The 61091-nt window shown below is 55.2% G+C and overlaps 1 protein-coding gene across 1 annotated transcript; it reads left to right on the top strand.

Annotated features, from left to right (window-relative positions):
* Window positions 1-870: 870 nt before the first annotated feature.
* Window positions 871-22958, top strand: LOC309598916 (sperm-associated antigen 4 protein-like; the record flags this gene model as incomplete). Its single annotated transcript, XM_082329944.1, has 8 exons — window positions 871-937; window positions 1378-1451; window positions 19345-19416; window positions 19997-20072; window positions 20661-20773; window positions 21373-21540; window positions 21901-21990; window positions 22782-22958. 8 exons carry the CDS (start codon window positions 871-873, stop codon window positions 22956-22958), a joined length of 837 nt encoding a protein of 278 aa, XP_082186070.1.
* Window positions 22959-61091: the final 38133 nt, after the last annotated feature.

The following is a 61091-nucleotide window of genomic DNA, read 5'->3' as shown; positions in this document are numbered from 1 at the left end:
ATTAGTAATAATTTCCATTGTAGCTGGAATGTTAACTAAGGCCTTTTCTAATTCACTAACTCCTAACCATGGAAGAAACCACCTCGCAAAACTATGAAACCTGGTTGGCCTCATTATGAAAGGGTTTAGTTTTCTCTTGGTTGCATGGGTTACAGGTTTCATAGAGGTTCGTAATAAGCCAAGCATGCGTAAACTGGTTAAGTTTTGTGCAACAGTAACGTTAGGAACTACAGTCCCTACAGCACATTGGCCCTTCCACCCGAAAGGCAATACCTTCTATCCCCACTTCGCACAGATCCAATACCATCCCTGACCTACAGGAGCTGGCCAGCCTTTGGGGGTATTGCTGGCGTTTTTCCGAGTCTGCTTGCTATTCCACATATTTGCACTTCCCTACTTGATGTAACTAGAGCTAAATCTCCATGGAGATTTAGGTGCTTTCTTCACTCTGGTGTGATGTGTCCAGCTGCTCTGCTCTTTGATTTTGATTGCGGTGAAGGAGTACCTGGAAAGGTCCTTCCCACCGTGGCTCCAAGGTTCTTTCTGCAAGAGACCTTCTATAGACATAATCTCCAGGTTGGATGTTATGTACAGGGCCATCTAAAGCTCTACTTCGAGCCCCGACCACACGTTTCTCAGTTTTGTTGAGATGTTTGCTTAATGCTACCATGTAAGAGGTTATAATGGGGGGAGTGGAGGGGTGCTGATTGCAGGGATCGGAATGTCTAGCAGAGGTGTTTAAGGCATAGGAGCAGGCGAAGGAGAAAACGGCACAGAGGGTAGCAGCGGCGCGGGGGGGAGGGTGTGTGGTGGTGGACGGTTGTGCAGCTTGAGCACCCGCGAGCAAGGGCATGTCGGAGGACGAACCCGATGGCGGTGTTTGTGGCGTGCCCTGCGGTGTTGGCTCCGGAGCGGTGGCAGAAGCTGCAGCCTTTCGGTGTGGCTCTAATTGTTCTAAAGAGTCTTTCAGTAAACGCCATGTCGTCAAAACATTTGTGGCATTACTGTCCCCCCTGGTGGCCGCTTCCCATAACGCTTTTCCTGCCTCCTCCCAAGTCTCCACCTGGAACGCGGTCACTGCGTTCGCTTGTTGCCCGTGTTTTCGCAACCAAGTTAACAACAACCGAACCTTTCCTTCATCATAATTTATGCCCCTTTTTGCAAGGATTCGCAAAAATCTACACAAAATAGATTTTTTCTTCCGAGGACATTTGCGCCCCCATTCTCCCGTCCCCAGCGGTTCACTCCTTTTCCTGAGGCGATTAATTGTCCACAAGCAGCTCTCTGGTCCCCTGCAGTAGAGTTCAGCTCTCTGGTCCTCTGCAATAAACTTCAGCTGTGCTTGCCAATGCCCGCTCTCTCGTCGGTGGTTCTTAGGATCGACTCACGTCGATAATACTGTCAATACTGTCAACACGGTATATGGATTCTCGTGGATCCTGAACCACCAGGTATGATCCGTCAGGTTTGCCGACAGGCAATATAGGGGTGTTAAAATCAGATTCACATTCTTTCAATAATCCTAATTGTAAACATTTTTCTGTCACTGGCTGGATTCCTTCCCTACCCTCCTTCTTCAGGGGACGCTGTTAAATTCTTACCGGTTGTCGACCCTCTTTCAGTTTAACTTCAACAGGTGAAGCATTCTTCGCCCTTCCGCGTACATCGGTGGCCCATACTCCGGGATATACCTGGTCTTTTATTTCTCGTATAATTTCTTCTTCTCTAATTTGGGGTTCGGTAAGAACCAAACTTAAAATGTCAATGTGATTTTTTTTTTTTGGTCTGGTATTTCCAATTCCATTTCCCCATTTCTCAAGTCTCAATTCTCAATTCAATTCTATTTCGGGATTTAGGTGTTCTAATAGGTCCCTTCCCAGTAATAGTCTAGGAGCCTCAGGCAGGTAGAGAAATTTGTGAATCCCCACACTCTTCCCAATTCCAAATGTTAATGGTTTCAAGAAAAAGCTTTTTCCACCTGCCCAGTTGCTCCCACAACATTAACACTTTTGTTGACTTATAGGTAACAAGGTTTGATTCAATGCAGAGAATGTGGCTAACGCAGCCACTATCTCCTTTCCCGGTTTCCTTCTGTCCTCTCCCTCCCCATTCCGATATACTCGCCACACTTCCTCCAGCAACTTTTCTAAATTCCTTATATCTGCTTCCCTAACTTTCTTTCTGATAGCATTAGTGGATCGTCTAGTTTAGTGAGCGGCTGGCAGCGGAGGCTCCTCCGAGGAAGGTGCTCGGGGCGCGCCTAGGAGCGTCCGCTCCGCAGTCGATCCCGCAGTCGAGCCGAGACTCTCCTGCCTGGCTTGCCAAAACTGACGTGCGGAAACAGACTCTGCAACCCCTAAGGGTGTAAAGTAGGTATGTTTATTCAGCGCTGGGCAGCACGGGGCTGGGGTCATCCCATACATAGACATAAGGTTTCCCAATACGCCTAGACATGTGCATGACCTGTCCCCGCTTCGTGTTAAAATTAGCCCCAAGAGGTCGTTTCCATAAACTCCTCCCAAATGCGCTTGCGCAGTGCCTCCTGGTGGTGGTCGCGGGGGGGTCGTGGGGATGAAGGCTGATGACTCTTCTTCGTCACCGCTGGTAACCCCTTCTTCTTGCGCAGACTCCGTTGCTCCTTGACTCTTGTCCAAACTGCAGGGTTGGTTTCAGCTGGTTTTTAAGACAAGTTGCTGTTCTCATCAGGAACTGTCCTTCGCTGAGAGATTACAAGACTCCTTACTTCAGTCCTTTTGTACAATAGTTAAACTTTGATAGTTACACTCTAAAGCCCCTTTTCACCCCCAAAGGGCCTTCTTGCGCACCCCACTTTGGAGACAGAGCTTCTGCACCAATCTGAATTGCCACATCTTTTTTATTGTTTTGTTCCTTCCCCTTCTGCTGCTCTTTTCTGTATGCCCTTCTCTTTTTCCTCTGGTTTTGCCATCTTCCCGTGAACCTGCACTCGATAAATGCAGGTGTACGCTGCGTTTCCCCAGTTGCTCTTCACCAGAAGTTTGACACGTGCAAAGGCCCTGGGAAGCGGCGCGTTCTGGGAAGAAAAGCAGGAAAAGGAAGCAGGGGTGTTAGGAGCGAGAATGCAATGAAGGTGTCTCCCCCGGCCAGCCCTGCTCCTGCTCAGGAACGAGCTCCTGAAAGTGGGTGGGAGCGGCTGTGGCAATCTGAGGCTCGCTGCTGGTATGGGGGCTGCTGGGGACACGGGAAGGGGGAAGGCAGCTGGCATCCTCTGCATGCCGGCCCTGCTGGGGCTCAGTCTCCCTCCCCTCTGCCCCTTCCCTCTGCTGCTTGCTCTGTGCTGGCAGAGAGGCCGGGGAGATGCTCCTGGGGGGGGGGGGGGGGGGGGGGGCGGCTGCTGCGCAACCCCACCAAGCTCCCGCTGGCTGCTCGGCCTGCTTTCCTCCTGGCAGGCGTGAGAGCATGGGGAGAGAAGGGGCACGCTGTGCTGGGAGGAGAGGACACTGTCCCTCGGTCCAGGGAGAAAGCATTCACGCTCTTCCTGCCATGGACTTGCAGGCAAAGCTGGTTTGCTCCCCGGCACCTTGCCCCTGCGCGTGGACCGTACCTTCAGAGGGAAGGTCTGAATGGTCTCCTTTGCCACGTTGTACGTGAACGTCCCAAGGAGAGTTTCCTCTTCTCCGTCCGCATCCACTCCCTCAGGGGCAAAGCACAAGGAGAGCAGCTCAGACTCGTCCCCACAAAGAGGGCACGTACGTGCTGGATCAGCCCTGCTATCTCCCCACCCTCTCCTGGGGCTCCAGCAGTAGGCTAGCACTCGCTATGCGGGAGCTCAGTCTCGGCCTTGACTTCTGCTCAGGAACCCTGAGGTGCTTGTCCCGAACAAGTCTCAAGAGGGATGAAACCCCTAGAGCCCTTGAAGTGTCCCGCTAGGGCACTGCAGTGCTCAGGAGAGAGCAGGACGCAAACCTCAGAGGATGCACAAAAGCAAGCAAGACCCTGCCATGGCTTTCCCCCAGGGCCAGATCCCCACCAGAAGCACCCAGCAGAGACTCACAAAGACAGCGACGTCTCTGGGGGCGCTGATGACGGTCCCAGATGGAGAGACTTCTTTGGAGATGTGCTCCACAGTGACGGCAGTCAGATGGACTCGTGCTGGCAACCTGATGACCACCTGGCCCTGATCCCCTTGTAAAGGCCAGCAGTTTCCTGGGGAAACATCCGGCTGCAAGCAGAACACGAGAGCAAGGAAGAGAGAGAGAGTGTTGGGGCCAACACAACGGCCCACGTAGCTTGAAGCGTAGGCGCCGTTGTGTCCGTGGGGTCTATTTTGGCTTGAAAATAAGGCGCGTGGGAGGAAATGGACAGAAGCAGGAGGCCTTTATCCCTGCCTGACTGAAAGGGGGCTCTCAGGATTACGGGGCAGAGGAGAAGAGCAATTATGAAACCGTCCCAGTCAGGGCCTAGCAGAAACACCTCTCTGCCCAGTGGCTCTGCAGGGCACCCCCCCACCAGGGAGAAAGTCTTTCACCCAGCTGGGGCAGAGCACTGTGGGCGAGATGCAGCAGTTTGGCTCCGTTCAGCTCCATTCCCCTCCTGAGGGGAACCACTGATTGCTAGCAAGCCCAGCCCTGTGTTCGAGCTTTGCTTTCAGGAACCTGATCAACACTGTGGGCTTGAGCAGTGCCACTGGAGCGAGGGGAGAGCCCCTGAGGTCCGTCCCCAACTTCAGAGGGAGGCAGGAAACCTTCCCTGAGGACTTCTGCTACGATACCTGCAAAATAGTGTCCGGAGGGTTGGCAGTGCGAAAGAGCCATAAAACCCTGCAGCCCCAATTCTCTTTGCAGATGTAGGTCTCGGAAGTTCTCTGCACGTCGATGGTGGCACCTGGAAGGGAGGGAGCGCAGGTGACTACTGGAAGAGGCCACATTCTAGGCGGACTCGGTGCTCAGACAGTCTTTCTGATGCTGCCGGCCAGCTCCACATCTCTCAGTGCTCTCCTCCTCCCCACGCTGCTGAGGGTGCCCAGCTGCACAGGGGAATGACGGCAGCCACGTGCCTGCTGGTGACTGCTTCTCTCACAGCGCCACAAGGAGAAGGTGTGAGCGTTCTGGGAGACAGCGGGCGCCCACGTGAATGACAGCAGACCAAAACTGAGGGCTTGCGGCATGGGCAGCAAAGGATGGCCCAGCCATTCCCTCTTCCAATGCAGTGCAGAAGAAGAGAGCCCTTCCAACAGCACAGGAACACGTGCGGGGGCAGCGGCGGAGGCCCCCGTGCGGAGACCCCCGTGCGGAGGCCGAGGGCAGGACTGGGAGGGAGTCTGAGAGAGCCACTGTGCCACAGCCTTGCTCTTGGACCCCATGAAGCGTTGAAGCTCCCCCACTTTGGAGAGCAGCGCCTGCAGCACAGGCTGCTTTGGGGAGTGCTGCAGACAAGCGCAGGGCAAGGAGACTGGGCTGCTTGTGTCCATACCAGAGCTTTTCAGGGCCCAGTCAGACATCTCGACGTAGACTTCCGAAGCCATCTGCGATGCTGCCTGGTTCACTTCCTGGGAACGCCATAAATGAACACAGAAAAGGACCACATCAGCGGGCAGTTCAGCGTGGCTGCTAGCACCGGCAGAGGCAAAGGGTCAGTGTCAGAAAGGCAAGGCAAGCCTTGTCCACAGAGCTGCAAGACTCTGCTGCTGACGGGAGCCACAAGGACTGAGGAAGAGAATCTGTGTCCGCGGCCACGGCCATGGCCGTGAGGTGGGTTGACGAGGGTCCCCACACCCTCGTCCCCACCCTCCACGCTCTGCAGGTCAGCGGGGAGATGGGCTCGGGCCCTGCAAGCGACGGCTGGCCCCGTGAGCGTGCCTGGGTCTCATCACTGCCTCAGGAGCCCAGCCAGAGGAGCCAGAGTGCCGGCGTGCCAAGGGAAGGCTGTCGGGAGTCCTCTGCTGCCTGAAGCAGCCTGCTTAAACTGGGCCTGGAGAAGGGCCTGTGCAGCACAGAAGCTCACCCAGCAAGCCCCTGGGGCAAAGGCTGGGTTGCTGCAGTCAGCAGTCCGACCCCACCAACAAGCCCAAGGAGTGCTTTCTTGGGGGTTCTGCCCAGCCAAGCCTCCTTCCCCAAAACGCAGCATCACCTTTGCCCTGCTGACCTCCGCCCTCAGTTGAGCCACCTCCTGCATCAGAAGCTGCATCATTTGCCTTTGCTCCTCCAAGAAAACGCGAAAGCTCCTGCATAAAAGCACGAAAGCAGATCTTGTCAGAGAGCGGCCCGTCCCCTCTGGGGAGCGTCTCAGCTCGGCAAGAAGGACAGATACGTGTGCTTTCCCGGCTTTGAGAGTGCTTCCCTTCCACACCAGTTTGAGCAGAAGGCAAAGGCAGGTAGGAGGTATGGGAGCCCTGGCTGTTAGCAAAATGAGTGCAGGTAGCACGAGGTGGGCTGATGCTTCTGCACAGAACCAATTCCAGCTCAGGAAACGTCTCTTACCGCAGGGTCTTCAGGTCTTCTGCGGACACAAGTGCCAGCTCCTGAAAGGGAAAAACGCTCGGTTCGAGCATCCGCTACCAGAGCCACTGGGGCTTCCCAGGAGAGGCTTTCCTAGGAAGACTCGGCAGCAGGAGAGCCCGTGATTTATCCAGCCGCTCTCAGCAATGCTCTGTTGCAGGAGGTGCCTGTGCCACAGAAGTCACCGACCTCTAGCAGTGCCTTTGTTCGCATTGTCCACCCTGGCAGCGAGGTCCCGCAGTAAACACCAGCTGCAATTCACATCATCAAGAGAGAGTTATTTTACTGGGGTCGCTAGCGATGCCTGCAGTCGCGTTGTCTCCTCCCTGTTGCCTTAGGGGTGGGGCAGCAGGTGAGCTGAGGAGGTGGGGAACGTGGCGTGCGGAGAGAGGACGCGCCTCTGCCCGGAAGCCATCGGCCCAGGCTTGAGGGGACTGCGCAGCCGTGAGCCTCAGGTGTGCTCAGTGCCCCAGAGCTATTCCCCGCTTCCCCTCGCTGCTTCAGGGAGCCCCGAGACCAGGCTGCATGGGCTAGGAGAGGTACCTCCCCATGGGTGCCCCCGCACGGCCCCTCCCCTCTGGGAATCCCCAGTTCAGGCTTGGAAGTAGCTACGCCCTTTTCTCCCGGACTTGCAGACTAAGCAAGCCATGTGGCCCAGTGGCCAGAGCAGCAGCATGGCTGGGAGACTCCCAGTCTTACTGGCAGTCCAAAAGGCAGTCCCGGTCCAGGACGTACTCGGGAAGCGCTTGGGCCATGGGAGTTTCTGCCCATACTGGCCCAAAAGGAAAGCTGGGCAGCTGAAAGCTGGCATCCAGCACAGCCTGGCTGTCGCTCTCAGGTGTCTGCTCATGCAAACTCACCAAGAGCCACGGGGAGCAAGAAGAAGACGACTTGGAAGATCCTCTTCTTCTGCAGGGCCATCTTTTGCCTGAAAAAGAGGGAGTCCTGTGGCTGCCCATGATCCAAGTCTTGGGCAAAGCCCTCCACCGGTGGAGTTCCCTTTTCAGGCCGGAAAGCCACCCTTTTGGAAGCCTCCTGCTGCCAGAGAGCTGCCAGAGCAGCGCCCAGGAGGAAGACGATTTCTGTCCACACCGTTCAACACTGCCGGCAGATCTTCCCCAGAGGAAGGGCTCCAGAAGCACCATCCCAAAGGGAATGAAAATTATGCAGGGAAGTAAAGAGGCCGAGCAAACGAAGACTGCTTTTCAGCTGTCTTTCTGGTGGGGACCTTGCTCTCTCTTTGGCTCAGAAAGCAGGCCTGTTCTCACTTGCGAGCACACAGATCTCTCTTAGGGGTGTTTTTCTGCAGAGCTGGGAAGCGCAGGAGCCTTGTCTGCCTTTCCTCCCAGAGCCCTCCCAGACCTGCGCGGTCACTGGCCAGAGCTGGGGAATAGCCTTCCCCCGCGGGGGCTTGGCTCTGCACCCAAGCGTCTGGCTACGCGGCAGTTTGCCCTGCCGCAGCCAAAGTGTGGGGCTCTGGCAAATGCGTGGGACTGAGACTGCCGAGGGGCTTTGCTCTTGGCTCTCCCCAAGAATGGCCACAGCATGAGCAGCACCCCAGCTTGGGCGCCCGACTGGGAGCCCTGGGCTGCTGGCTGGGGAACACCCTCTGCTCTCCCCTTTGCTTGCACCAGCCCTCAGACATCCCCTTTCTCTCCCCGTCACCAGCAGAAACGTCATGTAATACGTACACGGCGGAGATGCACGTCCTCAGCAGACGTCTCCGCGGGGAGACAAGGGCGCCTGCCAGACGGCAAGTAAGGCTGAAGACTGTCCCTGCGCAAGGAAAGCAGAGAAAAGTTAGGCCTGTCTCTTGAGGTCTCTTCTCTAGGATGCCCAGCCCCGCGTGTCTCAGCTGCCTGCGGGGAGGCGGGCACCGTGTCCTACACACGCCCTCCCTGGGGCAAAGAGCAGGGCAGCCTGCACTTCTCCTGCCACTTGTGACGTTTGGCCAGAGCTCCAGCGCAGCGCAGCTCTCCAAGTTCACCCCCGAGGAGGTCACAGCAAGCAGCAGTGCTGAGCTTACTTGCAATTTCTGTGGCCTTGTCACACCACTTGGCAGGCCCTTGAGTGGCTGAGCGGGGAGCTGACATCGAAGAGAGTATCCCCAGCTCCACCTGCATGCGGAGGTTCCTGTCGGAGGAAAAAGACAAATGCCCGTTGCCCACCGTCCCCACGCCGCGGGAGCCGAGGCGGGCAGGAGCAGCCTGAGCGGCGGCCCTTGCCGGAGGACGGGCCGTCCCAGCAGCAGCGAGAGAGGGCAGCCCCCCCCCCCCCTCTTCTTTCCCCATCCTTTGCTTTACACGCCTGCAGTGGGAGCAAGCTGGCAGCAGCAGACCCCCGCCTCGGGAAGCCCACCCGGCAGCACAGCGCGATTCTCAGCCCGTCCCTCCCTGCTCCCTGGCCCCGGCCCCACCCTGCCCCGCAGCAGACACCTCCCAGTGGCCCTTTGGGGAGGGGGCACAGGCTGCTGTCCCCCCCCACGGCTCCCCCCACCTCTTCCCTGGGCACTCCCAGGTCTCCCGACCCCTCTCTGCCCCACACAGCTGCTCCCATCAGCCAGGCAGGATCGCCCCTCCGCGTTCCGAGGGGGCCAGTCTCAGGCCCCAGGGGCTTGGCCTCCCCGTGCAGCAAAACCGCCCCGTGCAGCAAAACCGCCCCGTGCAGCAGGGCTGGGCTCCGACCCTGCAGCACGAGGCTGCCGCCTCCCCAAAAGCCCCTGCTGCACACTGCCTTTTGGCTGGGAGAGTGAGCCAGGCTTTCCGCCCAGACCCGTCCTCACAGAAGGGGGCCTTCGCAAGCCACGGGGCTCTTCCTTCAGAAAACTTCTGTCGGCTTCCCCAGGCTGCTCCGCACCCCACTGACTGTGCTAGGCCACGTCCGTGCTACCAGCCCAACCTGATGCCCTGGGCAGATGCCAGGCTTCGTACCTACTCGTCTGGCAGCGGCTGGGCCCTGCTTCCTCCCCTGCCGGCTGTTGGCCAGCCTCGTTCCCCAGGGAGCCATGGGAGGGCCCTTGGCGTCTTCTCTCGGGGGCCTTTCTCCTCGCCATCTCTGGGCAAAGGCAGGCTCCCCGCTCCGCTCTTCCCCCTCAGCCCCAGCAGTGTGGCCTGCCCAGGCAAAAACAGCTCCGGCAGCAGCCCCACAGCACGAGCGCGCCTGCCCAGGGCAAGAGCCACACGGCAGCTGTGGGCTCCTTCCCCGCGCGCCACAGGGCTGTGTGGGCGGCAAGCTCTGACCTCACACTGGTGGCTCTGACATCACACTGGGGCTCCCCAGTGTGCAGCAGGGCGGGGAGAGCCGGTGGGCTCCCCTGGGGCAGCACGGCTGCTGCTCTCCTGGGCGGTAGTTTGCCCATGCCTCTGGGCCCCCCGAACCCTGCCACACTCCCGTGCCGGGCGGCTGCCTGGCCTGTGCTGCCAGGCAGGGTTCCAGCTCTCATAAAGACAGAAGCCAACTGAACGGCCTCTTCTGGTTTTTCAGGGTCTACATTCGTGTATTTCCTGGCAGTGACTTTTAACCGCTCCACCAAGGCAGACGGGGATTCGTTTGGTTCTTGCTTAACCTCATAGCATTTGCACCAATGGATCGCTTTTGGCATAGCGTGCCTTATGCCAAATAGTACCCAAAAGCCCCTGGGGTCCCGGCTGCTTAGGATGCCCCCCCCGCGTCTGCGGCAGGAAAAGCTGGATCTGTCGTTCCCTGCAGGTCCCCATTAGCCCGTGCCCCTTCTACCTCTTTCCCAGCAGTGTTTCATACCACCTTCTTCTCAGTACCGTCTCACAATGTCTCTAATATTACCTGTACGTCATTCCAATCAGGGGCGTGGGTCCTGGTTATAGTTTCCAAAACTTTACCCCCCCTTTCTGGCTCTTCCCTATCAATACCCGCCGTTTCCTTCCAGGACCTCAAATCCCTTCTTGGCAATGGCACTTTAACGGTTACTGGCCCGTTATTTCCGACCGCTTGTCGGAGAGGAGCTTGTAAAACCTCTCCTGCTTCCCCTTGTCGTCCCCTCGTTCTTCCTGCCATCGCACTAAATCCTTCTGCTCCACCAAGTCGCCCATAGCCAGGGCCATAGCCAATTCCTCCCGCGCTACCAGCATCACCGGCTCGCCTACAACCGCTTTCTCTTACCCTGCTCACATGACTAATAGCTTCACCGGCGTCAGGATTCTCTCCCAACCTCTGCCGGGGAGCAGCCATGAACTCTAGGTCATCTTCTGCCTCCCGTCCGCCTTTCCAGCATCTCTTCCCCATACGACAAGCAGAACACCATCGTTTTAAATTCCTGCCCCTCCCCTCCTTTTCTAGAGCCAAGATCAGAGGATCCTGTGGGATTATTCCGCATTCCTTCTGCCATTCTGGGTGGTTTCTTAGTGTGAAAAAGAAACGCACGCATGGTACTTCATCCCATCTACCCTCCCGCCTGCAAAGTACCATCAGTTGTACTATAGTAGTATATCTTAGAGTTCCGTTCTTTGGCCATTTTTCCTGATCTTCGAGACTATACATTGGCCACCAATTGTTACCATATTCTAGAAGCTGTTTTTGAGTGAGAGGCTCCCCTCCCAATTTCCTCCGATGTTTCACCATCCATCCTAGGGGAGATCTTTTCCGAATCCCCCCTTCCGCAGAGGGCTTAGTACCCGCCACAAAAGATACAGCAACACCAAACAGAGAAACAATAACTTTGCACAAAATAGTCAGAGGCATTCCCCAGACGGGGACTCGAACCCCTAGATTACCTTCAGTGGGACTCCAACCCACCCCTTCGGCCAAAGCTTTCCAGGCACAGGTGTCCTAGGGACTTGGGCCCGATAGGGTCCAATCCTTCCCTTAGGTACCTTTACAGCCCAACCCCGCGAGGCCTTCGCCGCGCCTGACGGGCAGGCAACCACCCTTTTAATCAGAAAAGGGATGCCTTTACCTTCCCAGGGGTCCTGCTCAGAGCTCTTTGGTCTCGGCTTCGGAGGTTCTTCCCAAGAATCCCTCGGTGCCGGCTGGGGGTCCTGCGATCCCGCGGATCCGTCAACATTCAGAAGCAGAGTCCCATCTGGGTCGCCCAAACTGTCACCAAAATGGGGAATCAACCTCTTCACACCAATGTAGCATCGAGAAGCAGGCATTCTCTTTATTACAGCGCAATTGCTGAGCTGGCTCTGGCTCAGCGGCCCAGGCAGATTGTATTGGACTTTGGGAGGCTCTAGAAAGAGACAGCCCCAGTGTTTGTGGGGCTGTGAATGCGGTTGCCTGGCTACTTGAAGAGCAGCGAGAGCTTTTGGTCCTGGCACCTTTGGGGTGGGAGGAATCCCCGGATGTTTGCAGTTTTCTGTCTGGACTTTGGCTGTACTCAGCAGGCCAGGGAGACAGACTCCATTGAACATTGGGAGGCTCCAGAAACAGAGAGTGTCTGTTCCCTTGCTCTGTGTCCCACTCTCTGCCCCTGCCTCTCCCCTTTCTTCTCCCTCTCACCCTTTGCCTTCTGTCCTTCTGTCCTGTTCCCTGTCCCATTTCTCTGTCTCTCCGCCCCTTTGTCCCGTGCCCTTGCCCTTTCTGTGTCTGTCCATCCCTCTGTTCTCCTTCCTGCCCCTCTTCTCTCTCTGTCCCTCTGTCCTGCTGCTTAGCACTAGTTTTCTTCCTGCGCCATGTTCTTCACTTGCCCTCCGTCTCCTTCCTTCTCTATCCCTGTTTCTGCTCCTCACCACTATTTTTCCTTTCTCCACTCCCTGCCCAGCTACCCCTTTTTCCCACCATCCCTCTGTCCGTCTCCTGTCCCTCTCCGGCCACCCCACCGCCCTGCCCCACCCTTCTCCACCGCTCTGTCCCCCTCTCCCCCTCCTCCTCCCTCTCCACCGGGGCTCTGGGGCCAGCGCAGCCCCGCGGAGGCGGCCATGGGGCCTGCTCGTGGGGCAGGGCCCAGCCGGGGCGGGGGACGGTGGCCGCGCAGGGTCAGACAGCAGGGCAGTTGCGCCCCGTGGCATGCCGGGAGCTGTAGTCCTGGGGTACATGTCCGCCAGGTGGCCATGTTGGTTAGCACGGCATGCCGGGAGCTGTAGTCCTGAGACATGGGGCTGCCGGGCGGCCGCGTTGGTTACCAGGGCATGCCCGGAGCCGTCATGGCCCCACGCTCACCTTCCTGGCAGCCGTGTTGGTCTCGGGAGGTGCAGCTCCAGCTGCGGCCTGGCTGAGGTGAGGCCTGGGGCTGCCCGTGAGGTGAGTGAGGCCCTTGGGCGGGCGTGGGGGTGTCTCCTGCCTGCTGGAACCCCGCGGGTGGCGGGGGGAGCTCCAAGCTGGAGCCGGGCCTGGCCGGGGCAGCCCCAGGACCGACCCGAGAGCTGGGGAGGGGAAGGAGATGGAGACAGATCCCCCCGGGCACAGGCACCGGGCAGCCCGACTCCCGGAGCCCCCCGCATCCGCCGCGGCCCCGCTCGGCCCCTGCAGCTGCCCCGGCCCCAGCACCTCCCCGAGGCCTGTCCCGCAGCCCCAGGCCCCCACGGCCTGTCCTGGCAGCAGCGAGCCGGGCCTGGGGCACGCTCGATCCTCCGTCACCGCGGGTGCATCAGCAGCAGCGCGGGGAGGGAGCGGTGTCTGCAGGAGCTCCTGCAGCAGGAGCTTACAAGCTTCTTAAAATTGGTTAATTCCAGTGTGATACTTCTATGGTAATAATTCAACATCCATCTTCCAGCATTTCTAAGATGCCTTTGCATACTTAAGCTGTCAGTTATACTGTCAGTTAAGCAATGTAATACTTTGTATAGTTCCTCTTGATAACCGTCTGTTTCTTGAAATTCACTGCTGAGTCCTTTAAAGAGTAAGACAAATACCAGCGCACTGAATTGTTTCAGTTCATTTTACAGCGCCCAAGAAGGAAAGTGCCAGAGCCATGTGGTAGTAGGCAGGAATTGTGTTCTGTGCTGCAAGACACAGTCTTGGTAAGGGCTTGTGGCTGCTGGCTTTTGCTTACCCATCAAAGAAGAACTTGAGTAGGTGCCAGGAAACACGCTCCTGGACACCGCTAAAACATGCGGTTTAGCAGTAGCTCACTGATGATCAGTAATTAGAAATGCATGTTAGCTAGTCTTACTTTTCAAGGATGTTAAACAGCCTGTAGTGAGGCTGCACCTAAACACTGCATGGTAGGTATGTGTGTCAATGGCAAAGTAATTGGTACTGTACCTAGGTCTAACATTAATCAGGGGTGTCATTTGCAACAAAAATAACTGACACAAGTTGAACAGTATAAAACGCAGTTCCCTTGGTGTCTGGGATGGATCTGGTATCTCTTCTTAAAGTACCTGCACAGGTTGTGCCCCTGCCCACACTTACCTTCCATGCTAAGTAGCAATTTGTGCTCTATCAGTGTCCTTCGTGTAGTGAGGGGCCCAACACTGAACACAGGATTCCAGGTGTGGCCTCACCAGTGCCCAGTACAGGGGGACGATCACCTCCCTGGTCGTGCTGGCCACACTATTTCTGATACAAGACAGGATGCTATTGGCTTCTTGGCCACCTGGGCACACTGCTGCCTCATATTCAGCCAGCTGTCCACCAATACCCCCTCCTTTTCCCCCGGGCAGCTCTCCAGCCACTCCCCCCCCAGCCTGTAGCGTTGCCTGGGGTTGTTGTGACCCAAGCGCAGGACCCGGCACTGAGCCTTGTTGACCCTCACACAGTTGGCCTCGGCCCATCAATCCAGCCGGGCCAGGTCCCTCTGTAGGGCCTTCCTGCCCTCCGGAGATCAACACTCCCACCCAAGTTGGCGTCATCTGCAAACTTACTGAGGGTGTACTTGATCCCCTCATCCTGATCATTGATAAAGACATTAAACAGGACTGGCCCCAATGCTGAGCCCTGGGGAACACCACTTGTGACCAGCCACCAGCTGCATTTAACTCCATTCACCACAACTCTTTGGGCCCGGCCATTCAGCCAGTTTTTTACCCAGCAAAGAGCACGCCCATCCAAGCCATAAGCAGCTTTTTTTTTTCTCCCTTCCTTTCAGTCTTTTCTGTGTGCCACTGAGCTATTTTCTCTGTTCATTTAAGACCTAGAGCTCATCAAGTACTTCCCAGTTGTCAAGTCCTGAGCCAGTAAAGCACTGTAGGAATTTGGCACTCTTCCAGCTGGCAGAGGTAAAGTTCTACCTGTTAGCGTCACAATGGGAAGATGTGTGTATCTTTTCCCCCCAAAAGTAGGAATTGTGTAAGGGTTGCTCTCGTATCAAATTTAGTATCTCTAGAAGCATATGTAGTAAATAATGGAATAGTAAGAGAATTAGGCAGTGGCAATGGCCCCAGGGACCTAGCTTTTCCTGTATACTTCTTATATACTTGTTAATCTGCATAGTTTCTTGAAAACCACACCTGAAAAATATGCTTCTTTTTAGAAAAATTAGCCGCATAACTATAATAAAAACAATGCTCAGGACAATAGCAAAATGTCCTGGTTTCAGCTGGGATAGAGTTAATTTTCTTCCTAGTAGCTGGTATAGTGCTGTGTTTTGGATTTAGTATGAGAATAATGTTGATAACACACTGCTGTTGTAGTTCTTGCTAAGTAGTGCTTACACCAGTCAAGGACTTTTCAGCTTCCCCTACCCTGACAGTGAGAAGCTGGGAGGGAGCACAGCCAGGACAGGTGACCCCGACTGGCCAAAGGGCTATTCCATACCGTATGGCGTCATGATCAGTATATAAACTGAGGAGAGTTGGCTGGGGGGCAGCGATCGCTGCTCGAGGACAGGCTGGGCATCAGTCGGCAGGTCGTGAGCAATTGTATCGTGCATCACTTGCTTTGTATATTACTATGTTCTTATTACTATTATTATTATTACTACCACTAATACCACTACTTCTATTTTACTTTATTTCAATTATTAAAATGTTCTTATCACAACCCACGAGTTTTTTCCCCCTTTTAACCTTCCGATTCTCTCCCTCATCACACTGGAGAAGGGGGAGTGAGTGAGCGGCTGTGTGGCACTTTAGTTGCTGACTGGGGTTAAACCATGACACAGGTCCACAAACACTGGGCCTCTGCGCTTGCCTGCCCTCCTAAAAGTCCAAAACACTCTCTGTCTCCCGCTCATTGTAGCCAGAGCCCAGCTCGGAAACTGAAAATATACAGCAATTTCAGCCACACCAAAGGTGCCAGGACTAAAAGCTGTTTCTGACCCTAACCTTCCCTTGGGAGCACTTTCACAGCCCCACAGACACTGGGGCTCTAAACATGACCAGACACCTAATGGTCCCAACACCCTCTCTCACTTCATTGCTCTCAGGTTCTGACTGAGGCCGGATGCCTCCCCCAGTGTGATGTCAGAGTCACCAGTGTGAGGTCAGAGCTGGCCGCCCGCACAGCCCTGTGGCGCGCAGGGAAGGAGCCCCCAGCTGCCGTGTGGCTCTTGCCCTGGGCAGGCGCGCTCGTGCTGTGGGGCAGGCCACACTGCTGGGGCTGAGGGGGAAGAGCGGAGCGGGGAGCCTGCCTTTGCCCAGAGATGGCGAGGAGAAAGGCCCCCGAGAGAAGATGCCAAGGGCCCTCCCAAGGCTCCTTGGGGAACGAGGCTGGCCAACAGCCGGCCGGGGAGGAAGCAGGGCCCAGCCGCTGCCAGACGAGTAGGTACGAAGCCTGGCATCTGCCCGGGGCATCAGGTTGGGCTGGTAGCACGGACGTGGCCTAGCACGGTCAGTGGGGTGCGGAGCAGCCTGGGGAAGCCGACAGAAGTTTTCTGAAGGAAGAGCCCCGTGGCTTGTGAAGGCCCCCTTCTGTGGGGACGGGTCTGGGCGGAAAGCCTGGCTCACTCTCCCAGCCAAAAGGCAGTGTGCAGCAGGGGCCTTTGGGGAGGTGGCAGCCTCGTGCTGCAGGGTCGGAGCCCAGCCCTGCTGCACGGGGCGGTTTTGCTGTGCGGGGAGGCCAAGCCCCTGGGGCCTGAGACTGGCCCCCTCGGGACGTGGAGGGGCGATCCTGCCTGGCTGATGGGAGCAGCTGTGCGGGGCAGAGAGGGGTCGGGAGACCTGGGAGTGCCCAGGGAAGAGGTGGGGGGAGCTGTGGGGGGGGACAGCAGCCCGTGCCCCCTCCCCAAAGGGCCACTGGGAGGTGTCTGCCGCGGGGCAGGGTGGGGCCGGGGCCAGGGAGCAGGGAGGGACGGGCTGAGAATCGCGCTGTGCTGCCGGGTGGGCTTCCCGAGGCAGGGGTCTGCTGCTGCCAGCTTGCTCCCACTGCAGGCGTGTAAAGCAAAGGATGGGGAAAGAAGGGGGGGGGGGGGGGGCTGCCCTCTCTCGCTGCTGCTGGGACGGCCCGTCCTCTGGCAAGGGCCGCCGCTCAGGCTGCTCCTGCCCGCCTCGGCTCCCGCGGCGTGGGGACGGTGGGCAACGGGCATTTGTCTTTTTCCTCCGACAGGAACCTCCGCATGCAGGTGGAGCTGGGGATACTCTCTTTGATGTCAGCTCCCGGCTCAGCCACTCAAGGGCCTGCCAAGTGGTGTGACAAGGGCACAGAAATTGCAAGTAAGCTCAGCACTGCTGCTTGCTGTGACCTCCTCGGGAGTGGACTTGGAGAGCTGTGCTGTGCTGGAGCTCTGGCCAAACGTCACAAGTGGCAGGAGAAGTGCAGGCTGCCCTGCTCTTTGCCCCAGGGAGGGCGTGTGTAGGACACGGTGCCCGCCTCCCCGCAGGCAGCTGAGACACGCGGGGCTGAGCATCCTAGAGAAGAGACCTCAAGAGACAGGCCTAACTTTTCTCTGCTTTCCTTGTGCAGGGACAGTCTTCAGCCTTACTTGCCGTCTGGCAGGCGCCCTTGTCTCCCCGCGGAGACGTCTGCTGAGGACGTGCATCTCCGCCGTGTACGTATTACATCACGTTTCTGCTGTGGACGGGGGAGAGAACGGGGATGTCTGAGGGCCGGTGCAAGCAAAGGGGAGAGCAGAGGGTGTTCCCCAGCCAGCAGCCCAGGGCTCCCAGTCGGGCACCCAAGCTGGGGCACTGCTCGTGCTGTGGCCATTCTCGGGGAGAGCCAAGAGCAAAGCCCCTCGGCAGTCTCAGTCCCACGCATTTGCCAGAGCCCCACACTTTGGCTGCGGTAGGGCAAACTGCCGCGTAGCCAGACGCTTGGGTGCAGAGCCAAGCCCCCACGGGGGAAGGCTTTTCCCCAGCTCTGGCCAGTGACCGCGCAGGTCTGGGAGGGCTCTGGGAGGAAAGGCAGACAAGGCTCCTGCGCTTCCCAGCTCTGCGGAAAAACACCCCTAAGAGAGATCTGTGTGCTCGCAAGTGAGAACAGGCCTGCTTTCTGAGCCAAAGAGAGAGCAAGGTCCCCACCAGAAAGACAGCTGAAAAGCAGTCTTCGTTTGCTCGGCCTCTTTACTTCCCTGCATAATTTTCATTCCCTTTGGGATGGTGCTTCTGGAGCCCTTCCTCTGGGGAAGATCTGCCGGCAGTGTTGAACGGTGTGGACAGAAATCATCTTCCTCCTGGGCGCTGCTCTGGCAGCTCTCTGGCAGCAGGAGGCTTCCAAAAGGGTGGCTTTCCGGCCTGAAAAGGGAACTCCACCGGCGGAGGGCTTTGCCCAAGGCTTGGATCATTGGCAGCCACAGGACTCCCTCTTTTTCAGGCAAAAGATGGCCCTGCAGAAGAAGAGGATCTTCCAAGTCGTCTTCTTCTTGCTCCCCGTGGCTCTTGGTGAGTTTGCATGAGCAGACACCTGAGAGCGACAGCCAGGCTGTGCTGGAGGCCAGCTTTCAGCTGCCCAGCTTTCCTTTTGGGCCAGTATGGGCGGAAACTCCCATGGCCCAAGCGCTTCCCGAGTACGTCCTGGACCGGGACTGCCTTTTGGACTGCCAGTAAGACTGGGAGTCTCCCAGCCATGCTGCTGCTCTGGCCACTGGGCCACATGGCTTGCTTCGTCTGCAAGTCCGGGAGAGAAGGGCGTAGCTACTTCCAAGCCTGAACTGGGGATTCCCAGAGGGGAGGGGCCGTGCAGGGGCACCCATGGGGAGGTACCTCTCCTAGCCCATGCAGCCTGGTCTCGGGGCTCCCTGAAGCAGCGAGGGGAAGCAGGGAATAGCTCTGGGGCACTGAGCACACCTGAGGCTCATGGCTGCGCAGTCCCCTCAAGCCTGGGCCGATGGCTTCCGGGCAGAGGCGCGTCTTCTCTCCGCACGCCACGTTCCCCACCTCCTCAGCTCACCTGCTGCCCCACCCCTAAGGCAACAGGGAGGAGACAACGCGACTGCAGGCATCGCTAGCGACCCCAGTAAAATAACTCTCTCTTGATGATGTGAATTGCAGCTGGTGTTTACTGCGGGACCTCGCTGCCAGGGTGGACAATGCGAACAAAGGCACTGCTAGAGGTCGGTGACTTCTGTGGCACAGGCACCTCCTGCAACAGAGCATTGCTGAGAGCGGCTGGATAAATCACGGGCTCTCCTGCTGCCACACGCAGGGTGACCCAAAGAAGCAGCAGCTTGTGCCGAGTCTTCCTAGGAAAGCCTCTCCTGGGAAGCCCCGGTGGCTCTGGTAGCGGATGCTCGAACCGAGCGTTTTTCCCTTTCAGGAGCTGGCACTTGTGTCCGCAGAAGACCTGAAGACCCTGCGGTAAGAGACGTTTCCTGAGCTGGAATTGGTTCTGTGCAGAAGCATCAGCCCACCTCGTGCTACCTGCACTCATTTTGCTAACAGCCAGGGCTCCCATACCTCCTACCTGCCTTTGCCTTCTGCTCAAACTGGTGTGGAAGGGAAGCACTCTCAAAGCTGGGAAAGCACACGTGTCTCTCCTTCTTGCCGAGCTGAGACGCTCCCCAGAGGGGACGGGCCGCTCTCTGACAAGATCTGCTTTCGTGCTGTCATGCAGGAGCTTTCGCGTTTTCTTGGAGGAGCAAAGGCAAATGATGCAGCTTCTGATGCAGGAGGTGGCTCAACTGAGGGCGGAGGTCAGCAGGGCAAAGGTGATGCTGCGTTTTGGGGAATGAAGCTTGGCTGGGCAGAACCCCTAAGAAAGCACTCCTTGGGCTTGTTGGTGGGTCGGACTGCTGACTGCAGGAACCCAGCCTTTGCCCCAGGGGCTTGCTGGGTGAGCTTCTGTGCTGCACAGGCCCTTCTCCAGGCCCAGTTTAAGCAGGCTGCTTCAGGCAGCAGAGGACTCCCGACAGCCTTCCCTTGGCACGCCGGCACTCTGGCTCCTCTGGCTGGGCTCCTGAGGCAGTGATGAGACCCAGGCACGCTCACGGGGCCAGCCGTCGCTTGCAGGGCCCGAGCCCATCTCCCCGCTGACCTGCAGAGCGTGGAGGGTGGGGACGAGGGTGTGGGGACCCTCGTCAACCCACCTCACGGCCATGGCCGTGGCCGCGGACACAGATTCTCTTCCTCAGTCCTTGTGGCTCCCGTCAGCAGCAGAGTCTTGCAGCTCTGTGGACAAGGCTTGCCTTGCCTTTCTGACACTGACCCTTTGCCTCTGCCGGCGCTAGCAGCCACGCTGAACTGCCCGCTGATGTGGTCCTTTTCTGTGTTCATTTATGGCGTTCCCAGGAAGTGAACCAGGCAGCATCGCAGATGGCTTCGGAAGTCTACGTCGAGATGTCTGACTGGGCCCTGAAAAGCTCTGGTATGGACACAAGCAGCCCAGTCTCCTTGCCCTGCGCTTGTCTGCAGCACTCCCCAAAGCAGCCTGTGCTGCAGGCGCTGCTCTCCAAAGTGGGGGAGCTTCAACGCTTCATGGGGTCCAAGAGCAAGGCTGTGGCACAGTGGCTCTCTCAGACTCCCTCCCAGTCCTGCCCTCGGCCTCCGCACGGGGGTCTGCGCACGGGGGCCTCCGCCGCTGCCCCCGCACGTGTTCCTGTGCTGTTGGAAGGGCTCTCTTCTTCTGCACTGCATTGGAAGAGGGAATGGCTGGGCCATCCTTTGCTGCCCATGCCGCAAGCCCTCAGTTTTGGTCTGCTGTCATTCACGTGGGCGCCCGCTGTCTCCCAGAACGCTCACACCTTCTCCTCGTGGCGCTGTGAGAGAAGCAGTCACCAGCAGGCACGTGGCTGCCGTCATTCCCCTGTGCAGCTGGGCACCCCCAGCAGCGTGGGGAGGAGGAGAGCACTGAGAGACGTGGAGCTGGCCAGCAGCATCAGAAAGACTGTCTGAGCACCGAGTCCGCCTAGAATGTGGCCTCTTCCAGTAGTCACCTGCGCTCCCTCCCTTCCAGGTGCCACCATCGACATGCAGAGAACTTCCGAGACTTACATCTGCAAAGAGAATTGGGGCTGCAGGGTTTTATGGCTCTTTCGCACTGCCAACCCTCCGGACACTATTTTGCAGGTATCGTAGCAGAAGTCCTCAGGGAAGGGCCTCCCTCTGAAGTTGGGGACCGACCTCAGGGGCTCTCCTCTCGCTCCAGTGGCACTGCTCAAGCCCACAGTGTTGATCAGGTTCCTGAAAGCAAAGCTCGAACACAGGGCTGGGCTTGCTAGCAATCAATGGTTCCCCTCAGGAGGGGAATGGAGCTGAACGGAGCCAAACTGCTGCATCTCGCCCACAGTGCTCTGCCCCAGCTGGGTGAAAACTTTCTCTCTGGTGACCCCATTTCCACGCCCATCCCTAACAGCGCCTTTTTGGGCCTGGCGGGCGGGAGGTGGGGGCTGGCCTGCAGAGCCACTGGGCAGAGAGGTGTTTCTGCTAGGCCCTGACTGGGACGGTTTCATAATTGCTCTTCTCCTCTGCCCCATAATCCTGAGAGCCCCCTTTCAGTCAGGCAGGGATGAAGGCCTCCTGCTTCTGTCCATTTCCTCCCACGCGCCTCATTTTCAAGCCAAAATAGACCCCACGGACACAACGGCGCCTACGCTTCAAGCTACGTGGGCCGTTGTGTTGGCCCCAACACTCTCTCTCTCTTCCTTGCTCTCGTGTTCTGCTTGCAGCCGGATGTTTCCCCAGGAAACTGCTGGCCTTTACAAGGGGATCAGGGCCAGGTGGTCATCAGGTTGCCAGCACGAGTCCATCTGACTGCCGTCACTGTGCAGCACATCTTCATAGAAGTCTCTCCATCTGGGACCGTCATCAGCGCCCCCAGAGACATCGCTGTCTTTGTGAGTCTCTGCTGGGTGCTTCTGGTGGGGATCTGGCCCTGGGGGAAAGCCATGGCAGGGTCTTGCTTGCTTTTGTGCATCCTCTGAGGTTTGCGTCCTGCTCTCTCCTGAGCACTGCAGTGCCCTAGCGGGACACTTCAAGGGCTCTAGGGGTTTCATCCCTCTTGAGACTTGTTCGGGACAAGCACCTCAGGGTTCCTGAGCAGAAGTCAAGGCCGAGACTGAGCTCCCGCATAGCGAGTGCTAGCCTACTGCTGGAGCCCCAGGAGAGGGTGGGGAGATAGCAGGGCTGATCCAGCACGTACGTGCCCTCTTTGTGGGGACGAGTCTGAGCTGCTCTCCTTGTGCTTTGCCCCTGAGGGAGTGGATGCGGACGGAGAAGAGGAAACTCTCCTTGGGACGTTCACGTACAACGTGGCAAAGGAGACCATTCAGACCTTCCCTCTGAAGGTATGGTCCACGCGCAGGGGCAAGGTGCCGGGGAGCAAACCAGCTTTGCCTGCAAGTCCATGGCAGGAAGAGCGTGAATGCTTTCTCCCTGGACCGAGGGGCCCGGACCACCGCCGGGAGAGACCTGGCGTGGTTGGGAGGGCTGAGTAGCACGCAGTGGTGGTAGCAGAAGGATAGCAAGGGCAGGGTTAGGCCCGTGGGAGCACGAGTCCCAAGATATCCCTGGCTGCACCCACTGCCTTCAGCAGAGCCAGCCGCACATGCGGCCGCTCCACCCAAGCAACCTCTTTGTGTCGTGAAGAAACAGGGAAGCCCGGTGGTGAAAGGCATTGGCCAGCACTGTCGCTCCGTCCTGTGGCCTGCTGGCAGGCTGAGCAGTGTCCTCTCCTCCCAGCACAGCGTGCCCCTTCTCTCCCGTGCTCTCACGCCTGCCAGGAGGAGAGCAGGCCAAGCAGACATCGGGAGCTTGGTGGGCTTGCACAGCAGCCGCCCCCCGCACAGGAGCATCTCCCCGGCCTCTCTGCCAGCACAGAGCAAGCAGCAGAGGGAAGGGGCAGAGGGGAGGGAGACTGAGCCCCAGCAGGGCCAGCATGCAGAGGATGCCAGCTGCCTTCCCCCTTCCTGTGTCCCCAGCAGCCCCCATACCAGCAGCGAGCCTCAGATTGCCACAGCCGCTCCCACCCACTTTCAGGAGCTCGTTCCTGAGCAGGAGCAGGGCTGGCCGGGGGAGTCACCTTCATTGCATTGTCGCTCCTAACACCCCTGCTTCCTTTTCCCGCTTTTCTTCCCAGAACGCGCCGCTTCCCAGAGCCTTTGCACGTGTCAAACTTCTGGTGAAGAGCAACTGGGGAAACGCAGCGTACACCTGCATTTATCGAGTGCAGGTTCACGGGAAGATGGCAAAACCAGAGGAAAAAGAGAAGGGCATACAGAAAAGAGCAGCAGAAGGGGAAGGAACAAAACAATAAAAAAGATGTGGCAATTCAGATTGGTGCAGAAGCTCTGTCTCCAAAGTGGGGTGCGCAAGAAGGCCCTTTGGGGGTGAAAAGGGGCTTTAGAGTGTAACTATCAAAGTTTAACTATTGTACAAAAGGACTGAAGTAAGGAGTCTTGTAATCTCTCAGCGAAGGACAGTTCCTGATGAGAACAGCAACTTGTCTTAAAAACCAGCTGAAACCAACCCTGCAGTTTGGACAAGAGTCAAGGAGCAACGGAGTCTGCGCAAGAAGAAGGGGTTACCAGCGGTGACGAAGAAGAGTCATCAGCCTTCATCCCCACGACCCCCCCGCGACCACCACCAGGAGGCACTGCGCAAGCGCATTTGGGAGGAGTTTATGGAAACGACCTCTTGGGGCTAATTTTAACACGAAGCGGGGACAGGTCATGCACATGTCTAGGCGTATTGGGAAACCTTATGTCTATGTATGGGATGACCCCAGCCCCGTGCTGCCCAGCGCTGAATAAACATACCTACTTTACACCCTTAGGGGTTGCAGAGTCTGTTTCCGCACGTCAGTTTTGGCGAGCCAGGCAGGAGAGTCTCGGCTCGACTGCGGGATCGACTGCGGAGCGGATGCTCCTAGGCGCGCCCCGAGCACCTTCCTCGGAGGAGCCTCCGCTGCCAGCCGCTCACTAAACTAGACGATCCACTAATGCTATCAGAAAGAAAGTTAGGGAAGCAGATATAAGGAATTTAGAAAAGTTGCTGGAGGAAGTGTGGCGAGTATATCGGAATGGGGAGGGAGAGGACAGAAGGAAACCGGGAAAGGAGATAGTGGCTGCATTAGCCACATTCTCTGCATTGAATCAAACCTTGTTACCTATAAGTCAACAAAAGTGTTAATGTTGTGGGAGCAATTGGGCAGGTGGAAAAAGCTTTTTCTTGAAACCATTAACATTTGGAATTGGGAAGAGTGTGGGGATTCACAAATTTCTCTACCTGCCTGAGGCTCCTAGACTATTACTGGGAAGGGACCTATTAGAACAGCTAAATCCCGAAATAGAATTGAATTGAGAATTGAGACTTGAGAAATGGGGAAATGGAATTGGAAATACCAGACCAAAAAAAAAAAAATCACATTGACATTTTAAGTTTGTTTCTTACCGAACCCCAAATTAGAGAAGAAGAAATTATACGAGAAATAAAAGACCAGGTATATCCCGGAGTATGGGCCACCGATGTACGCGGAAGGGCGAAGAATGCTTCACCTGTTGAAGTTAAACTGAAAGAGGGTCGACAACCGGTAAGAATTTAACAGCGTCCCCTGAAGAAGGAGGGTAGGGAAGGAATCCAGCCAGTGACAGAAAAATGTTTACAATTAGGATTATTGAAAGAATGTGAATCTGATTTTAACACCCCTATATTGCCTGTCGGCAAACCTGACGGATCATACCTGGTGGTTCAGGATCCACGAGAATCCATATACCGTGTTGACAGTATTGACAGTATTATCGACGTGAGTCGATCCTAAGAACCACCGACGAGAGAGCGGGCATTGGCAAGCACAGCTGAAGTTTATTGCAGAGGACCAGAGAGCTGAACTCTACTGCAGGGGACCAGAGAGCTGCTTGTGGACAATTAATCGCCTCAGGAAAAGGAGTGAACCGCTGGGGACGGGAGAATGGGGGCGCAAATGTCCTCGGAAGAAAAAAATCTATTTTGTGTAGATTTTTGCGAATCCTTGCAAAAAGGGGCATAAATTATGATGAAGGAAATGTTCGGTGGTTGTTAACTTGGTTGCGAAAACACGGGCAACAAGCGAACGCAGTGACCGCGTTCCAGGTGGAGACTTGGGAGGAGGCAGGAAAAGCGTTATGGGAAGCGGCCACCAGGGGGGACAGTAATGCCACAAATGTTTTGACGACATGGCGTTTACTGAAAGACTCTTTAGAACAATTAGAGCCACACCGAAAGGCTGCAGCTTCTGCCACCGCTCCGGAGCCAACACCGCAGGGCACGCCACAAACACCGCCATCGGGTTCGTCCTCCGACATGCCCTTGCTCGCGGGTGCTCAAGCTGCACAACCGTCCACCACCACACACCCCCCCCGCGCCGCTGCTACCCTCTGCGCCGTTTTCTCCTTCGCCTGCTCCTATGCCTTAAACACCTCTGCTAGACATTCCGATCCCTGCAATCAGCACCCCTCCACTCCCCCCATTATAACCTCTTACATGGTAGCATTAAGCAAACATCTCAACAAAACTGAGAAACGTGTGGTCGGGGCTCGAAGTAGAGCTTTAGATGGCCCTGTACATAACATCCAACCTGGAGATTATGTCTATAGAAGGTCTCTTGCAGAAAGAACCTTGGAGCCACGGTGGGAAGGACCTTTCCAGGTACTCCTTCACCGCAATCAAAATCAAAGAGCAGAGCAGCTGGATACATCACACCAGAGTGAAGAAAGCTCCTAAATCTCCATGGAGAGTCGCGCAAGTACAGCACGGAAAGCTTACCTTGTCACGACGCTGATTGTAAGCCTAACAGGGAGACTGGGGGCATGGGAGAGTCATAGCTTTTTGCAGCTACATGACAAAATTGCTGGTGCCGTCAATTGGTCTGAGCGCTGGATTTGCTCACACTTGCCCACAAACGCAAGACATGGCCACCCCGTGGTCGCTACAGTTTTTCCCAATTCTTCAGAGATAGCTAATGCCTTTAACAATATATCCCTCCCTGAGTACACAGAGATACCACAAAGGAATCCTACTCTGGAATGAGACGGAAGGAGTACCTTGTGTCCAGCGGTGCTACCTAGAAAACACCACCCAGAATACAGGAGGGAATAGCACAGACAGACATTATGGAATTTCGAGTTTTGTTGGGGCCTACTCCAATTGCACTAGTTACATCAAGTAGGGAGGTGCAAATATGTGGAATAGCAAGCAGACTCGGAAAAACGCCAGCAATACCCCCAACGGCTGGCCAGCTCCTGTAGGTCAGGGATGGTATTGGATCTGTGCGAAGTGGGGATAGAAGGTATTGCCTTTCGGGTGGAAGGGCCAATGTGCTGTAGGGACTGTAGTTCCTAGCGTTACTGTTGCACAAAACCAGTTTACGCACGCTTGGCTTATCACAAACCTCTATGAAACCTTGTAACCTATGCAACCAAGAGAAAACTAAACCCTTTCATAACGAGGCCAACCAGGTTTCATAGTTTTGCGAGGTGGTTTCTTCCATGGTTAGGAGTTAGTGAATTAGAAAAGGCCTTAGTTAACATTTCAGCTACAATGGAAATTATTACTAATGCTACAGCTGATGCGCTCACGGCTCTACAGAAAGCAATTTCTTCCTTAAAACAAGTAACACTTCAAAACAGGCTAGGGCTGGATTTGCTTTTTGCTAAAGAAGGGGATTTGTGTAGGGTTGTTGGTGAACGTTGTTGTACCTATGTTAACCAAGACAAGAGGCTTGAGAAAGATTTACCTCAAATTTGGGAAAAAGCCAAAATCTTGCATGAAGTGGCCCAAGATAACACATCTTGTGGCAATTCATCACGGACTCCGCGTATGAGGTTATGCGAAGACAAGCGAAGACAAGCGAAGAAGAGAAGCGAAGACAAGTGAAGAAGATGACGACGACAACGACACTTTATTTTTTCACAATCTATCGCTTTTATAATATGATCTGAACCGGCACCGGCGTGCCCTGCTATGTTGGCTCCGGAGATTTGCTCGATCTACCCCCAAGATCGCTAGCGGCCGCTCTATGGCTCAGCGAATCTCTTTGGCCGCTCTATCGGCCAGGGTACCCTCCTCCCCTACGGGGACTAGGCTGTACGCCAGACGTCTCTGTGCGGTTTACCAGCAGCCCCGGCCAAGCGTACGACTGACTGGCTCTTCTTGTAAAACATATCATTTAATCCGCGGCTTCAGGAGGTTGCTGTCTGCTCCCACGGTGAGCGGCTGGCAGCAGACGCTCCTCCGAGGAAGGTGCTCGGGGCGCGCCTAGGAGCGTCCGCTCCGCAGTCGATCCCGCAGTCGAGCCGAGACTCTCCTGCCTGGCTCGCCAAAACTGACGTGCGGAAACAGACTCTGCAACCCCTAAGGGTGTAAAGTAGGTATGTTTATTCAGCGCTGGGCAGCACGGGGCTGGGGTCATCCCATACATAGACATAAGGTTTCCCAATACGCCTAGACATGTGCATGACCTGTCCCCGCTTCGTGTTAAAATTAGCCCCAAGAGGTCGTTTCCATAAACTCCTCCCAAATGTGCTTGCGCAGTGCCTCCTGGTGGTGGTCGCGGGGGGGGTCGTGGGGATGAAGGCTGATGACTCTTCTTCGTCACCGCTGGTAACCCCTTCTTCTTGCGCAGACTCCGTTGCTCCTTGACTCTTGTCCAAACTGCAGGGTTGGTTTCAGCTGGTTTTTAAGACAAGTTGCTGTTCTCATCAGGAACTGTCCTTCGCTGAGAGATTACAAGACTCCTTACTTCAGTCCTTTTGTACAATAGTTAAACTTTGATAGTTACACTCTAAAGCTGCTTTTCAGTTCCCCCTTTTTCTATACAGTTAGTAAATTCTTTTACTACATCTCATTTTAATATAATGTTTCTTTATCTAGCATCTTCTCAAAATATTTGTTAGATTTAATTCTCGTCGAATTTCGGTCTTCTTCCGTTCGCTGTAGGAATCCCCTGAGCTCTGGCAATAACACCAAGCACACCGATTTATTACACACAGAGGCATAGACAGAATTACTGCTCTAATTTTCGTAATAAACAATTGTTTTAACCATGCCAAGTTTGGTAACCGAGATATTAATTTTTCTATTAAGCCACTACATCCCCAAGATGTGTTATCTTGGGCCACTTCATGCAAGATTTTGGCTTTTTCCCAAATTTGTGGTAAATCTTTCTCAAGCCTCTGGTCTTGGTTAACATAGGTACAACAACGTTCACCAACAACCCTACACAAATCCCCTTCTTTAGCAAAAAGCAAATCCAGCCCTAGCCTGTTTTGAAGTGTTACTTGTTTTAAGGAAGAAATTGCTTTCTGTAGAGCCATGAGCGTATCAGCTGTACCATTAGTAATAATTTCCATTGTAGCTGGAATGTTAACTAAGGCCTTTTCTAATTCACTAACTCCTAACCATGGAAGAAACCACCTCGCAAAACTATGAAACCTGGTTGGCCTCGTTATGAAAGGGTTTAGTTTTCTCTTGGTTGCATGGGTTACAGGTTTCATAGAGGTTCGTAATAAGCCAAGCATGCGTAAACTGGTTAAGTTTTGTGCAACAGTAACGTTAGGAACTACAGTCCCTACAGCACATTGGCCCTTCCACCCGAAAGGCAATACCTTCTATCCCCACTTCGCACAGATCCAATACCATCCCTGACCTACAGGAGCTGGCCAGCCTTTGGGGGTATTGCTGGCGTTTTTCCGAGTCTGCTTGCTATTCCACATATTTGCACTTCCCTACTTGATGTAACTAGAGCTAAATCTCCATGGAGATTTAGGTGCTTTCTTCACTCTGGTGTGATGTGTCCAGCTGCTCTGCTCTTTGATTTTGATTGCGGTGAAGGAGTACCTGGAAAGGTCCTTCCCACCGTGGCTCCAAGGTTCTTTCTGCAAGAGACCTTCTATAGACATAATCTCCAGGTTGGATGTTATGTACAGGGCCATCTAAAGCTCTACTTCGAGCCCCGACCACACGTTTCTCAGTTTTGTTGAGATGTTTGCTTAATGCTACCATGTAAGAGGTTATAATGGGGGGAGTGGAGGGGTGCTGATTGCAGGGATCGGAATGTCTAGCAGAGGTGTTTAAGGCATAGGAGCAGGCGAAGGAGAAAACGGCGCAGAGGGTAGCAGCGGCGCGTGGGGGGTGTGTGGTGGTGGACGGTTGTGCAGCTTGAGCACCCGCGAGCAAGGGCATGTCGGAGGACGAACCCGATGGCGGTGTTTGTGGCGTGCCCTGCGGTGTTGGCTCCGGAGCGGTGGCAGAAGCTGCAGCCTTTCGGTGTGGCTCTAATTGTTCTAAAGAGTCTTTCAGTAAACGCCATGTCGTCAAAACATTTGTGGCATTACTGTCCCCCCTGGTGGCCGCTTCCCATAACGCTTTTCCTGCCTCCTCCCAAGTCTCCACCTGGAACGCGGTCACTGCGTTCGCTTGTTGCCCGTGTTTTCGCAACCAAGTTAACAACAACCGAACCTTTCCTTCATCATAATTTATGCCCCTTTTTGCAAGGATTCGCAAAAATCTACACAAAATAGATTTTTTCTTCCGAGGACATTTGCGCCCCCATTCTCCCGTCCCCAGCGGTTCACTCCTTTTCCTGAGGCGATTAATTGTCCACAAGCAGCTCTCTGGTCCCCTGCAGTAGAGTTCAGCTCTCTGGTCCTCTGCAATAAACTTCAGCTGTGCTTGCCAATGCCCGCTCTCTCGTCGGTGGTTCTTAGGATCGACTCACGTCGATAATACTGTCAATACTGTCAACACGGTATATGGATTCTCGTGGATCCTGAACCACCAGGTATGATCCGTCAGGTTTGCCGACAGGCAATATAGGGGTGTTAAAATCAGATTCACATTCTTTCAATAATCCTAATTGTAAACATTTTTCTGTCACTGGCTGGATTCCTTCCCTACCCTCCTTCTTCAGGGGACGCTGTTAAATTCTTACCGGTTGTCGACCCTCTTTCAGTTTAACTTCAACAGGTGAAGCATTCTTCGCCCTTCCGCGTACATCGGTGGCCCATACTCCGGGATATACCTGGTCTTTTATTTCTCGTATAATTTCTTCTTCTCTAATTTGGGGTTCGGTAAGAACCAAACTTAAAATGTCAATGTGATTTTTTTTTTTGTCTGGTATTTCAAATTCCATTTCCCCATTTCTCAATTCTATTTCGGGATTTAGCTGTTCTAATAGGTCCCTTCCCAGTAATAGTCTAGGAGCCTCAGGCAGGTAGAGAAATTTGTGAATCCCCACACTCTTCCCAATTCCAAATGTTAATGGTTTCAAGAAAAAGCTTTTTCCACCTGCCCAGTTGCTCCCACAACATTAACACTTTTGTTGACTTATAGGTAACAAGGTTTGATTCAATGCAGAGAATGTGGCTAACGCAGCCACTATCTCCTTTCCCGGTTTCCTTCTGTCCTCTCCCTCCCCATTCCGATATACTCGCCACACTTCCTCCAGCAACTTTTCTAAATTCCTTATATCTGCTTCCCTAACTTTCTTTCTGATAGCATTAGTGGATCGTCTAGTTTAGTGAGCGGCTGGCAGCGGAGGCTCCTCCGAGGAAGGTGCTCGGGGCGCGCCTAGGAGCGTCCGCTCCGCAGTCGATCCCGCAGTCGAGCCGAGACTCTCCTGCCTGGCTTGCCAAAACTGACGTGCGGAAACAGACTCTGCAACCCCTAAGGGTGTAAAGTAGGTATGTTTATTCAGCGCTGGGCAGCACGGGGCTGGGGTCATCCCATACATAGACATAAGGTTTCCCAATACGCCTAGACATGTGCATGACCTGTCCCCGCTTCGTGTTAAAATTAGCCCCAAGAGGTCGTTTCCATAAACTCCTCCCAAATGCGCTTGCGCAGTGCCTCCTGGTGGTGGTCGCGGGGGGGTCGTGGGGATGAAGGCTGATGACTCTTCTTCGTCACCGCTGGTAACCCCTTCTTCTTGCGCAGACTCCGTTGCTCCTTGACTCTTGTCCAAACTGCAGGGTTGGTTTCAGCTGGTTTTTAAGACAAGTTGCTGTTCTCATCAGGAACTGTCCTTCGCTGAGAGATTACAAGACTCCTTACTTCAGTCCTTTTGTACAATAGTTAAACTTTGATAGTTACACTCTAAAGCCCCTTTTCACCCCCAAAGGGCCTTCTTGCGCACCCCACTTTGGAGACAGAGCTTCTGCACCAATCTGAATTGCCACATCTTTTTTATTGTTTTGTTCCTTCCCCTTCTGCTGCTCTTTTCTGTATGCCCTTCTCTCTTTCCTCTGGTTTTGCCATCTTCCCGTGAACCTGCACTCGATAAATGCAGGTGTACGCTGCGTTTCCCCAGTTGCTCTTCACCAGAAGTTTGACACGTGCAAAGGCTCTGGGAAGCGGCGCGTTCTGGGAAGAAAAGCGGGAAAAGGAAGCAGGGGTGTTAGGAGCGAGAATGCAATGAAGGTGTCTCCCCTGGCCAGCCCTGCTCCTGCTCAGGAACGAGCTCCTGAAAGTGGGTGGGAGCGGCAATCTGAGGCTCGCTGCTGGTACCGCGGCTGCTGGGGACACGGGAAGGGGGAAGGCAGCTGGCATCCTCTGCATGCCGGCCCTGCTGGGGCTCAGTCTCCCTCCCCTCTGCCCCTTCCCTCTGCTGCTTGCTCTGTGCTGGCAGAGAGGCCGGGGAGATGCTCCTGGGGCGGGGGGGGGGGGGGCGGCTGCTGCGCAACCCCACCAAGCTCCCGCTGGCTGCTCGGCCTGCTTTGCTCCTGGCAGGCGTGAGAGCATGGGGAGAGAAGGGGCACGCTGTGCTGGGAGGAGAGGACACTGTCCCTCGGTCCAGGGAGAAAGCATTCACGCTCTTCCTGCCATGGACTTGCAGGCAAAGCTGGTTTGCTCCCCGGCACCTTGCTCCTGCGCGTGGACCGTACCTTCAGAGGGAAGGTCTGAATGGTCTCCTTTGCCACGTTGTACGTGAACGTCCCAAGGAGAGTTTCCTCTTCTCCGTCCGCATCCACTCCCTCAGGGGCAAAGCACAAGGAGAGCAGCTCAGACTCGTCCCCACAAAGAGGGCACGTACGTGCTGGATCAGCCCTGCTATCTCCCCACCCTCTCCTGGGGCTCCAGCAGTAGGCTAGCACTCGCTATGCGGGAGCTCAGTCTCGGCCTTGACTTCTGCTCAGGAACCCTGAGGTGCTTGTCCCGAACAAGTCTCAAGAGGGATGAAACCCCTAGAGCCCTTGAAGTGTCCCGCTAGGGCACTGCAGTGCTCAGGAGAGAGCAGGACGCAAACCTCAGAGGATGCACAAAAGCAAGCAAGACCCTGCCATGGCTTTCCCCCAGGGCCAGATCCCCACCAGAAGCACCCAGCAGAGACTCACAAAGACAGCGACGTCTCTGGGGGCGCTGATGACGGTCCCAGATGGAGAGACTTCTTTGGAGATGTGCTGCACAGTGACGGCAGTCAGATGGACTCGTGCTGGCAACCTGATGACCACCTGGCCCTGATCCCCTTGTAAAGGCCAGCAGTTTCCTGGGGAAACATCCGGCTGCAAGCAGAACACGAGAGCAAGGAAGAGAGAGAGAGTGTTGGGGCCAACACAACGGCCCACGTAGCTTGAAGCGTAGGCGCCGTTGTGTCCGTGGGGTCTATTTTGGCTTGAAAATGAGGCGCGTGGGAGGAAATGGACAGAAGCAGGAGGCCTTCATCCCTGCCTGACTGAAAGGGGGCTCTCAGGATTATGGGGCAGAGGAGAAGAGCAATTATGAAACCATCCCAGTCAGGGCCTAGCAGAAACACCTCTCTGCCCAGTGGCTCTGCAGGGCACCCCCCCACCAGGGAGAAAGTCTTTCACCCAGCTGGGGCAGAGCACTGTGGGCGAGATGCAGCAGTTTGGCTCCGTTCAGCTCCATTCCCCTCCTGAGGGGAACCACTGATTGCTAGCAAGCCCAGCCCTGTGTTCGAGCTTTGCTTTCAGGAACCTGATCAACACTGTGGGCTTGAGCAGTGCCACTGGAGCGAGGGGAGAGCCCCTGAGGTCCGTCCCCAACTTCAGAGGGAGGCAGGAAACCTTCCCTGAGGACTTCTGCTACGATACCTGCAAAATAGTGTCCGGAGGGTTGGCAGTGCGAAAGAGCCATAAAACCCTGCAGCCCCAATTCTCTTTGCAGATGTAGGTCTCGGAAGTTCTCTGCATGTCGATGGTGGCACCTGGAAGGGAGGGAGCGCAGGTGACTACTGGAAGAGGCCACATTCTAGGCGGACTCGGTGCTCAGACAGTCTTTCTGATGCTGCCGGCCAGCTCCACGTCTCTCAGTGCTCTCCTCCTCCCCACGCTGCTGAGGGTGCCCAGCTGCACAGGGGAATGACGGCAGCCACGTGCCTGCTGGTGACTGCTTCTCTCACAGCGCCACAAGGAGAAGGTGTGAGCGTTCTGGGAGACAGCGGGCGCCCACGTGAATGACAGCAGACCAAAACTGAGGGCTTGCGGCATGGGCAGCAAAGGATGGCCCAGCCATTCCCTCTTCCAATGCAGTGCAGAAGAAGAGAGCCCTTCCAACAGCACAGGAACACGTGCGGGGGCAGCGGCGGAGGCCCCCGTGCGCAGACCCCCGTGCGGAGGCTGAGGGCAGGACTGGGAGGGAGTCTGAGAGAGCCACTGTGCCACAGCCTTGCTCTTGGACCCCATGAAGCGTTGAAGCTCCCCCACTTTGGAGAGCAGCGCCTGCAGCACAGGCTGCTTTGGGGAGTGCTGCAGACAAGCGCAGGGCAAGGAGACTGGGCTGCTTGTGTCCATACCAGAGCTTTTCAGGGCCCAGTCAGACATCTCGACGTAGACTTCCGAAGCCATCTGCGATGCTGCCTGGTTCACTTCCTGGGAACGCCATAAATGAACACAGAAAAGGACCACATCAGTGGGCAGTTCAGCGTGGCTGCTAGCACCGGCAGAGGCAAAGGGTCAGTGTCAGAAAGGCAAGGCAAGCCTTGTCCACAGAGCTGCAAGACTCTGCTGCTGACGGGAGCCACAAGGACTGAGGAAGAGAATCTGTGTCCGCGGCCACGGCCATGGCCGTGAGGTGGGTTGACGAGGGTCCCCACACCCTCGTCCCCACCCTCCACGCTCTGCAGGTCAGCGGGGAGATGGGCTCGGGCCCTGCAAGCGACGGCTGGCCCCGTGACCGTGCCTGGGTCTCATCACTGCCTCAGGAGCCCAGCCAGAGGAGCCAGAGTGCCGGCGTGCCAAGGGAAGGCTGTCGGGAGTCCTCTGCTGCCTGAAGCAGCCTGCTTAAACTGGGCCTGGAGAAGGGCCTGTGCAGCACAGAAGCTCACCCAGCAAGCCCCTGGGGCAAAGGCTGGGTTCCTGCAGTCAGCAGTCCGACCCACCAACAAGCCCAAGGAGTGCTTTCTTAGGGGTTCTGCCCAGCCAAGCTTCATTCCCCAAAACGCAGCATCACCTTTGCCCTGCTGACCTCCGCCCTCAGTTGAGCCACCTCCTGCATCAGAAGCTGCATCATTTGCCTTTGCTCCTCCAAGAAAACGCGAAAGCTCCTGCATGACAGCACGAAAGCAGATCTTGTCAGAGAGCGGCCCGTCCCCTCTGGGGAGCGTCTCAGCTCGGCAAGAAGGAGAGACACGTGTGCTTTCCCAGCTTTGAGAGTGCTTCCCTTCCACACCAGTTTGAGCAGAAGGCAAAGGCAGGTAGGAGGTATGGGAGCCCTGGCTGTTAGCAAAATGAGTGCAGGTAGCACGAGGTGGGCTGATGCTTCTGCACAGAACCAATTCCAGCTCAGGAAACGTCTCTTACCGCAGGGTCTTCAGGTCTTCTGCGGACACAAGTGCCAGCTCCTGAAAGGGAAAAACGCTCGGTTCGAGCATCCGCTACCAGAGCCACCAGGGCTTCCCAGGAGAGGCTTTCCTAGGAAGACTCGGCACAAGCTGCTGCTTCTTTGGGTCACCCTGCGTGTGGCAGCAGGAGAGCCCGTGATTTATCCAGCCGCTCTCAGCAATGCTCTGTTGCAGGAGGTGCCTGTGCCACAGAAGTCACCGACCTCTAGCAGTGCCTTTGTTCGCATTGTCCACCCTGGCAGCGAGGTCCCGCAGTAAACACCAGCTGCAATTCACATCATCAAGAGAGAGTTATTTTACCGGGGTCACTAGCGATGCCTGCAGTCGCGTTGTCTCCTCCCTGTTGCCTTAGGGGTGGGGCAGCAGGTGAGCTGAGGAGGTGGGGAACGTGGCGTGCGGAGAGAGGACGCGCCTCTGCCCGGAAGCCATCGGCCCAGGCTTGAGGGGACTGCGCAGCCGTGAGCCTCAGGTGTGCTCAGTGCCCCAGAGCTATTCCCCGCTTCCCCTCGCTGCTTCAGGGAGCCCCGAGACCAGGCTGCATGGGCTAGGAGAGGTACCTCCCCATGGGTGCCCCTGCACGGCCCCTCCCCTCTGGGAATCCCCAGTTCAGGCTTGGAAGTAGCTACGCCCTTCTCTCCCGGACTTGCAGACGAAGCAAGCCATGTGGCCCAGTGGCCAGAGCAGCAGCATGGCTGGGAGACTCCCAGTCTTACTGGCAGTCCAAAAGGCAGTCCCGGTCCAGGACGTACTCGGGAAGCGCTTGGGCCATGGGAGTTTCTGCCCATACTGGCCCAAAAGGAAAGCTGGGCAGCTGAAAGCTGGCATCCAGCACAGCCTGGCTGTCGCTCTCAGGTGTCTGCTCATGCAAACTCACCAAGAGCCACGGGGAGCAAGAAGAAGACGACTTGGAAGATCCTCTTCTTCTGCAGGGCCATCTTTTGCCTGAAAAAGAGGGAGTCCTGTGGCTGCCAATGATCCAAGCCTTGGGCAAAGCCCTCCGCCGGTGGAGTTCCCTTTTCAGGCCGGAAAGCCACCCTTTTGGAAGCCTCCTGCTGCCAGAGAGCTGCCAGAGCAGCGCCCAGGAGGAAGACGATTTCTGTCCACACCGTTCAACACTGCCAGCAGATCTTCCCCAGAGGAAGGGCTCCAGAAGCACCATCCCAAAGGGAATGAAAATTATGCAGGGAAGTAAAGAGGCCGAGCAAACGAAGACTGCTTTTCAGCTGTCTTTCTGGTGGGGACCTTGCTCTCTCTTTGGCTGAGAAAGCAGGCTTGTTCTCACTTGAGAGCACACAGATCTCTCTTAGGGGTGTTTTTCTGCAGAGCTGGGAAGCGCAGGAGCCTTGTCTGCCTTTCCTCCCAGAGCCCTCCCAGACCTGTGCGGTCACTGGCCAGAGCTGGGGAAAAGCCTTCCCCCGTGGGGGCTTGGCTCTGCACCCAAGCGTCTGGCTACGCGGCAGTTTGCCCTACCGCAGCCAAAGTGTGGGGCTCTGGCAAATGCGTGGGACTGAGACTGCCGAGGGGCTTTGCTCTTGGCTCTCCCTGCGAATGGCCACAGCACGAGCAGCGCCCCAGCTTGGGTGCCCGACTGGGAGCCCTGGGCTGCTGACTGGGGAACACCCTCTGCTCTCCCCTTTGCTTGCACCGGCCCTCAGACATCCCCTTTCTCTCCCCGTCACCAGCAGAAACGTCATGTAATACGTACACGGCAGAGATGCACGTCCTCAGCAGACATCTCTGCGGGGAGACAAGGGCGCCTGCCGGACGGCAAGTAAGGCTGAAGACTGTCCCTGCGCAAGGAAAGCAGAGAAAAGTTAGGCCTGTCTCTTGAGGTCTCTTCTCTAGGATGCCCAGCCCCGCGTGTCTCAGCTGCCTGCGGGGAGGCGGGCACCGTGTCCTACACACGCCCTCCCTGGGGCAAAGAGCAGGGCAGCCTGCACTTCTCCTGCCACTTGTGACGTTTGGCCAGAGCTCCAGCGCAGCACAGCTCTCCAAGTTCACCCCCGAGGAGGTCACAGCAAGCAGCAGTGCTGAGCTTACTTGCAATTTCTGTGCCCTTGTCGCGCCACTTGGCAGGCCCTTGAGTGGCTGAGCCGGGAGCTGACATCGAAGAGAGTATCCCCAGCTCCACCTGCATGCGGAGGTTCCTGTCGGAGGAAAAAGACAAATGCCCGTTGCCCACCGTCCCCACGCCGCGGGAGCCGAGGCGGGCAGGAGCAGCCTGAGCGGCGGCCCTTGCCAGAGGACGGGCCGTCCCAGCAGCAGCGAGAGAGGGCAGCTCCCCTCTCCTTTCCCCATCCTTTGCTTTACACGCCTGCAGTGGGAGCAAGCTGGCAGCAGCAGACCCCTGCCTCGGGAAGCCCACCCGGCAGCACAGCGCGATTCTCAGCCCGTCCCTCCCTGCTCCCTGGCCCCGGCCCCACCCTGCCCCGCGGCAGACACCTCCCAGTGGCCCTTTGGGGAGGGGGCACGGGCTGCTGTCCCCCCCCACAGCTCCCCCCACCTCTTCCCTGGGCACTCCCAGGTCTCCCGACCCCTCTCTGCCCCGCACAGCTGCTCCCATCAGCCAGGCAGGATCGCCCCTCCACGTCCCGAGGGGGCCAGTCTCAGGCCCCAGGGGCTTGGCCTCCCCGCACAGCAAAACCGCCCCGTGCAGCAGGGCTGGGCTCCGACCCTGCAGCACGAGGCTGCCACCTCCCCAAAGGCCCCTGCTGCACACTGCCTTTTGGCTGGGAGAGTGAGCCAGGCTTTCCGCCCAGACCCGTCCCCACAGAAGGGGGCCTTCACAAGCCACGGGGCTCTTCCTTCAGAAAACTTCTGTCGGCTTCCCCAGGCTGCTCCGCACCCCACTGACCGTGCTAGGCCACGTCCGTGCTACCAGCCCAACCTGATGCCCCGCGGAGATGCCAGGCTTCGTACCTACTCGTCTGGCAGCGGCTGGGCCCTGCTTCCTCCCCGGCCGGCTGTTGGCCAGCCTCGTTCCCCAAGGAGCCTTGGGAGGGCCCTTGGCATCTTCTCTCGGGGGCCTTTCTCCTTGCCATCTCTGGGCAAAGGCAGGCTCCCCGCTCCGCTCTTCCCCCTCAGCCCCAGCAGTGTGGCCTGCCCCACAGCAGGAGCGCGCCTGCCCAGGGCAAGAGCCACACGGCAGCTGTGGGCTCCTTCCCTGCGCGCCACAGGGCTGTGCGGGCGGCCAGCTCTGACCTCACACTGGTGACTCTGACATCACACTGGGGGAGGCATCCGGCCTCAGTCAGAACCTGAGAGCAATGAAGTGAGAGAGGGTGTTGGGACCATTAGGTGTCTGGTCATGTTTAGAGCCCCAGTGTCTGTGGGGCTGTGAAAGTGCTCCCAAGGGAAGGTTAGGGTCAGAAACAGCTTTTAGTCCTGGCACCTTTGGTGTGGCTGAAATTGCTGTATATTTTCAGTTTCCGAGCTGGGCTCTGGCTACAATGAGCGGGAGACAGAGAGTGTTTTGGACTTTTAGGAGGGCAGGCAAGCGCAGAGGCCCAGTGTTTGTGGGCCTGTGTCATGGTTTAACCCCAGTCAGCAACTAAAGTGCCACACAGCCGCTCACTCACTCCCCCTTCTCCAGTGTGATGAGGGAGAGAATCGGAAGGTTAAAAGGGGGAAAAAACTCGTGGGTTGTGATAAGAACATTTTAATAATTGAAATAAAGTAAAATAGAAGTAGTGGTATTAGTGGTAGTAATAATAATAATAGTAATAAGAACATAGTAATATACAAAGCAAGTGATGCACGATACAATTGCTCACGACCTGCCGACTGATGCCCAGCCTGTCCTCGAGCAGCGATCGCTGCCCCCCAGCCAACTCTCCTCAGTTTATATACTGATCATGACGCCATACGGTATGGAATAGCCCTTTGGCCAGTCGGGGTCACCTGTCCTGGCTGTGCTCCCTCCCAGCTTCTCACTGTCAGGGTAGGGGAAGCTGAAAAGTCCTTGACTGGTGTAAGCACTACTTAGCAAGAACTACAACAGCAGTGTGTTATCAACATTATTCTCATACTAAATCCAAAACACAGCACTATACCAGCTACTAGGAAGAAAATTAACTCTATCCCAGCTGAAACCAGGACATTTTGCTATTGTCCTGAGCATTGTTTTTATTATAGTTATACGGCTAATTTTTCTAAAAAGAAGCATATTTTTCATGTGTGGTTTTCAAGAAACTATGCAGATTAACAAGTATATAAGAAGTATACAGGAAAAGCTAGGTCCCTGGGGCCATTGCCACTGCCTAATTCTCTTACTATTCCATTATTTACTACATATGCTTCTAGAGATACTAAATTTGATACGAGAGCAACCCTTACACAATTCCTACTTTTGGGGGGAAAAGATACACACATCTTCCCATTGTGACGCTAACAGGTAGAACTTTACCTCTGCCAGCTGGAAGAGTGCCAAATTCCTACAGTGCTTTACTGGCTCAGGACTTGACAACTGGGAAGTACTTGATGAGCTCTAGGTCTTAAATGAACAGAGAAAATAGCTCAGTGGCACACAGAAAAGACTGAAAGGAAGGGAGAAAAAAAAAAGCTGCTTATGGCTTGGATGGGCGTGCTCTTTGCTGGGTAAAAAACTGGCTGAATGGCCGGGCCCAAAGAGTTGTGGTGAATGGAGTTAAATGCAGCTGGTGGCTGGTCACAAGTGGTGTTCCCCAGGGCTCAGCATTGGGGCCAGTCCTGTTTAATGTCTTTATCAATGATCAGGATGAGGGGATCAAGTACACCCTCAGTAAGTTTGCAGATGACGCCAACTTGGGTGGGAGTGTTGATCTCCGGAGGGCAGGAAGGCCCTACAGAGGGACCTGGCCCGGCTGGATTGATGGGCCGAGGCCAACTGTGTGAGGGTCAACAAGGCTCAGTGCCGGGTCCTGCGCTTGGGTCACAACAACCCCAGGCAACGCTACAGGCTGGGGGGGGAGTGGCTGGAGAGCTGCCCGGGGGAAAAGGAGGGGGTATTGGTGGACAGCTGGCTGAATATGAGGCAGCAGTGTGCCCAGGTGGCCAAGAAGCCAATAGCATCCTGTCTTGTATCAGAAATAGTGTGGCCAGCACGACCAGGGAGGTGATCGTCCCCCTGTACTGGGCACTGGTGAGGCCACACCTGGAATCCTGTGTTCAGTGTTGGGCCCCTCACTACACGAAGGACACTGATAGAGCACAAATTGCTACTTAGCATGGAAGGTAAGTGTGGGCAGGGGCACAACCTGTGCAGGTACTTTAAGAAGAGATACCAGATCCATCCCAGACACCAAGGGAACTGCGTTTTATACTGTTCAACTTGTGTCAGTTATTTTTGTTGCAAATGACACCCCTGATTAATGTTAGACCTAGGTACAGTACCAATTACTTTGCCATTGACACACATACCTACCATGCAGTGTTTAGGTGCAGCCTCACTACAGGCTGTTTAACATCCTTGAAAAGTAAGACTAGCTAACATGCATTTCTAATTACTGATCATCAGTGAGCTACTGCTAAACCGCATGTTTTAGCGGTGTCCAGGAGCGTGTTTCCTGGCACCTACTCAAGTTCTTCTTTGATGGGTAAGCAAAAGCCAGCAGCCACAAGCCCTTACCAAGACTGTGTCTTGCAGCACAGAACACAATTCCTGCCTACTACCACATGGCTCTGGCACTTTCCTTCTTGGGCGCTGTAAAATGAACTGAAACAATTCAGTGCGCTGGTATTTGTCTTACTCTTTAAAGGACTCAGCAGTGAATTTCAAGAAACAGACGGTTATCAAGAGGAACTATACAAAGTATTACATTGCTTAACTGACAGTATAACTGACAGCTTAAGTATGCAAAGGCATCTTAGAAATGCTGGAAGATGGATGTTGAATTATTACCATAGAAGTATCACACTGGAATTAACCAATTTTAAGAAGCTTGTAAGCTCCTGCTGCAGGAGCTCCTGCAGACACCGCTCCCTCCCCGCGCTGCTGCTGATGCACCCGCGGTGACGGAGGATCGAGCGTGCCCCAGGCCCGGCTCGCTGCTGCCAGGACAGGCCGTGGGGGCCTGGGGCTGCGGGACAGGCCTCGGGGAGGTGCTGGGGCCGGGGCAGCTGCAGGGGCCGAGCGGGGCCGCGGCGGATGCGGGGGGCTCCGGGAGTCGGGCTGCCCGGTGCCTGTGCCCGGGGGGATCTGTCTCCATCTCCTTCCCCTCCCCAGCTCTCGGGTCGGTCCTGGGGCTGCCCCGGCCAGGCCCGGCTCCAGCTTGGAGCTCCCCCCGCCACCCGCGGGGTTCCAGCAGGCAGGAGACACCCCCACGCCCGCCCAAGGGCCTCACTCACCTCACGGGCAGCCCCAGGCCTCACCTCAGCCAGGCCGCAGCTGGAGCTGCACCTCCCGAGACCAACACGGCTGCCAGGAAGGTGAGCGTGGGGCCATGACGGCTCCGGGCATGCCCTGGTAACCAACGCGGCCGCCCGGCAGCCCCATGTCTCAGGACTACAGCTCCCGGCATGCCGTGCTAACCAACATGGCCACCTGGCGGACATGTGCCCCAGGACTACAGCTCCCGGCATGCCACGGGGCGCAACTGCCCTGCTGTCTGACCCTGCGCGGCCACCGTCCCCCGCCCCGGCTGGGCCCTGCCCCACGAGCAGGCCCCATGGCCGCCTCCGCGGGGCTGCGCTGGCCCCAGAGCCCCGGTGGAGAGGGAGGAGGAGGGGGAGAGGGGGACAGAGCGGTGGAGAAGGGTGGGGCAGGGCGGTGGGGTGGCCGGAGAGGGACAGGAGACGGACAGAGGGACAGGAGACGGACAGAGGGATGGTGGGAAAAAGGGGTAGCTGGGCAGGGAGTGGAGAAAGGAAAAATAGTGGTGAGGAGCAGAAACAGGGATAGAGAAGGAAGGAGACGGAGGGCAAGTGAAGAACATGGCGCAGGAAGAAAACTAGTGCTAAGCAGCAGGACAGAGGGACAGAGAGAGAAGAGGGGCAGGAAGGAGAACAGAGGGATGGACAGACACAGAAAGGGCAAGGGCACGGGACAAGGGGGCGGAGAGACAGAGAAATGGGACAGGGAACAGGACAGAAGGACAGAAGGCAAAGGGTGAGAGGGAGAAGAAAGGGGAGAGGCAGGGGCAGAGAGTGGGACACAGAGCAAGGGAACAGACACTCTCTGTTTCTGGAGCCTCCCAATGTTCAATGGAGTCTGTCTCCCTGGCCTGCTGAGTACAGCCAAAGTCCAGACAGAAAACTGCAAACATCCGGGGATTCCTCCCACCCCAAAGGTGCCAGGACCAAAAGCTCTCGCTGCTCTTCAAGTAGCCAGGCAACCGCATTCACAGCCCCACAAACACTGGGGCTGTCTCTTTCTAGAGCCTCCCAAAGTCCAATACAATCTGCCTGGGCCGCTGAGCCAGAGCCAGCTCAGCAATTGCGCTGTAATAAAGAGAATGCCTGCTTCTCGATGCTACATTGGTGTGAAGAGGTTGATTCCCCATTTTGGTGACAGTTTGGGCGACCCAGATGGGACTCTGCTTCTGAATGTTGACGGATCCGCGGGATCGCAGGACCCCCAGCCGGCACCGAGGGATTCTTGGGAAGAACCTCCGAAGCCGAGACCAAAGAGCTCTGAGCAGGACCCCTGGGAAGGTAAAGGCATCCCTTTTCTGATTAAAAGGGTGGTTGCCTGCCCGTCAGGCGCGGCGAAGGCCTCGCGGGGTTGGGCTGTAAAGGTACCTAAGGGAAGGATTGGACCCTATCGGGCCCAAGTCCCTAGGACACCTGTGTCTGGAAAGCTTTGGCCGAAGGGGTGGGTTGGAGTCCCACTGAAGGTAATCTAGGGGTTCGAGTCCCCGTCTGGGGAATGCCTCTGACTATTTTGTGCAAAGTTATTGTTTCTCTGTTTGGTGTTGCTGTATCTTTTGTGGCGGGTACTAAGCCCTCTGCGGAAGGGGGGATTCGGAAAAGATCTCCCCTAGGATGGATGGTGAAACATCGGAGGAAATTGGGAGGGGAGCCTCTCACTCAAAAACAGCTTCTAGAATATGGTAACAATTGGTGGCCAATGTATAGTCTCGAAGATCAGGAAAAATGGCCAAAGAACGGAACTCTAAGATATACTACTATAGTACAACTGATGGTACTTTGCAGGCGGGAGGGTAGATGGGATGAAGTACCATGCGTGCGTTTCTTTTTCACACTAAGAAACCACCCAGAATGGCAGAAGGAATGCGGAATAATCCCACAGGATCCTCTGATCTTGGCTCTAGAAAAGGAGGGGAGGGGCAGGAATTTAAAACGATGGTGTTCTGCTTGTCGTATGGGGAAGAGATGCTGGAAAGGCGGACGGGAGGCAGAAGGTGACCTAGAGTTCATGGCTGCTCCCCGACAGAGGTTGGGAGAGAATCCTGACGCCGGTGAAGCTATTAGTCATGTGAGCAGGGTAAGAGAAAGCAGTCGTAGGCGAGCCGGTGACGCTGGTAGCGCGGGAGGAATTGGCTATGGCCCTGGCTATGGGCGACTTGGTGGAGCAGAAGGATTTAGTGCGATGGCAGGAAGAACGAGGGGACGACAAGGGGAAGCAGGAGAGGTTTTACAAGCTCCTCTCCGACAAGCGGTCGGAAATAACGGGCCAGTAACCGTTAAAGTGCCATTGCCAAGAAGGGATTTGAGGTCCTGGAAGGAAACGGCGGGTATTGATAGGGAAGAGCCAGAAAGGGGGGGTAAAGTTTTGGAAACTATAACCAGGACCCACGCCCCTGATTGGAATGACGTACAGGTAATATTAGAGACATTGTGAGACGGTACTGAGAAGAAGGTGGTATGAAACACTGCTGGGAAAGAGGTAGAAGGGGCACGGGCTAATGGGGACCTGCAGGGAATGACAGATCCAACTTTTCCTGCCGCAGACGCGGGGGGGGATCCTAAGCAGCCGGGACCCCAGGGGCTTTTGGGTACTATTTGGCATAAGGCACGCTATGCCAAAAGCGATCCATTGGTGCAAATGCTATGAGGTTAAGCAAGAACCAAACGAATCCCCGTCTGCCTTGGTGGAGCGGTTAAAAGTCACTGCCAGGAAATACACGAATGTAGACCCTGAAAAACCAGAAGAGGCCGTTCAGTTGGCTTCTGTCTTTATGAGAGCTGGAACCCTGCCTGGCAGCACAGGCCAGGCAGCCGCCCGGCACGGGAGTGTGGCAGGGTTCGGGGGGCCCAGAGGCATGGGCAAACTACCGCCCAGGAGAGCAGCAGCCGTGCTGCCCCAGGGGAGCCCACCGGCTCTCCCCGCCCTGCTGCACACTGGGGAGCCCCAGTGTGATGTCAGAGCCACCAGTGTGAGGTCAGAGCTTGCCGCCCACACAGCCCTGTGGCGCGCGGGGAAGGAGCCCACAGCTGCCGTGTGGCTCTTGCCCTGGGCAGGCGCGCTCGTGCTGTGGGGCTGCTGCCGGAGCTGTTTTTGCCTGGGCAGGCCACACTGCTGGGGCTGAGGGGGAAGAGCGGAGCGGGGAGCCTGCCTTTGCCCAGAGATGGCGAGGAGAAAGGCCCCCGAGAGAAGACGCCAAGGGCCCTCCCATGGCTCCCTGGGGAACGAGGCTGGCCAACAGCCGGCAGGGGAGGAAGCAGGGCCCAGCCGCTGCCAGACGAGTAGGTACAAAGCCTGGCATGTGCCCGGGGCATCAGGTTGGGCTGGTAGCACGGACGTGGCCTAGCACGGTCAGTGGGGTGCGGAGCAGCCTGGGGAAGCCGACAGAAGTTTTCTGAAGGAAGAGCCCCGTGGCTTGCGAAGGCCCCCTTCTGTGGGGACGGGTCTGGGCGGAAAGCCTGGCTCACTCTCCCAGCCAAAAGGCAGTGTGCAGCAGGGGCTTTTGGGGAGGCGGCAGCCTCGTGCTGCAGGGTCGGAGCCCAGCCCTGCTGCACGGGGCGGTTTTGCTGCACGGGGCGGTTTTGCTGCACGGGGAGGCCAAGCCCCTGGGGCCTGAGACTGGCCCCCTCGGAACGCGGAGGGGCGATCCTGCCTGGCTGATGGGAGCAGCTGTGTGGGGCAGAGAGGGGTCGGGAGACCTGGGAGTGCCCAGGGAAGAGGTGGGGGGAGCCGTGGGGGGGGACAGCAGCCTGTGCCCCCTCCCCAAAGGGCCACTGGGAGGTGTCTGCTGCGGGGCAGGGTGGGGCCGGGGCCAGGGAGCAGGGAGGGACGGGCTGAGAATCGCGCTGTGCTGCCGGGTGGGCTTCCCGAGGCGGGGGTCTGCTGCTGCCAGCTTGCTCCCACTGCAGGCGTGTAAAGCAAAGGATGGGGAAAGAAGAGGGAGGGGGGGGCTGCCCTCTCTCGCTGCTGCTGGGACGGCCCGTCCTCCGGCAAGGGCCGCCGCTCAGGCTGCTCCTGCCCGCCTCGGCTCCTGCGGCGTGGGGACAGTGGGCAACGGGCATTTGTCTTTTTCCTCCGACAGGAACCTCCGCATGCAGGTGGAGCTGGGGATACTCTCTTCGATGTCAGCTCCCCGCTCAGCCACTCAAGGGCCTGCCAAGTGGTATGACAAGGCCACAGAAATTGCAAGTAAGCTCAGCACTGCTGCTTGCTGTGACCTCCTCGGGGGTGAACTTGGAGAGCTGCGCTGCGCTGGAGCTCTGGCCAAACGTCACAAGTGGCAGGAGAAGTGCAGGCTGCCCTGCTCTTTGCCCCAGGGAGGGCGTGTGTAGGACACGGTGCCCGCCTCCCCGCAGGCAGCTGAGACACGCGGGGCTGGGCATCCTAGAGAAGAGACCTCAAGAGACAGGCCTAACTTTTCTCTGCTTTCCTTGCGCAGGGACAGTCTTCAGCCTTACTTGCCGTCTGGCAGGCGCCCTTGTCTCCCCGCGGAGACATCTGCTGAGGACGTGCATCTCCGCCGTGTACGTATTACATGACGTTTCTGCTGGTGACGGGGAGAGAAAGGGGATGTCTGAGGGCTGGTGCAAGCAAAGGGGAGAGCAGAGGGTGTTCCCCAGCCAGCAGCCCAGGGCTCCCAGTCGGGCGCCCAAGCTGGGGTGCTGCTCATGCTGTGGCCATTCTTGGGGAGAGCCAAGAGCAAAGCCCCTCGGCAGTCTCAGTCCCACGCATTTGCCAGAGCCCCACACTTTGGCTGCGGCAGGGCAAACTGCCGCGTAGCCAGACGCTTGGGTGCAGAGCCAAGCCCCCGCGGGGGAAGGCTATTCCCCAGCTCTGGCCAGTGACCGCGCAGGTCTGGGAGGGCTCTGGGAGGAAAGGCAGACAAGGCTCCTGCGCTTCCCAGCTCTGCAGAAAAACACCCCTAAGAGAGATCTGTGTGCTCGCAAGTGAGAACAGGCCTGCTTTCTGAGCCAAAGAGAGAGCAAGGTCCCCACCAGAAAGACAGCTGAAAAGCAGTCTTCGTTTGCTCGGCCTCTTTACTTCCCTGCATAATTTTCATTCCCTTTGGGATGGTGCTTCTGGAGCCCTTCCTCTGGGGAAGATCTGCCGGCAGTGTTGAACGGTGTGGACAGAAATCGTCTTCCTCCTGGGCGCTGCTCTGGCAGCTCTCTGGCAGCAGGAGGCTTCCAAAAGGGTGGCTTTCCGGCCTGAAAAGGGAACTCCACCGGTGGAGGGCTTTGCCCAAGACTTGGATCATGGGCAGCCACAGGACTCCCTCTTTTTCAGGCAAAAGATGGCCCTGCAGAAGAAGAGGATCTTCCAAGTCGTCTTCTTCTTGCTCCCCGTGGCTCTTGGTGAGTTTGCATGAGCAGACACCTGAGAGCGACAGCCAGGCTGTGCTGGATGCCAGCTTTCAGCTGCCCAGCTTTCCTTTTGGGCCAGTATGGGCAGAAACTCCCATGGCCCAAGCGCTTCCCGAGTACGTCCTGGACCGGGACTGCCTTTTGGACTGCCAGTAAGACTGGGAGTCTCCCAGCCAGGCTGCTGCTCTGGCCACTGGGCCACATGGCTTGCTTAGTCTGCAAGTCCGGGAGAAAAGGGCGTAGCTACTTCCAAGCCTGAACTGGGGATTCCCAGAGGGGAGGGGCCGTGCGGGGGCACCCATGGGGAGGTACCTCTCCTAGCCCATGCAGCCTGGTCTCGGGGCTCCCTGAAGCAGCGAGGGGAAGCGGGGAATAGCTCTGGGGCACTGAGCACACCTGAGGCTCACGGCTGCGCAGTCCCCTCAAGCCTGGGCCGATGGCTTCCGGGCAGAGGCGCGTCCTCTCTCCGCACGCCACGTTCCCCACCTCCTCAGCTCACCTGCTGCCCCACCCCTAAGGCAACAGGGAGGAGACAACGCGACTGCAGGCATCGCTAGCGACCCCAGTAAAATAACTCTCTCTTGATGATGTGAATTGCAGCTGGTGTTTACTGCGGGACCTCGCTGCCAGGGTGGACAATGCGAACAAAGGCACTGCTAGAGGTCGGCGACTTCTGTGGCACAGGCACCTCCTGCAACAGAGCATTGCTGAGAGCGGCTGGATAAATCACGGGCTCTCCTGCTGCCGAGTCTTCCTAGGAAAGCCTCTCCTGGGAAGCCCCAGTGGCTCTGGTAGCGGATGCTCGAACCGAGCGTTTTTCCCTTTCAGGAGCTGGCACTTGTGTCCGCAGAAGACCTGAAGACCCTGCGGTAAGAGACGTTTCCTGAGCTGGAATTGGTTCTGTGCAGAAGCATCAGCCCACCTCGTGCTACCTGCACTCATTTTGCTAACAGCCAGGGCTCCCATACCTCCTACCTGCCTTTGCCTTCTGCTCAAACTGGTGTGGAAGGGAAGCACTCTCAAAGCCGGGAAAGCACACGTATCTGTCCTTCTTGCCGAGCTGAGATGCTCCCCAGAGGGGACGGGCCGCTCTCTGACAAGATCTGCTTTCGTGCTTTTATGCAGGAGCTTTCGCGTTTTCTTGGAGGAGCAAAGGCAAATGATGCAGCTTCTGATGCAGGAGGTGGATCAACTGAGGGCGGAGGTCAGCAGGGCAAAGGTGATGCTGCGTTTTGGGGAAGGAGGCTTGGCTGGGCAGAACCCCCAAGAAAGCACTCCTTGGGCTTGTTGGTGGGGTCGGACTGCTGACTGCAGCAACCCAGCCTTTGCCCCAGGGGCTTGCTGGGTGAGCTTCTGTGCTGCACAGGCCCTTCTCCAGGCCCAGTTTAAGCAGGCTGCTTCAGGCAGCAGAGGACTCCCAACAGCCTTCCCTTGGCACGCTGGCACTCTGGCTCCTCTGGCTGGGCTCCTGAGGCAGTGATGAGACCCAGGCACGGTCACGGGGCCAGCCGTCGCTTGCAGGGCCCGAGCCCATCTCCCCGCTGACCTGCAGAGCGTGGAGGGTGGGGACGAGGGTGTGGGGACCCTCGTCAACCCACCTCACGGCCATGGCCGTGGCCGCGGACACAGATTCTCTTCCTCAGTCCTTGTGGCTCCCGTCAGCAGCAGAGTCTTGCAGCTCTGTGGACAAGGCTTGCCTTGCCTTTCTGACACTGACCCTTTGCCTCTGCCGGCGCTAGCAGCCACGCTGAACTGCCCGCTGATGTGGTCCTTTTCTGTGTTCATTTATGGCGTTCCCAGGAAGTGAACCAGGCAGCATCGCAGATGGCTTCGGAAGTCTACGTCGAGATGTCTGACTGGGCCCTGAAAAGCTCTGGTATGGACACAAGCAGCCCAGTCTCCTTGCCCTGCGCTTGTCTGCAGCACTCCCCAAAGCAGCCTGTGCTGCAGGCGCTGCTCTCCAAAGTGGGGGAGCTTCAACGCTTCATGGGGTCCAAGAGCAAGGCTGTGGCACAGTGGCTCTCTCAGACTCCCTCCCAGTCCTGCCCTCGGCCTCCGCACGGGGGTCTGCGCACGGGGGCCTCCGCCGCTGCCCCCGCACGTGTTCCTGTGCTGTTGGAAGGGCTCTCTTCTTCTGCACTGCATTGGAAGAGGGAATGGCTGGGCCATCCTTTGCTGCCCATGCCGCAAGCCCTCAGTTTTGGTCTGCTGTCATTCACGTGGGCGCCCGCTGTCTCCCAGAACGCTCACACCTTCTCCTTGTGGCGCTGTGAGAGAAGCAGTCACCAGCAGGCACGTGGCTGCCGTCATTCCCCTGTGCAGCTGGGCACCCTCAGCAGCGTGGGGAGGAGGAGAGCACTGAGAGACGTGGAGCTGGCCGGCAGCATCAGAAAGACTGTCTGAGCACCGAGTCCGCCTAGAATGTGGCCTCTTCCAGTAGTCACCTGCGCTCCCTCCCTTCCAGGTGCCACCATCGACATGCAGAGAACTTCCGAGACCTACATCTGCAAAGAGAATTGGGGCTGCAGGGTTTTATGGCTCTTTCGCACTGCCAACCCTCCGGACACTATTTTGCAGGTATCGTAGCAGAAGTCCTCAGGGAAGGTTTCCTGCCTCCCTCTGAAGTTGGGGACGGACCTCAGGGGCTCTCCCCTCGCTCCAGTGGCACTGCTCAAGCCCACAGTGTTGATCAGGTTCCTGAAAGCAAAGCTCGAACACAGGGCTGGGCTTGCTAGCAATCAGTGGTTCCCCTCAGGAGGGGAATGGAGCTGAACGGAGCCAAACTGCTGCATCTCGCCCACAGTGCTCTGCCCCAGCTGGGTGAAAGACTTTCTCCCTGGTGGGGGGGTGCCCTGCAGAGCCACTGGGCAGAGAGGTGTTTCTGCTAGGCCCTGACTGGGACGGTTTCATAATTGCTCTTCTCCTCTGCCCCGTAATCCTGAGAGCCCCCTTTCAGTCAGGCAGGGATAAAGGCCTCCTGCTTCTGTCCATTTCCTCCCACGCGCCTTATTTTCAAGCCAAAATAGACCCCACGGACACAACGGCGCCTACGCTTCAAGCTACGTGGGCCGTTGTGTTGGCCCCAACACTCTCTCTCTCTTCCTTGCTCTCGTGTTCTGCTTGCAGCCGGATGTTTCCCCAGGAAACTGCTGGCCTTTACAAGGGGATCAGGGCCAGGTGGTCATCAGGTTGCCAGCACGAGTCCATCTGACTGCCGTCACTGTGGAGCACATCTCCAAAGAAGTCTCTCCATCTGGGACCGTCATCAGCGCCCCCAGAGACGTCGCTGTCTTTGTGAGTCTCTGCTGGGTGCTTCTGGTGGGGATCTGGCCCTGGGGGAAAGCCATGGCAGGGTCTTGCTTGCTTTTGTGCATCCTCTGAGGTTTGCGTCCTGCTCTCTCCTGAGCACTGCAGTGCCCTAGCGGGACACTTCAAGGGCTCTAGGGGTTTCATCCCTCTTGAGACTTGTTCGGGACAAGCACCTCAGGGTTCCTGAGCAGAAGTCAAGGCCGAGACTGAGCTCCCGCATAGCGAGTGCTAGCCTACTGCTGGAGCCCCAGGAGAGGGTGGGGAGATAGCAGGGCTGATCCAGCACGTACGTTCCCTCTTTGTGGGGACGAGTCTGAGCTGCTCTCCTTGTGCTTTGCCCCTGAGGGAGTGGATGCGGACGGAGAAGAGGAAACTCTCCTTGGGACGTTCACGTACAACGTGGCAAAGGAGACCATTCAGACCTTCCCTCTGAAGGTACGGTCCACGCGCAGGGGCAAGGTGCCGGGGAGCAAACCAGCTTTGCCTGCAAGTCCATGGCAGGAAGAGCGTGAATGCTTTCTCCCTGGACCGAGGGACAGTGTCCTCTCCTCCCAGCACAGCGTGCCCCTTCTCTCCCCATGCTCTCACGCCTGCCAGGAGGAAAGCAGGCCGAGCAGACAGCGGGAGCTTGGTGGGGTTGCGCAGCAGCCGCCCCCCCCCCCCCCCCCCCAGGAGCATCTCCCCGGCCTCTCTGCCAGCACAGAGCAAGCAGCAGAGGGAAGGGGCAGAGGGGAGGGAGACTGAGCCCCAGCAGGGCTGGAATGCAGAGGATGCCAGCTGCCTTCCCCCTTCCCGTGTCCCCAGCAGCCGCGGTACCAGCAGCGAGCCTCAGATTGCCACAGCCGCTCCCACCCACTTTCAGGAGCTCGTTCCTGAGCAGGAGCAGGGCTGGCCGGGGGAGACACCTTCATTGCATTCTCGCTCCTAACACCCCTGCTTCCTTTTCCCGCTTTTCTTCCCAGAACGCGCCGCTTCCCAGAGCCTTTGCACGTGTCAAACTTCTGGTGAAGAGCAACTGGGGAAACGCAGCGTACACCTGCATTTATCGAGTGCAGGTTCACGGGAAGATGGCAAAACCAGAGGAAAAAGAGAAGGGCATACAGAAAAGAGCAGCAGAAGGGGAAGGAACAAAACAATAAAAAAGATGTGGCAATTCAGATTGGTGCAGAAGCTCTGTCTCCAAAGTGGGGTGCGCAAGAAGGCCCTTTGGGGGTGAAAAGGGGCTTTAGAGTGTAACTATCAAAGTTTAACTATTGTACAAAAGGACTGAAGTAAGGAGTCTTGTAATCTCTCAGCGAAGGACAGTTCCTGATGAGAACAGCAACTTGTCTTAAAAACCAGCTGAAACCAACCCTGCAGTTTGGACAAGAGTCAAGGAGCAACGGAGTCTGCGCAAGAAGAAGGGGTTACCAGCGGTGACGAAGAAGAGTCATCAGCCTTCATCCCCACGACCCCCCCGCGACCACCACCAGGAGGCACTGCGCAAGCGCATTTGGGAGGAGTTTATGGAAACGACCTCTTGGGGCTAATTTTAACACGAAGCGGGGACAGGTCATGCACATGTCTAGGCGTATTGGGAAACCTTATGTCTATGTATGGGATGACCCCAGCCCCGTGCTGCCCAGCGCTGAATAAACATACCTACTTTACACCCTTAGGGGTTGCAGAGTCTGTTTCCGCACGTCAGTTTTGGCGAGCCAGGCAGGAGAGTCTCGGCTCGACTGCGGGATCGACTGCGGAGCGGATGCTCCTAGGCGCGCCCCGAGCACCTTCCTCGGAGGAGCCTCCGCTGCCAGCCGCTCACTAAACTAGACGATCCACTAATGCTATCAGAAAGAAAGTTAGGGAAGCAGATATAAGGAATTTAGAAAAGTTGCTGGAGGAAGTGTGGCGAGTATATCGGAATGGGGAGGGAGAGGACAGAAGGAAACCGGGAAAGGAGATAGTGGCTGCGTTAGCCACATTCTCTGCATTGAATCAAACCTTGTTACCTATAAGTCAACAAAAGTGTTAATGTTGTGGGAGCAACTGGGCAGGTGGAAAAAGCTTTTTCTTGAAACCATTAACATTTGGAATTGGGAAGAGTGTGGGGATTCACAAATTTCTCTACCTGCCTGAGGCTCCTAGACTATTACTGGGAAGGGACCTATTAGAACAGCTAAATCCCGAAATAGAATTGAGAAATGGGGAAATGGAATTTGAAATACCAGACAAAAAAAATCACATTGACATTTTAAGTTTGGTTCTTACCGAACCCCAAATTAGAGAAGAAGAAATTATACGAGAAATAAAAGACCAGGTATATCCCGGAGTATGGGCCACCGATGTACGCGGAAGGGCGAAGAATGCTTCACCTGTTGAAGTTAAACTGAAAGAGGGTCGACAACCGGTAAGAATTTAACAGCGTCCCCCGAAGAAGGAGGGTAGGGAAGGAATCAAGCCAGTGACAGAAAAATGTTTACAATTAGGATTATTGAAAGAATGTGAATCTGATTTTAACACCCCTATATTGCCTGTCGGCAAACCTGACGGATCATACCTGGTGGTTCAGGATCCACGAGAATCCATATACCGTGTTGACAGTATTGACACCCGAACTAACCCAGTTTACTGTTCTAGACCTGAAGGATGCGTTCTTTGGCCTCCCTCTCCATGAAGACAGCCAGTAAATATTTGCATTCGAATGGGAAAAATCCTAAAAGTGGACGTAAGACTCAGCTCACTTGGACGGTGTGGCCACAAGGATTTCAGAACAGCCCTCCTATTTTTGGCAGGCAACTTGCAAAAGACTTGGAATCTTGGGAAGCCCCGTCTGAGGAAGGAAAACTGTTGCAATACGTGGATGATCTCCTGATTGCCGCTAAAAGAGAGGACAATTGTATGACGTGGACGGTGAGTCGAGTAAATTTCTTGGGGCTCCAAGGGTCCCGGGTAGCTAAGAAGAAGGCCCAAGCAATACAGCGCCAGGTGATTTATCTGGGCTATGAAGTCAGTGCTGGACAAAGGACTTTGGGAAGCAGGGGATTGCCCTAGGAATATTAGCACAAGATCTGGGCCCATATCGACCAGCAGTTGCCTGTTTTTCCAAACAATTGGATGCAACTGCAAAGGGTTGGCCTGGATGCTTGCGAGCGGTCGCGGCCGTAGTACTAAACACGCAGGAAGCCCGAAAAGTCACCCGGGGCCAGAAAATGACTGTATTGGTGTCCCATAGAATATCAGCAGTATTGGAAGCGAAGGGTGGACCCTGGCTTTCTCCACAAAGATTCTTGCGATATCAGGCTATACTGGTAGAACAAGATGATGTGGAGATGATAGTTCCTGACGTTGTCAACCCGGCCTCTTTCCTCAGTGGAAACACAGGCGAACCAGTGCACCATGACTGTCTGGAGCAACATATGCAAGCCGTCCGGACTTGAGAGACAGTCCTATGGAAAACGGGGAAAACTGGTTCACGGATGGAAGTAGCTATGTCTTAAGTGGCAAGAGACATGCGGGATATGCCATTACCACCAGTCAAGAAGGAAGAGAGTCGGGACCTCTACCCATGAATACCTCGGCACAGAAGGCAGAAATAATCGCTCTGACGCGTGCTTTGGAATCGGCCCAAGGCAAAACGGTGACTATCTATACCGACTCGAAATACGCCTTCGGGGTCGTACACGCGCATGGAGCAATCTGGAAGGAGAGAGGACTACTGAAGTCTCAGGGCAAAAATATCAAGCATGCAGAGGAGAGCTTGAAACTGCTGGAGGCAGTCCAACTCCCTGAAAAAGTGGCGATTATGCATTTTAAGGCCCACCAGAAGGTGAGCTCAGAATTGGAAAGAGGAAATGAGCTGGCGGACAGAGAGGCAAAAGAGGTAGCCAAAGCGAAGGCAAAAATAGAAGGGGCTTTGGTCCCGGCCGGGCGGATTTCTCTAGAAGGTAAGCCAGAATATACCATGGAAGATCAAAAGCTTATCACAGATCTAGAAGGGTCGCATAACAAAGAAGGGTGGGCTTCCACCCCACCAGGGAAACTAATCATTCCCTCTTGCCTAACATGGCATCTGGTAAGAGAAGAACATAGGAAAAGGCATTGGGGAACAGAGGCTCTATATAAACATTTAATTAGCGAAACTGTGGCTAGAAATCTCTATAGCACTGTGAGACAGGTGAGGCAAGAGTGCGATCTTTGCCTCCAGACTAATCCCCAAAATTCCCCCAGACCAGAAATGGGCCAAATTGGGAAAGGCAATGGGCCTGGGCAGCAATGGCAGATCGATTTTGCAGAACTCCCAAGAAAAGGGCGGGGGGGATCGATATTTATTGGTACTAACTGACACCTTTTCCGGTTGGCCAGAAGCATTCCCTACCAGGACAGCCAAGGCTCGGGAGGTATCTAGAATATTAATGCAAGAGATAAGACCACGTTTTGGGGTTCCAGCAGCCATATCCTCTGACAGAGGGCCACATTTTATCTCAAAGGTAGTACAACAAATTAGCCGCCATTTGGGTATAGATTGGCAGCTTCACACCCCATATCGCCCTCAGTCGAGTGGCCAAGTAGAAAAAAATGAACCACTTAATCAAACAGCAGATGGGGAAATTGGGACAGGAGACTAACTTGGCCTGGCCTCGGTCTCGCCCTTTGGCTCTCTTGCGCATACGAACTAGGCCAAGAGCAAAAGAAGGACTGAGCCCTTTTGAACTCTTAGATGGACGACCCTATGGAATACAGAAAGGGATGTCCACACAGGCTGGGGATGAAATTATAACCTCTTACATGGTAGCATTAAGCAAACATCTCAACAAAACTGAGAAACGTGTGGTCGGGGCTCGAAGTAGAGCTTTAGATGGCCCTGTACATAACATCCAACCTGGAGATTATGTCTATAGAAGGTCTCTTGCAGAAAGAACCTTGGAGCCACGGTGGGAAGGACCTTTCCAGGTACTCCTTCACCGCAATCAAAATCAAAGAGCAGAGCAGCTGGATACATCACACCAGAGTGAAGAAAGCTCCTAAATCTCCATGGAGAGTCGCGCAAGTACAGCACGGAAAGCTTACCTTGTCACGACGCTGATTGTAAGCCTAACAGGGAGACTGGGGGCATGGGAGAGTCATAGCTTTTTGCAGCTACATGACAAAATTGCTGGTGCCGTCAATTGGTCTGAGCGCTGGATTTGCTCACACTTGCCCACAAACGCAAGACGTGGTCACCCCGTGGTCGCTACAGTTTTTCCCAATTCTTCAGAGATAGCTAATGCCTTTAACAATATAGCCCTCCCTGAGTACACAGAGATACCAAAAAGGAATCCTACTCTGGAACGAGACGGAAGGAGTACCTTGTGTCCAGCGGTGCTACCTAGAAAACACCACCCAGAATACAGGAGGGAATAGCACAGACAGACATTATGGAATTTCGAGTTTTGTTGGGGCCTACTCCAATTGCACTAGTTACATCAAGTAGGGAGGTGCAAATATGTGGAATAGCAAGCAGACTCGGAAAAACGCCAGCAATACTCCCAACGGCTGGCCAGCTCCTGTAGGTCAGGGATGGTATTGGATCTGTGCGAAGTGGGGATAGAAGGTATTGCCTTTCGGGTGGAAGGGCCAATGTGCTGTAGGGACTGTAGTTCCTAGCGTTACTGTTGCACAAAACCAGTTTACGCACGCTTGGCTTATCACGAACCTCTATGAAACCTTGTAACCCATGCAACCAAGAGAAAACTAAACCCTTTCATAACGAGGCCAACCAGGTTTCATAGTTTTGCGAGGTGGTTTCTTCCATGGTTAGGAGTTAGTGAATTAGAAAAGGCCTTAGTTAACATTTCAGCTACAATGGAAATTATTACTAATGCTACAGCTGATGCGCTCATGGCTCTACAGAAAGCAATTTCTTCCTTAAAACAAGTAACACTTTAAAACAGGCTAGGGCTGGATTTGCTTTTTGCTAAAGAAGGGGATTTGTGTAGGGTTGTTGGTGAACGTTGTTGTACCTATGTTAACCAAGACCAGAGGCTTGAGAAAGATTTACCACAATTTTGGGAAAAACACAAAATCTTGCATGAAGGGGCCCAAGATAACACATCTTGTGGCAATTCATCATGGACTCCACGTATGAGGTTATGCGAAGACAAGCGAAGACAAGCGAAGACAAGTGAAGAAGATGACGACAACGACACTTTATTTTTTCACAATCTATCGCTTTTATAATATGATCTGAACCGGCACTCTTAGTAATGCCTGTAAAGCAAGGTCTCTGCCTTGTGCTAATATCTCTGGTCGTAACCGTGCCTGTAACGTTGGGTGATTTAGCGGCGGATCCCCCATAAGTTGTGGGAGTCCTGCCCCTTGTAAAGAGTTGCCTTGTTGTCGCTGCATATTGATAATTGTGGCGTTTCGGCAGGCGGTACGCCAGGTGCTTTCAAAGATTGCCTTTTGCTTTGGGGTCAATATAAGATTAGTAAGCGTGCAGATATCAAATGGTACTATTGCATTTGTAAATATTCCCTGTAGCAGGGATTGTGTAAAAGGAGAACCCAGTCCATGCATGGCAACTGTTTGTCGTAGATCTTTTAGAACATTATAGCCAAAAGGTTCATGCTCATCGGGGACATTTGCGTTGCTGCGTATGACGGGACATGCTATCGCTGAACAAAAAGCTTTATCTCCCATTTGCAATGCCTGGTGTCTAATCTTTTGCCACCTCGTAGCAGCGGCTGACCCCCCATTCCTCGGGCGGCAATTGATTATGGGTTTGCGGCGTATCGGCATTAGAAGCAGTAGAGAAAGGCGGTAAGAGTGCTGACGCAGCAGGGGCCGGGGGCGGGTGGGGGAGTGGAGGGGTGCTGATTGCAGGGATCGGAAGGTCTAGCAGAGGTGTTGCAGCCATAGGACCAGGTGAAGGAGAAAACGGCACAGAGGGTAGCAGCGGCGCGGGGGGGGTGTGTGGTGGTGGAGGGTTGTGCAGCTTGAGCACCCGCGAGCAAGGGCATGTCGGAGGACGAACCCGATGGCGGTGTTTGTGGCGTGCCCTGCGGGGTTAGCTCCGGAGCGGTAGCAGAAGCTGCAGCCTTTCGGTGTGGCTCTAATTGTTCTAAAGAGTCTTTCAGTAAACGCCATGTCTTCAAAACATTTGTGGCATTACTGTCCCCCCTGGTGGCCGCTTCCCGTAACGCTTTTCCTGCCTCCTCCCAAGTCTCCACCTGGAACGCGGTCGCTGCGTTCGCTTGTTGCCCGTGTTGTCGCAACCAAGTTAACAACAACCGAACCTTTCCTGCACCATAATTTATGCCCCTTTTTGCAAGGATTCGCAAAAAACTACACAAAATAGATTTTTTCTTCCGAGGACATTTGCGCCCCCATTGTCCCGTCCCCAGCGGTTCACTCCTTTTCCTGAGGCGATTAATTGTCCACAAGCAGCTCTCTGGTCCCCTGCAGTAGAGTTCAGCTCTCTGGTCCTCTGCAATAAACTTCAGCTGTGCTTGCCAATGCCCGCTCTCTCGTCGGTGGTTCTTAGGATCGACTCACGTCGATAATACTGTCAATACTGTCAACACGGTATATGGATTCTAGTGGATCCTGAACCACCCGGTATGATCCGTCAGGTTTGCCGACAGGCAATATAGGGGTGTTAAAATCAGATTCACATTCTTTCAATAATCCTAATTGTAAACATTTTTCTGTCACTGGCTGGATTCCTTCCCTACCCTCCTTCTTCAGGGGACGCTGTTAAATTCTTACCGGTTGTCGACCCTCTTTCAGTTTAACTTCAACAGGTGAAGCATTCTTCGCCCTTCCGCGTACATCGGTGGCCCATACTCCGGGATATACCTGGTCTTTTATTTCTCGTATAATTTCTTCTTCTCTAATTTGGGGTTCGGTAAGAACCAAACTTAAAATGTCAATGTGATTTTTTTTTTTTTTGTCTGGTATTTCCAATTCCATTTCCCCATTTCTCAATTCTATTTCGGGATTTAGCTGTTCTAATAGGTCCCTTCCCAGTAATAGTCTAGGAGCCTCAGGCAGGTAGAGAAATTTGTGAATCCCCACACTCTTCCCAATTCCAAATGTTAATGGTTTCAAGAAAAAGCTTTTTCCACCTGCCCAGTTGCTCCCACAACATTAACACTTTTGTTGACTTATAGGTAACAAGGTTTGATTCAATGCAGAGAATGTGGCTAACGCAGCCACTATCTCCTTTCCCGGTTTCCTTCTGTCCTCTCCCTCCCCATTCCGATATACTCGCCACACTTCCTCCAGCAACTTTTCTAAATTCCTTATATCTGCTTCCCTAACTTTCTTTCTGATAGCATTAGTGGATTGTCCCAGCAACAGAGATGCCAGCTGCTGTGTGGCAGCTTCTGACTCCGGTTTCATAGTAGTAACTCTTCTCACAGCAGCCCGTAAGCCATCGAAAAACTTGGTGGGCGGTTCAGTCTGCCCCTGCTTGGTAGCATACAGAGCAGACCAGTTAACTGCCTTTGGGATCGCATGTTCTATTCCCAATTTGATCCAGGCTCGGTATCGTTGCAACAAACGGTACTGAGCTGGATCATTAGGGTCCCAGCGCGGGTCCCTGGAGGGCACAGGATCTTCGGCCGTGCCCTGTAAAACTCGTCCCTCAATCTATGGTTCTACATGAGCTCGGGCTGCCTTTAATACAAGCTGCTTCTCCGTTTCAGTCATAGCATCTAACATAAGATCCACATCTTTCCAATCCGGGTCCAAGCTCTTAGTAATCCACTCAAACCTTTTCGCAACCCCACTTGGGTCCTCTTAGCTGCATCCTTCCACTTATCCGCATCATCCCTCTGGAAAGGCACTTTTCTTCCGCCCTTCTGGGTGTCTCTTTCACCTTCAAACACCTCTGTCCAATACTACGTGCTGAACAACAGCGCTTCACCTTCCCTAACTCTTTCTGATTTTCCTTTTCCAAAGCCAACACCGTGGGATCTTGGGGAGCAAAATTAAAACCACAATCTTTCTGCCGCTCAGGGTGATTTCGGAGGGTGAAAAAACATATCCGCATACAGAGCTTTGTCCCGTTTTCCCTCCCACCTTAAAAATAACAGGAGTTGCAGCAAGGCATTATACTTCAGAGTCCCATTCACAGGCCACTCTTCTTCGTCATCTAATTTATACAATGGCCATCACTGATTACAATACTTAATTAGAGTTTTCTTATTCATATTTCCTCCAGGAGGACGCCCTCATGTCCTTCCAGCGATATAAACTACAACCTAATGGCGATTTCTTTGGTATCTCTTTACTTTGCTGGGACCCTCCCATTTTATTGGTCCCAGTTCTCTCCTGTATTCCCGCAGTATCTTAACACTTAGTTCCACGGTCCACACTTTACCACTCAGAGGGTTACAGAATTACTCTTTTACATCCTTACAACCTTTTTATTTCGCTTCGTCCGTCTCTGGCCGTTTCCCTCGCGGGACAACGAAACCGAGGAGCAGGACTCCGCACTCACTTCACAGCGATGCTGTGCCTCAAACACACGTACACACAAATTTTCAACATACACTACATACAATATACAATACCCGGGTAAATGAAACAGGTAGTTATGGCTCCAGTTGATATCCCTTCAGCAGCTGCAAAGATTTAAATAATTCTTGGGAGAGGTCCGCTTACCCTTCTCCTGCTTCTTACACAGTCATGAGCCGGTCCGTCCTGGCTCCCGCCACCGGGATGCAGTGGTGACCTCAGATTTGCTCGATCTACCCCCAAGATCGCTAGCGGCCGCTCTATGGCTCAGCGAATCTCTTTGGCCGCTCTATCGGCCAGGGTACCCTCCTCCCCTACGGGGACTAGGCTGTACGCCAGACGTCTCTGTGCGGTTTACCAGCAGCCCCGGCCAAGCGTACGACTGACTGGCTCTTCTTGTAAAACATATCATTATTAAATGCTTCAGGAGGCTTCAGGAGGTTGCTGTCTGCTCCCACGGTGAGCGGCTGGCAGCAGACGCTCCTCCGAGGAAGGTGCTCGGGGCGCGCCTAGGAGCGTCCGCTCCGCAGTCGATCCCGCAGTCGAGCCGAGACTCTCCTACCTGGCTCGCCAAAACTGACGTGCGGAAACAGACTCTGCAACCCCTAAGGGTGTAAAGTAGGTATGTTTATTCAGCGCTGGGCAGCACGGGGCTGGGGTCATCCCATACATAGACATAAGGTTTCCCAATACGCCTAGACATGTGCATGACCTGTCCCCGCTTCGTGTTAAAATTAGCCCCAAGAGGTCGTTTCCATAAACTCCTCCCAAATGCGCTTGCGCAGTGCCTCCTGGTGGTGGTCGCGGGGGGGGGGGGGGTCGTGGGGATGAAGGCTGATGACTCTTCTTCGTCACCGCTGGTAACCCCTTCTTCTTGCGCAGACTCCGTTGCTCCTTGACTCTTGTCCAAACTGCAGGGTTGGTTTCAGCTGGTTTTTAAGACAAGTTGCTGTTCTCATCAGGAACTGTCCTTCGCTGAGAGATTACAAGACTCCTTACTTCAGTCCTTTTGTACAATAGTTAAACTTTGATAGTTACACTCTTCAGTTCCCCCCTTTTCTATACAGTTAGTAAATTCTTTTACTACATCTCATTTTAATATAATGTTTCTTTATCTAGCATCTTCTCAAAATATTTGTTAGATTTAATTCTCGTCGAATTTCGGTCTTCTTCCGTTCGCTGTAGGAATCCCCTGTGCTCTGGCAATAACACCAAGCACACCGATTTATTACACACAGAGACCTAGACAGAATTACTGCTCTAATTTTCGTAATAAACAATTGTTTTAACCATGCCAAGTTTGGTAACCGAGATATTAATTTTTCTATTAAGCCACTACATCCCCAAGATGTGTTATCTTGGGCCACTTCATGCAAGATTTTGTTTTTTTCCCAAATTTGTGGTAAATCTTTCTCAAGCCTCTGGTCTTGGTTAACATAGGTACAACAACGTTCACCAACAACCCTACACAAATCCCCTTCTTTAGCAAAAAGCAAATCCAGCCCTAGCCTGTTTTGAAGTGTTACTTGTTTTAAGGAAGAAATTGCTTTCTGTAGAGCCGTGAGCGCATCAGCTGTAGCATTAGTAATAATTTCCATTGTAGCTGGAATGTTAACTAAGGCCTTTTCTAATTCACTAACTCCTAACCATGGAAGAAACCACCTCGCAAAACTATGAAACCTGGTTGGCCATGTTATGAAAGGGTTTAGTTTTCTCTTGGTTGCATGGGTTACAGGTTTCATAGAGGTTCGTAATAAGCCAAGCATGCGTAAACTGGTTAAGTTTTGTGCAACAGTAACGTTAGGAACTACAGTCCCTACAGCACATTGGCCCTTCCACCCGAAAGGCAATACCTTCTATCCCCACTTCGCACAGATCCAATACCATCCCTGACCTACAGGAGCTGGCCAGCCTTTGGGGGTATTGCTGGCGTTTTTCCGAGTCTGCTTGCTATTCCACATATTTGCACTTCCCTACTTGATGTAACTAGTGCTAAATCTCCATGGAGATTTAGGTGCTTTCTTCACTCTGGTGTGATGTGTCCAGCTGCTCTGCTCTTTGATTTTGATTGCGGTGAAGGAGTACCTGGAAAGGTCCTTCCCACCGTGGCTCCAAGGT

The sequence above is a fragment of the Platalea leucorodia genome (genome assembly GCF_965183815.1).
Source record: "Platalea leucorodia genome assembly, chromosome: 19".
Lineage (NCBI taxonomy): Eukaryota > Metazoa > Chordata > Aves > Pelecaniformes > Threskiornithidae > Platalea > Platalea leucorodia.
This window is presented reverse-complemented; position numbering and strand designations above follow the sequence as displayed.